Genomic DNA, 72,089 nt, shown 5'->3' with positions numbered 1-72,089 from the left:
GAATCAATAGCAGAATAAATGAGGCAGAAGAACGGATAAGTGACCTGGAAGATAAATTAGTGGAAATAACTACCACGGACCAGAATAAAGAAAAAAGAATGAAAAGAATTGAGTACAGTCTCAGAGACGTCTGGGACAACATTAAACACACCAACATTCGAATTATAGGGGTCCCAGAAGAAGAAGGGAAAAAGAAAGGGACTGAGAAAAAATTTGAAGAGATTATAGTTGAAAACTTCCGTAACATGGGAAAGGATATAGTCAATCAAGTCCAGGAAGCGCAGAGTCCCATACAGGATAAATCCAAGGAGAAACACGCCAAGACACATATTAATCAAACTAACAAAACTTGAAAACAAAGAAAAAATATTAAAAGCAGGAGGGAAAACCAACAAATAACATACAAGGGAATCCCCATAAGGTTAACAGCTGATATTTCAGCAGAAACTCTGCAAGCCAGAAGGGTGTGGCAGGACATATTTAAAGTGATGAAAGGGAAAAACCTGCAACCAAGACTACTCTACCCAGCAAAGATCTCATTCAGATTCGACGGAGAAATTAAAACATTAACAGACAAGCAAAAGTTAAGAGAATTAAGCACCACCAAACCAGCTTTGCAACAAATGCTAAAGGAACTACTCTAGGCAGGAAACACAAGAGAAGGAAAAGACCTACAATAACAAACCCAAAACAATTAAGAAAATGGTAATAGGAACATACATATCAATAACTACCTTAAATGTAAATGGATTAAATGATCGAACCAAAAGACATAGACTGGCTGAATAGATACAAAAACAAGACCCATATATATGCTGTCTACAAGAGACCCACTTCAGACCTAGGGACACATACAGACTAAAAGTGAGGGGATGGAAAAAGATATTCCATGCAAATGGAAATCAAAAGAAAGCTGGAGTAGCAGTTCAAATATCAGACAAAATAGACTTCAAAATAAAGACTACTACAAGAGACAAAGAAGGGCACTACATGATGATCAAGGGATCAATCCAAGAAGAAGATATAACAATTGTAAATATTTATGCACCCAACATAGGAGCACCTCAATACATAAGGCAAATGTTAACAGCCATAAAAGGGGAAATCGATAGTAACGCAGTCATAGTAGGGGACTTTAACACCCCACTTTCACCAATGGACAGATCATCCAAAATGAAAATAAATAAGGAAACACAAGCTTTAAATGATACATTAAACAAGATGGACTTAATTGATAATTACAGGACATTCAATCCAAAAACAGCAGAATACACTTTGTTCTCAAGTGCTCATGGAACACTCTCCAGGATAGATCATATCTTGGATCACAAATCAAGCCTTGGTAAATTAAAGAAAATTGAAATCATATCAAGTATCTGTTCTGACCACAATGCTATGAGACTAGATATCAATTACAGGAAAAAATCTGTAAAAAATACAAACACATGGAGGCTAAACAATACACTACTAAATAACCAAGAGATCACTGAAGAAATCAAAGGGGAAATTAAAAAAATACCTAGAAACAAATGACAATGAAAACACGACGACCCAAAACCTATGGGATGCAACAAAAGCAGTTCTAAGAGGGAAGTTTATAGCAATACAATCCTACCTCAAGAAACAAGAAACACCTCAAATAAACAACTTAACATTACACCTAAAGCAACGAGAGAAAGAAGAACAAAAAACCCCCAAAGTTAGCAGAAGGAAAGAAATCATAAAGATCAGATCAGAAATAAATGAAAAAGAAATGAAGGAAACAATAGCAAAGATCAATAAAACTAAAAGCTGGCTCTTTGAGAAGATAAACAATATTGATAAACCATTAGCCAGACTTATCAAGAAAAAAAGGGAGAAGACTCAAATCACTAGAATTAGAAATGAAAAAGAAGAAGTAACAACTGACACTGCAGAAATGCAAAGGATCATGAGAGAATACTACAAGCAATTCTATGCCAATAAAATGGACAACCTGGAAGAAATGGACACATTCTTAGAAAAGCACAACCTTCCGAGACTGAACCAGGAAGAAATAGAAAATAAAAACAGACCAATCACAAGCACTGAAATTGAGACTGTGATTAAAAATCTTCAACAAATAAAAGCCCAGAACCAGATCGCTTCACAGGTGAATTCTATCAAACATTTAGAAAAGAGCTGACACCTATCCTCCTCAAACTCTTCCAAAATACAGCAGAAGGAGGAACACTCCCAAACTCATTCTACGAGGCCACCAGCACCCTGCTACCAAAACCAGACAAAGATGTCACAAAGGAAGAAAACTACAGGCCAATATCACTGATGAACATAGGTGCAAAAATCCGGAACAAAATACTAGCAGACAGAATCCAACAGCACATTAAAAGGATCATACACCATGATCAAGTGGGGTTTATCCCAGGAATGCAAGGATTCTTCAGTATATGCAAATCAAACAATGTGATACACCATCTTAACAAATTGAAGGATGAAAACCATATGATCATCTCAGTAGATGAAGAAAAATGTTTCGATGAAAGTCAACACCCAGTTATGATAAAAACCCTCCAGAAATAGACATAGATGGAATTTACCTCAACCTAATAAAGGCCATATACGACAAAGCCACAGCCAACATTGTTCTCAATGGTAAAAAACTGAAACCATTTCCTCTAAGATCAGGAACAAGACAAGGTTTCCCACTCTCACCACTATCATTCAACATAGTGTTGGAAGTTTTAGCCACAGGCATCAGAGAAGAAAAAGAACTAAAAGGAATCCAAATCAGAGAAGAAGAAGTAAAGCTGTCACTGTTTGCAGATGACATGATACTATACATAACGAATCCTAAAGATGCTACCAGAAAACTACTAGAGCTAATCAATGAATTTGGTAAAGTAGCAGGATACAAAGTTAATGCACAGAAATCTTTTGCATTCCTATACACTAACGAAGAAAAATCTGAAAGAGAAATTAAGGAAACACTCCCATTTACCAATGCAACAAAAAAAATAAAATACCTAGGAATAAACCTACCTAAGGAGACAAAAGACCTGTATGCATAAAACTATAAAACACTGATGAAATAAATCAAAGATGATACACACAGATGGGGAGATATACCATGTTCCTGTATTGGAAGAATCAACATTGTGAAAATGACTATACTACCCAAAGCAATCTACAGATTCAGTGCAATCCCTATCAAACTACCAATGGCATTTTTCACAGAACTAGAACAAAAAATTTCACAATTTGTATGGAAACAAAAAAGACCCCAAATAGCCAAAGCAATATTGAGAAAGAAAAATGGAGCTGGAGGAATAAGGCTCCTGGACTTCAGACTATACTACAAAGCTACAGTAATCAAGACAGTATGGTACTGGCACAGAAACAGAAATCTAGATCAATCCAACAGGATAGAAAGCCCAGAGATAAACCTACGCACATATGGTCACCTTATTTTTGATAAAGAAGGCAAGAATATACAATGGAGAAAAGACAGCCTCTTCAATAAGTGGTGCTGGGAAAACTGGAGAGCTACATGTAAAAGGATGAAATTAGAACACTCCCTAACGCCATACACAAAAATAAACTCACAATGGATTGAAGACTTAAATGTAAGGCCAGACACTATAAAACTCTTAGAGGAAAACATAGGCAGTATGCTCTATGACATAAGTCACAGCAAGATCTTTTTTGACCCACCTCCTAGAGAAATGGAAATAACAAAAATAAACAAATGGGACCGAATGAAACTTAAAAGCTTTTGCACAGCCAAGGAAACCATAAACAAGACGAAAAGACAACCCTCAGAATGGGCGAAAATATTTGCAAATAAAGCAACTGACAAAGGATTAATCTCCAAAATTTACAAGCAGCTCATGCAGCTCAATGATTCACTTTGTTATAAAGTAGAAACTAACACACCATTGTGAAGAAATTATACTCCAATAAAGATGTTAAAAATAAATAAATAAAATAAAATAAAATAGTGCCCAAGGCACAATACACCCACTAAAAAAAGAAAAATGCTCTAAGGATATATTTTACAATACAGGGAATATAGCCAATATTTTATAGTAACTAAAAATGGAATATAACCTTTAAAATTGTGAGTCACTATGTTGTTTACCTAAAACTTATTTAATATTGTAGATCAACTATACCTCAATAAAAAAATTTGGACTTTAAAAAAAAAAAAAAAAACCCAATCCAAAAATGGGCAGATCTAAATAGACATTTCCAAAGAAGATATACAGATCGCCAACAAACACATGAAAGGATGCTCAACATCACTGACCATTAGGGAAATACAAATCAAAACTGCAATAAGGTATCACCTCACACCAGTCAGAATGGCCATCATCAAAAAATCTACAAACAATAAACGCTGGAGAGAGTGTGGAGAAAAGGGAACCCTCTTGCACTGTTGGTGGGAATGTAAATTGATACAGCCACTATGGAGAACAGTATGGAGGTTCCTTAAAAATCTAAAAATAGAGCTACCATACCACCCAGCAATCCCACTACTGGGCATATACCCTGAGAAAAGCATAATTCAAAAAGAGTCAGGTACCACAATGTTCATTGCAGCACTATTTACAATAGCCAGGGCATGGAAGCAACCTAAGTGTCCATCAACAGATGAACGGATAAAGAAGATGTGGCACATATATACAATGGAATATTACTCAGCCATAAAAAGAAACAAAATTGAGTTATTTGCAGTGCGGTGGATGGACCTAGAGTCTGTCATACAGAGTGAAGTAAGTCAGAAAGAGAAAAACAAATACCGTATGCTAACACATATATATGGAATGTAAAAAAAAAAAAAATTGGTTCTGAAGAATCTAGGGTCAGGACAGGAATAAAGACGCAGACGTAGAGAGTGGAATTGAGGACACGGGGAGTGGGAAGGGTAAGCTGGGACGAAGTGCGAGAGTGGCATGGACATATATACACTACCAAATGTAAAATCTATAGCTAGTGGGAAGCAGCCACTAGCACAGGGAGATCAGCTCGGTGCTTTGTGACCACCTAGAGGGATGGGATAAGGAGGGTGGGAGGGAGACGCAAGAGGGAGGAGATACGGGGATATATGTATATGTATGGCTGATTCACTTTGTTGTAAAGCAGAAACTAACACACCATTGTAGAGCAATTATACTCCAATAAAGATGTTTAAAAAAAAAGATTCTATACAAGAGTATAAATCAGCTAAATCATTCTCTAAGGACACGCATGAACTTTATAAATGATACATTCACAGATGCTGAGGTGATCAAGGACAGTCACTGAGCATGCTTTGTCTTTGAGAATCACAGCATCTCAAGGTAAGAAGAATCAAGAAGAAATGAGTCTGGCTTCATGTCTTTGCCACTGCAGAGGTGCTGTCAGCCACCAAATCTATGTATTTTTCCACTGCAGATTCAAGTCCCCAAGATGACAGCAATTCTGTCTCTTGCCTGAGGAGGAGTGTATCATCTAACATTGCCAGCAAGATGTCACTGAGAGTAAGCCTAAATGCTTCCATTATTTTCATCCCATTACTCCTAGTTATCCCCTACTGGGCCATTCTAAATACTGTAATTTCACTCTCATCTGTTTTTCTTTCTTTCAAATATTCACATGCTATCATTATTTCCCCCTGCTTTTGCCCCTAAGCTCTTTTAATTGTTCCTTATAAGTAAGACCCTCCATCCTTTTTTTCCTCTGAAGACACAGTGGTGAATATAAGGGTGCCTTTTATTTTTCTTCATTGCATGGGAAAAATATGGTCCATTTATAAAAGTTTCTCAGGAGATAAATCACCTAGATCGTGGGGAGCTGGAAGTTTTTGACAATACGTTACTTGCTCTACTGATGATGCTTGAATTCAGAGGCTGTTCTCATAAAAATTGGTCCCAATGAATCATTTGACACAGCCTATGGTGTTGACAATATCTCAGAGAATCCCTCATTGGCTGGCTTTGTCCATGCTCACCACAGCAGTTCTGTGATCCAAGTAAGTTGCAGTGAGTTTGTGAGCTTCAAATTGGATGCCAGCAAGAAATTCGTGAGATGTATCACTAATGGGAATAGAGTTTATTGAGCAGGGATGAGTTCAGTTTCAATTATTTAACTGTTTAGCGGGATGCCTTGGCCAACAGTTATTCATAAAACATACCCTTTATGCCTAGGATGCATCCATGATTCCTCCTCTCATTTGAAAAGCTCTGAGACATGGTATGGATGATGATAAACTAATGCTTTTCATGCTCTCTGAGCTAGAAGAGATCATTACTGTCCAAATTCCCAATTCAAATTAGATCCTGGGGCTTAGCTGCATGTGTATCAAGATGGTGCAGAACTCCCCTGTGACAATGAATTGAAGAGCTTCCATCTGTAATAGAACATTTCCTCCCATCCATATTTTACACAGCTGGGTCACAGAAGCAGATAGCTATTGGCATGATGATTACCCTCAGTTAGCTCATAATCCACAGTGTAAGGAAGGTCTTTAGAATAATGCATACTTCAAAGCCAACCAGAATAGGATATTCTGAAAAAGTAAAGTGAAGTTTTTTAAAAGAAAATGAAAATGGAATTCTTCTAGGAAAATGATGGGGACAGTGTTCATCCTCCTCCACTATTCCTCAGTGTTTTCTACCAACTTCTATGAACACTTCCAGGACAATGCAATCTAGATTTTCCTTCTTGGCCCAATTTTTGTTTGTTTGATTTTGGTTTTGGGGTTTTTTCCCCTACTTTACTCACTTCTTTTCTTCTTCTCATCCCTCTAAAGATGGCTGTTTCCCCAAGAAATTTTTCTTGAATTGGATGTTTGATTTCTCATCATTTTCTTATTGGAAATTCATACTCACTTTCATTTTATCAATTAGCTTTATAAAAGTGACTCCCAAACCTCTAATCCATCCCTGAGGTACAGACATGCATATCCAACTGCTTGCTGGAAATCACCTGAAATTCTCATAGGCAACTCAAATGTAGAATAGCTCAAACTGAATTAAACTTCCCTTCCTATCTTCCCCATTTTTGCTTAGTGGCTCCATTTTTCCACTTATTACCTTCCAAAACCCAGTATCATCTTTGAATCTTTCTCCCCTTCTTCTCTGTTTTTCCTCCTTCCCTAGAAAAATAATTTGCTGCCCAGTTCTACTTATTTTTAAAATAAAATCCTTCAATACATTTTCCAAGGTCTATTAAACCTACTTTCTACCCTATCTCCCCACATTCAATTGCTCCCTACTCTAATCAGTCTTTTTTTCCCCATGTGTGCTAATATTTTAGAAAAATAGCATTATTTTAGCATCAGAGAAAATTTTTAGTATCAAATGTGTTTGACAAATGTGGACTAAAAAAATATTTAACTTCAGGAATTCTCCGAGTATTTAATAACATTATGTAGATTGTGGGATACAATATGCAGTGTTTACCAAACTTATTGATAGTCAAATTCTTTTTTGAAAGGAACAAGTGCTGTTTGGAACACATAGCATGTTGCTAGATTTATCGACCTAAAATATTTACCTTCATAAATTTATGATTTAAAAAATTTAGTAAATTCAAAATAGTATAAAATGTCCTTAGCCCAATAAAGGGTTTCTATTTAACAACAGCAATAAGAAATAACATCCTAAATAAGGAAGTGTCTGAAGCACTTCCTTTAAAATCAGGACTGAAAAACGCATTCACACCATTCAGTTCAACACTGTACAGGATGTCTGAGCCAGCGAACTAAGACAGAAAGAAGACATTTAGGTCATAAGGATAAGAAAGGAGGAAATAACATTTTACCATTTACAGATGATACACTAATCTTCATGGAAAACCAAAAGAATCTCCATATAAATCATTAAGAGGCATTTTACAGAAAAACAAATACATGAGTAGGTGTTCAGCTAAAAGTAATTGAGAAGTGCAAACCTGAAGTAATTTAAGGGATCATTTTATGCAGATTTCATGGGTAAAAATTAAGAAATCTGACGACATCAAATGTTTGAGAGACAAGATTTCTTGTATCTTATATCTTTCTAATGGGAGTTATTATTTTGAGTTCCTGGACCCAATCCCAGTGTATGTGTGTGAAGGGAGATCTCCCACATAACCTCAAGCAATTCTTGGACACAAGCAGGGTGTGTGAGAATTTAAATCAATTTGGACACCGTCTACCCAGAGATAGTGTCAGATTCCACAGGTTGAGGGTTCAGTGCTATAATACCATCACCCCCGCCACATACACACATACTTCAGATGCCAGTGGCAAGCCTAGGATGTCACCTGTTCTAAATTTTAGACAAAGGAACAATCAGTTTGTGATGAATTGACAGGACAAACAAAGAAACTTGGGTTTTGGGTTCCCTATTAGTCAAGAATCTAGACAGAGTTTTGGCTTGGGGTAGGAAATGAAAGAGGTAACAAGCTTTGTTTATACAGGCTTCTAGGCCTGAATTCCTATCTCTGGCATTTTTCTACTTTAAATAGACAGAAAGAACGGTCAGAGTGTCCCTCTTGCATTAGCCATTTCTTAAGTAACTTTAATTCAAAATAATTAATATGGTATTGAAGCACATTTTACGGGGACATACACTGGGCCCCCAAAATATGCACAAGAATATACAAAATTATAATGCCCAATGAGTATGAATAAAGTGTGATTCTATATTTGGAATATTATGCAACAATCAATATTTTTTTTAAACTATAGGTGTATGCAGTAGTATGGAGAAATATTAGCATTGCAGTATTGAGTAAAAAGTTAAGTCCCAGAAGATTACAAATAGCCTAACATTGTTTTTATAAACATTAAAATACCTAAACAGTATGCTTTTTGGGATACATATATATGTGATAAAACATGAGAAAAAGCAAAGAAAGGTTTAAAGAGAGCAGTTACCTCAGACAGAAACGTGCAGAAAGATGGTATAGGGACAGCCACGAAGAATGTAATAAACAAAGGATTACCATTAATCCAATTCTATTTAGCTGTGTTTAAAATGAACAAACAAAAGTCAGGAATTGTAAATTAAATGGTAGAGGGTGGGAAGGAATTCTTGGGTTTCTGGCTTGAGCAACTGAGTGAATGATCATGCCATTTACTGAAATGGAAGAACAACATTTCATTTTGAGTTTTTCAGGGAGGAAAAGTAATTTTCCCTCAACCCTTCAGAGTTCTTAACTGAGGCCCCTGTAATAAAAGATGTATTAACAGGAGAGAGAGAAAACAAACAAGAGAAAAACAAACAGAAATTTAATAACATGTGTACCTCATGTATACATGGAAGCTACCCAGGGAAAATTGTGTAACTCCTCAGGAGGGCTTAGAATTCAGGATTAAATACCATCTTAATAAGGAAAGAGAAGAGGGGTTTTAGGCCTCTTAGGAGAGAGTCAGTGATTTTTAGGGCCTTTAGAAGAATAGATGGAAGGTATGACAGTTTGTGACAAAGTTTGTCTGGCTGTGGTGTCAACTTCTAGTCTCCTCTTCTGTGACTGGTCAGTCTTCACTGTTGACGAAACACATGCAGTGGGATTTAATACAGTTGAACTCCTTTTGGAGGCTCTGTCTTTAGGCAGGTAAGGGGAGTTCAGAGAAAGCAACTGCCTGAGTTCCCTGCTTTCCAAGTACCTACAGCTCAAATAACCAATATACCCAAGTGGCATATTTTGGGATGGCATATTACGTTGACTTTCAAGTTGAATATAAAACATCAGTGTGTAGAGGTCAGAAACCACAGTGGGATCAGGGCTCACTTGAACACAGAGGACATGGGGGAGCAGCTGCTGCTGCCCAGACCCTTATTACTTTCTGTGGCTGACCCCACAGCTAGACTACATGTCCCAGCCAGCCTTGCAGCTGGATAATGATCACATGACTAAAGTTCTAGCCAGTGTAGTTTGAGAGGATATGATATGGCTCCTCTGCATCTTCTCCCTTCCTGAGGTCCCAGAGGTGGTATAACTGTAAAATGGAAAAAAACAATGTCTTGTAATCACTTTAAAGAGCAAAGCCACCGACAAATTGTGCCTGCCTTGAATACTTATGTGATCAAAAAATAAACTTGTGTGTTTGAACTAGTTCATATTTTTAGATATATATTATATAAACCTTATACATAATTATATAATATAAATTTGTATATCAATATATTAATACACTGATATTAATAAATATTAATAAATATATTAATACATATTAGTATAAATATCTAAATATTTAACACATAATATCTATGTGTTAAAGCAGTTCAGTCTACACCACTGAATATGGGAACTAGCATTTTCAAGTGCAGTACTGCTTTACCAAAAACTGATAAAATATGTAGCAATGAAGAACTGATTGGGCCCACAACAGGTAGTTCAGAAATAGATTTCACAGCCTTGAAAAATGGAGGCATGTCAGGTAGAACTGTCACCTACGATCACTTGGAAGGAAGATCAAGGGCATACTGAGCCTGTTGCTCTGGAAGCAGCAGATGGAATGTGTTAGAATGTCAGTACTTGCTGGTTGTTTCTTGCTGCTTATAGCAAGTAATTACAAGCAAAAGTTTGCAAGCAGAAATTAAAGAATTTACGGGGCTGAAAAAGCCAATTTCTTATAGATTGCAAAGAACAGGAGACAATTTAAAGAAGGCCTATTAAAACAGCTCAGTTAAAAAAAAAAAAAAAAAGGAACTCAGCCTTGTGGCAAAGATAAAGTTTGTTATATATCTACCCAAGACTTTTATTTCAGATAACCTCAAGGTAAGTGCCATTAATTTAAGAGAAAGAGGCATAGGGACAAAGAAGAAAAGAAATATGGAGGATGCATCTAGGCAAAAGCTTAGGACATTGTTGCTGCTATCTAGAAGCAAATACATCAAAAGTTTTTAAGAGAATTGCATTGCCTGTGAAAGCACAAGCCTGGCCTAAAGATGCCTTTAACTGCTCAAGTCATAAAACATCCCAAGGGTTCAAAACTTGCACCAGCAAGCAGGCTACAAAAGCTCCATATAGGCACCTACGTGCACTTACGATATGGCCAGGAGAGAAACAGGCAAGGAAGAGCATCCCAGAGGGTGTCCTTCCCAGAGAGCAGAAGTAGGATATGACGATTCTAGTCGCGGAACTTCCTTCACTGCCAGGGGTCTTCAGTGCCTGTTCCCAAGATCCCATCCTGGCAATGGACCAGACTGATGACTGTTTTCTATCCTTCTCTTTTCAAATGGAAGTTTTTATTGTGATCATCCTATCCCTGTTCCACTAATGCACATTGGATGTGTCTAGAGTTTCTCAGCCATGGGTGACTTTATACCCCAGGGCGTTCCTGAAATGAACCAGGGTCATTTGCCTGATCCACAGCAAACCAAACGCTGAGATGCTGAGCTTTGCAGCAGAGAAAGAGTTTATTCACCAGGCAGCCAAACGAGGAGATGGGAGATCAAGACTCAGATCTACCTCCCTGAAGGCAAGGGGCTTGGGAATATGTATGGGATAAAGAAGCAGGATGGTCTTAAGTGTGGGGAGAGGTGATTGGAGGTAGGGAAAAGGTAAGGAAATTGGTGTTCTGTGCAGGTGTACCTGAGTTACATGCTTCTTCATGGGATGCATGTTCAAAAATGGAGGTGTTTTGCATTATCTGAGGGTGGAGTTTTTGGCCCTGTGACATCAAAACTTCATTCATCAGACACCTGTGCAGGCCTAGTTTAGTGTCAGTGGTCCAAACCAGTCTTAGCTGGCTCAAACTAGACAAGAGCTGACTCCAAGTTGCCGAAAAACAATTTAAGCCCTCATTACTATAGCTACCCATACGTTGAAGGCAATGTCTGTAGGGGTGCTTAAGGAGTCTTGTGATATATTACCTGAGATACCTGAGGCTTGGAGGGTTTGCAGTTAAAGAAAGAGAAAAAAGAAAAGAAACAAAATAACTAAGGTAAGTTTAATCAGTGAGGGCAGTTTACAAGCTAAGGAGTTTTAACAAGCTGTTCCCTTATCTACCTTTCTGTAAAACAGGGTCAAGAAATTCTGCTAGTAACCAGCCTCTGTTAACCACATGGGGTAGAGTTTCAAGGGGACATTTGGCAACATCTGGAGACATTTTTTGGAGTCACAACTGGTTGGGGGGGCGTGTGACTGACATCAGTGGGTAGAAGCCAAGTATGGTGCTAAACACCACACAGGGCATCCCCTATATAAAGAACAGCCAAACCATTTGCCTCCTTGAATTTTACCTTTTGGATTTAGATGAGGTTGTATGGCTAATTTCTACCCCGTGAAGCAAAAGTGATGTGTGCTGTTTATTGGCTGGTGATTTCAAAGCGAGGAGGTGGGTCTCAGACATAACTCTAAATGATGATGGAGCCACTAAATGAAAAGGACCTGGGCATTTCATTCACACCCCCTGACCAGAAACACTACCTTAGAATGAGCAATGATATATTCAGTGTCTACTTACTGTAGTAGTCCTGCCTACCTTAAATAAGGTGGTACTTTAGAGACCATATTTTAAATAAGATAACATGCGAAGGTCTAAGATATCATTCGCTCTCATTAGCCACTTTTTTGCTTCATTTGAGTGTATCTTTTATTCAAATAAATGTTGTATGTACTCAGAACTGTAAAAAGCCTATCTACATGCAGAAGAAGAAGACAACATTGCCCGACTTTAAGGAGCCCTCAGGCTGTTGGGGAAATAAGATGCTTCAAATTACAGCCAACAGTATGGGATAGAGAGTTCAGGAAACACTTGCCTTTGAATGCCGTTGGTTTGTCCCCACAGCTTCTACACCCAACGATAATTATAAACTTAAATGCCAGCCATAACTTTTGCATATTAAACGCAACCATTTCCTCCGTCATCCCACATCTGTGAAAGAAGGGGACAGTCCATGAAATAATAAAGAAGAGGAAGTCATAGAGGAGACGATCTGCTGCTTCCTTAGGGGGGACCTATGCAACGGCAGTCTCTTTTGGAAGCTCTTCCTTCTGACCTAGTCATGGGGACAGGGAGCCAGGCTGGCTCCTCACAAAGGAACCGTCATGCGCTGAAGTTCCAAAGAAGACATGATTATTTCCAAACTCTGAGAATGTGAGTCTCCCAGAGTAACTAGGATACAGTTAGGAGAATACACAAGGCACAGCCGCTCAGTTTAGCCAATAATCAGTGAAACAACAACAACAAAACAGAAGCAGAAAACCGGTATTGATGTTTTGCAGTTTTTAACAAGTCCCATTTACTAGGCACTTAAAGTGAGCTAAGCCCTCCGCTCAGTGCTTTTTATACATCGCATTTAAACCCCAATGCCATTATTATCTAGTATTCACTTCATTTTACAAAACAGGAAAACTGAGACTCAGAAAAGGGAAATGTTATGTCCAAAGTCATACCCCCAGCATAAGGTGAAGCTGGGAGTCAAAGAGATCTCTGTGAGTCTAGAAATATTTTGACCATGTGGTCAGACACTGGTGATTTGAAACTTGTCCTCAAATAGAGGTCATTTGGCAGAAAGCACAGCATCGTGGAGGGAAGACAGTGGCTGCTAAGATTTGATCAGAATCTGTCCCTGTTAGCTTTTACTGCATAACAAACTATTTTGATACTTAGTGACTTAAAAATATTTTTATTAATTTTTATTTTGCTCAGACTCTTGTGGGAAAGAAAATCAGGAAGGGCTCAGCTGGTCAGTTTGAATCTGAACCATGTGGCATCAGCTGCTGGCTGGGGCTGGAGGACTCACACCCAAGGTCTCTTCATCTACACAGCTGGCATCTTGCTTCTCCTTGGCCTCTCTCTCTCTCTCACCACATTGCACTTCCACACTAGCTTAGGGCTCTCACAGCAGAGAGCCTCAGGGTAGACACAAATCTTACGAGATTGCTGGCTTCCAACGGGGAGACATATGAAGCTGCCAGGACAGCTAAGGACCATGCTCAAAAAAAGCACAGCATCACTTCCACCATATCTATTATAAAAGCAGTACAGAAGCTGCCTGGATTCAAGGAGGTGGAGGAATAAATCCTACCTCTTGATGCAGGAGTGTCCAGGTCACACTGCAGGGGAGTATAAGAAATGGGAGATAATGTGGCCACCATCTTTGTCAAACACAACCACCCCACAGAGGGACATTCTTCAGAGGCAGTGCGGCAGGACGCACAGGAAACAGACAGTACAGGAAGATTATCAGACTAAAAATGAAGCTTTTCCCAGCCAAAGACACCTTCCATCCAGCAGTACCAACACAATGCCCAAACAACCAAACACGGAGGAAGAGATAGAATAAGGAACGTTTAAAACAAGTAGAAGTGGTTCTTAAAGTTAGGAAGGTATGTACTTCAGAGAGTGAGCTTGAGTGAAGTCATTTGAATGCACTGTTTATATTAGCACCCACATGCCAAACCCTATTTTAGGTGCTGGGGATACAAAGATTATACAACACGATTCCTGACTTCAAGAAGTTCAAAGTTCCAAGAATGCACTATGACCCCTTTTAATCAACATTTTCTGTTGTCACCTAGTCAAGGCTGAAATTGTGGCAATAGAGAATGAGGAAGCAAAAAAGAATGAGGAGAAAAAGCATTTTTGCCTCAATCTGGATTCGGAGGAGTATTCTGATTCTTTGCTAAATTGAGATCACTTATTCAATATGAATCCCACCTGAATTAAACATAATTTAAGCATATATATTTGCAAATTCAGGGGTGAGCAATACCTGGTGTTTACTCACTCTTCCTATCCCTAGTAAATCAGGGCACCATGTCCTCCTGAGGCCACATATGGCTTTAATATCCTTTTTAATACTGTGTTCCAGGCAACCACTACCAGTCTATCAAGTTACCACACAAGAGGTGACCTGCTCACCATCATGTTGGAGGGAAGGATTTCTCAGTTAATGCTTTTGAGTCCAACCTTCTGCGTGGACAACTGAACACATCTAAAGACAAGTTGTCAATCAGTTAGCATATTAGTCCTCCTGGTAAATCACCTAGGGATCAGACCAGACCAATTAAATACAAATCTCTAAGGAAAGATATATATGGTTTGTTTGTTTAAGTTCTGGAGATGACAATATGCAGCTATGGTTGTGACCGCATTGTGCCTAAACAAGAAATGCATCTTTGAATGTCTGGTACAAAGATAGTAATTATACAGCAGGCTCCCAAAGAAGGACATTTACTGACTAAGACATTGTCAGACAGCTGGGTTTTATTCCCAGTAGGTTTAAACTTCCAACTGATATCCAGATGTAGTATATTTCATATTTATTTCTATGTTTATATGCTGATAAAACCTCAGAATTAATCAGTACATTACAATCACAATTTTTGGTGTGTTCTTGATAATGTTGATTTTTCATTTTACAGTAAGCAAACTAGGGCAGCAAGGAATTTTTAAAGTATAAGAATAATGGAGAAAGGAGTATATGGTTGTTTTGTTTCTCCTCTGGCTTACTTGAAATATTGACATTGTTAGAAAAAGTCGCTGAAACAAAAAAACACTAGCAGTAATAAAAATACCCCCATTAGAAAGGAGTTTATCACATCAAAATTAATGATTTTCAACCAGTAACAATGCCACTCTTTGGTTGTCAAGTTAACTCAATTTCAATTTAACTGAGTCACTCTATCATCCGAATCAGAGTAACAGACAGAGATGAATTAAGGCAATTCAGAGGATGCATATACTGTGTGTCCAGGATAAAAATTAATCCTGGGGAATGTTTTTATTTCTTCATATTCTCTCTCTCGTGCTTCTCTATTCTCTCTCTCTCCCTCTATCTCTCTGTCTCTGTCTCATGCTTCTTTAAGAATTATCTTTCTTAATTGCAATGATGATGGTATCATCACATTTATTTTATTCAATGGCTGTGATATTCATTTTCTTTGTCTCCCTTTGTAAAAGGAAGAGTGATACCATACTTTCAAGGGAACTATTATGCGATCTCAATTCCAACCTAATGTTATACTCTTTTCTTCTGCCTTGTGAAACCTATGGCTATTATAACAGATATAGTGTCTCTAATTCTTTATGATATTACCAGTTTTAAGTCAGTATGCAAAAGTGGTTCCATATCTCCTTTTTGTGTGTGTGAGAAGAGTAAAACAAGGCTAAAGGATTCACACAAAGCTCAACTTGGCATTAATTGGGATATTGACTCAGCAATCATTTCCTGAAAGCATAGACATCAAGGCACCCTTTCAGGCCATAGGGATGCAAAGATGAATAAGACGTGATTCCTATACTCAAGAGCAATTATAGTGCAATGTGGTAAGTCTAACATTCACCCTGATAAGGGCTGTGGAAGTCAAAGAATAGCGAGACTGACTAGCTGGTGAAGACTCCTCTCTCCCCACTTCCCAGCAAGTTGCACCAAGATCTGGCTGTGAGGCCATTTCCTGCACCTCTGAGTACACTTGCACTCATGTCTCATCTCCTCAACCAGACGGTAAGCATCTTGAGAACAGTGTAGTTTCTTCCTGGAACTTTAATAAATTTTGGAGCCTTCATGTGGGTCACTCTCTATATAGGACTGCACTTGAGAAACTCTTAGTAGTCTAAGGGCAAAAACTAATTGAAAAGAAATTGCATTCTTTATTGTATCTTTCCAAGACCATCATAGGGGGCCCATTCATCACCCACAGCAATAGCTTTTCACATCTCTCTTCCTTGTCTCCCAGTGATATCACATCACACCACAGTTTTAGTGTCAAAAATACTCTCCCTCCTAATTTGTTCTCTCTGTGCTCTCTTTCTTGTCTTTCTCTCCTCCATCTTTTCCTCTGTTTTTCATTATATAGATTGCCTTAGTTTTCTTCCTATTTCTTATCTTTCTCTGGTTTTCTTTGGGCTTTGAGCAGCAAAACTTCACTTTCTCTCCTGACTCTGGTTTTGTCTCTCTCTTTCTCTGTCTAGTGTCCTTATTCTGTTTAATAAAATTTCAGGGAAGTGGGCAGGCAAGTATAGAAGAGAGTACAGAGAGAAGGCCTGTAAATGTTCACCCTTTGGTCAAACAAATGAACTTCCATTTCGTCTCTGACACCTAAAAGCTCAGGACAGTACTTCTCAAAATCTGGTTTTCAGATCACCTAAATCAGTATTACCAGAAGAGCTAGTTAAAATTATAGATTCCCCAGATCTGTTGGTTTGAAATCCCATCTAAGCCCTATTGATTCAATGTCTCTGGGGGAGGAGCCTAGCAATCAACATTTTAATAAGCATACAACGGGGATTTTAAACGATTTGAAAATCTCTGTGATAGGAATATGAAGGAGTAGGGAGATGATTTAGGGATGGAGTTTCCAGGGAAGTCTGCATAGAAGACGTGGATGGACCTAGAGACTATCATACAGAGTGAGGTAAATCAGAAGAGAAAAACAAATATCATATATTAACGCATGTATGTGGAATCTAGAAAAATACAGATGAACCGTTTTGTGAGGCAGAAATAGAGACACAGATGTAGAGAACAAACGTATGGACACCAAGAGGGGAAAGGGGGAGGGGTGGGATGAATTGTGAGATTAGGATTGACATATATACACTAATATGTATAAAATAGATAACTATGAGCTTCCCTGGTGGCGCAGTGGTTAAGAATCCACCTGCCAATGCAGGGGACATGGGTTCGAGCCCTGGTCTGGGAAGATCCCACATGCCACAGAGCAGCTAAGCCCATGTGCCACAACTAATGAGCCTGCGCTCTAGACCCCGTGAGCCACAACTACTGAGCCCACGTGCCACAACTACTGAAGCTCGCTGGTGCTCCAGAGCAAGAGAAGCCACCGCAATAAGAAGCCTATGCACCGCAATGCAGAGTAACCCCCGCTCGCTGCAACTAGAGAAAGCCTGTGCACAGCAATGAAGACCCAACACAGCCAAAAATAAATAAATAAATAAATAAATTTTAAAAATAAAATAAAATAGTTAACTAATGAGAACCGGCTGTATAGCACAGGGAACTCCACTTCACTGTACAAAACATTGTAAAACAACTATACCCCAATAAACACAATATTGTAAAACAACTATACCCCAATAAAAAATTTAAAAAAAAAGAGAAGATAATGCTTTTGAGACAAGTCTGGAAGAGTGCATAGGATTTAGATAAGTGAAAGGCACAACGGAGGTGCAAAGGTATTCCAGCAAATTACACAAAGCGGAGAGGAATGTGATGTAGTTAGAAGACAATGTAAGATATGCAAGGAGTGAGTGTGGTGTGTGTGTGTGTGTGTGTGTGTGTGTATGTGTGTGTGTGTGTGTTTCAGAGCCAAATAGACCAACAGATTCCCTGTGACTAGAGAAATCTTTATGGCATCCTAAGTGTCCACTGTCTTTCACACCCTGAATGTTTATCTTCAACTTTCCCACACTAATATGTTAAAAATTCTTCTTATTGATTACATTAAAATGATTCTTGTTTCTGGTATCTTTGTCTTGCTAATGGTCTCTAAAATCTTTGCTGATAGTTTCCCATATATAGTGAATGACTAAAATTCTAGTTTAATAATCACCATCAATATTTCCATTTATCCAGATTCTGTGATAAGCTTAGGTAAGAATGTGAACAACAGTTGACTCTAACTCATGTTCTGCCAATATAAAGACCATTTAGCTAAATGACCCTTCTTGCTGGAACCAGCTCTTAACAATATGAGGTATTTTAAAAGATATTATAGCAGTGTATGATTTTCTGAGACTCAAAAGCGTTTAAGAGGATGGCCTTGGTGTCATACAGACCAGACTATCTTGAGTCCCAGCTGTGTGACCTTAGATAAAACTCAATTTCTGTAAGCCCTAGATTCTTCTTCTGTCAAATTGGGATGAGAATAGTAACTACATCAAAATGTCGTGAAGATTAAAGGTTATTAGTTGTAAAGCACTTGTCACAGTTTAACATTCAACAAGTGATAGTTGTCATGGTTTAGCCCATTGTCTGTGTGTTAATGTATTAATTTACATTACAGTAATTAATGTATTGAAGTGTTAGTGTTCATGTGTTTGTAGGGGTTTAGGGTGGGGTTTAGTAGGGTAGTCTTTGGAATCAGGCTGTTTGACTTCAAAATCCTACAGTCTTCACCAATACCAGCTGAGTGGACTGAAGCAGGTCACTTACCTTCTTTCTTCCTCAACATCTAAAGGAACTAGTAATAGCACTTTTTTCACAAGGTTGTTGTAAGGATTTAATTAGATAATCCATAGAGTACATTTAGAATAATGCCTTAATAATTGTTAGCTGTGATTATTATCCTCATGTAAACAAAATGTTTAGATGATATACCATCATCCCTTGGTATCCGTGGGGGACTGGTTCCAGGACCCGCCCTGATACCAAAATCCTATGATGCTCAAGTCCCATAGTCAGCCCTCAGTATCCACTGATCTGGAACCCAAAGATACAGAGGGCCTATCGTACTTTATATTTTGCATTAAATGCTGATGAGGAAGGGGTCAAAGTATAAATTTAAAACTTGCAAAACATGACTTGTATACAAATACAGAATGATTATATGGCAGATATGTATTAATGCATTAATAAGGGAACTAGTAAGATGATAAAGTTGGTCCCATGATCATGTAAGGAAATGAATATTTATTTCAAGGTATTAAAAAAAATCATTGTTAGACTGGGATTGCTAGGAAAAGTGGTTAGTGACCTACAGGACAATAAAACTATAACCTTTGGAGTCATCTTGTCTACCACAGAGAAATCTACAAGTAAGTTCATAGTATTTGCATGTAATTAATTAGTAAATAGCAAAGTCAAACACAGGTATGTTTTCCTAAAGAATGAGATAGTTCTTGGGTGGAACTGTTAAACAACTGAAGTAGCGTGACTTTCAGTGGACATATTATATACACTTTTGCCTTATTTCCAAGTTTTTAAATTTTTTTCTTAACAAATGTGAAGTGTAGTTACAGTGGTAATTAGGCTATAAACAGGTTGAAGTAGAAAGCTTATCTTCTATATTTTGAGTATTCCTTGAGGTATATATCCAATAACATTAGTTAAGTATCTATAATGGCTTTCCATGCTAGGTGCTGAGCATAAGGAGATAGTATAGAAAAAGTCTCTGCTCTTGAAAGGTGCATAGGTCAGTGGATATACTCAATATATCCTTGTTGATTGTTGAACAAGATGCATACAATATTTATCAAAGTATTGAAGAGATTAGATTCTGGCTGCCTGAATTGGAATACTGTATGGCTGTGTAGCCTTGGCAAGTTTCTTACTCCTTCTGAGCTTCAGTTGCTTCAATTGTAAAAGAAAGATAATAACAATAATATACTCACAAAATATGTAAGATTATTAAATGAGTTAATACTTAGAAAAGAGCCTGGTACAGAGTAAGTGTACAATAAGTGTTAGCTAGCATTATTATTACTACAATACACTATTGCAAACTGCTTAACGGGATTTCAAAGATGAAACACGGACCTAGAGATTATCATACTAAGTGAAGTAAGTCAGACAGAGAAAGACAAACATTATATGATATCACTTACAAGTGGAATCTAAAAAATATTAAAAATGAACTTATTTACAAAACAGAAATGGACTCACAGACATAGAAAACAAACTTATGGCTACCAAATTGGGAAGGGGGGAGGGATAAATTGGGACTAGGGGGTTAACAGATATAAACTAGGATTTACTGTATAGCATGGGGAACTGTATTCAATATCTTATAATAACCTATAATGGAATAGAATAGAAAAAATGAATATAGATATATACATATATATATAACCAAATCACTTTGCTGTAGTTGTACACCTGAAACTAACACAATATTGTAAATCAACTACACTTCAATAAAAAAAAGACGAAACTTGCCTAATCCTAGAATCTTAACAAACACTAACACAATGCCTAGCCAATGGAAAGTACTCAATATTTAGTGGATGGATGAATAAATGAATGAATGAATGAATATTGAATTTTTTGTAATGCCTACATATAAAGTGACCCATTTCTCCTTACTTCCATATGACAACAGTTTTCCAATATATGCAATAGTTAAAACTTCACCACAACCTTTCTATATTTTTTCAAACATAACTTCAGTAGGTTAAACACAACTAGCTTACGCATAGACCTAGCATCTTATGACTTGCAAAAAATTATTGAAAATTGAGTTCCAAACGAATTACTGAACTGAGACTTAATTATAAGAAGTAGAGATACCGAGTAAAATTGTTCCTTAAATGTTGTTAGCTTTTCAGCCCATTGTTTATAACCTTCTTATCCTTCTTCCAATTATCAGCAGAAACCACATTCCCTCAAACAATCCATTTGACTTTCAAACTACAGAAGCTTGAATCTGCAGAACTTATGTTGCTCTAAAAGGGGGTGTGTTCTATTATAAATGCATCCTAAAGAGTTGAAAACATTCTTTGAATCTGGGTCTTTTTTCTCCCTGCTAAGTTTGTTAAACCCCTGAATTGTCAGTGGTGATGCAAAGGCTGAATACACTAGACGAAAGGACCACTGCTTTTCAGTTAGAAGACACTAGAACTTGATTTGCAGGAAGGACAGTTCACATCTTTGGCATTTAGGATTTTTCCCATGGTAGCCACACCGAAGTGCTTGAATCCAAGTTTCTGATCTGAACACTATAATGGGAAAGAGACTGTATTTATTTCTATCAACTCCTACCTAAATGATACCCTTTCTTATTGCCACTAGATCTTAAAACCTCCATTATTGTGTATAGTACACTAATTTTGTGATTATTGACTTACATGTTTGGTTCTTTTAGGGGACAGTGAGATTCTAGAGTATTAAATCCTGCTTGCTTTTGTAACTCCAATTGTTCAAGTGGTGCCCAGCACACATTAGGCATTTAATAAATGTTTACTATGCACACATAACTTCGTTTTCCCCTACTGTCTAGTTCATATCATCTAACTTCCAGTATTAATCTCTGCTCTATCTTATGAACTCAGGTCTGATCTACTCACCTCCAGATTGGTCCAAGGCTATTTTTCATGCCTGCATATCTCCTTCTTTCCCTTGTGACTTATTTGAAAGCTTTTTACCCTTTAAACGTTTGTTTAAGCCTCACTCCACCTGACACAATCCATCCTTCCTCTGATCTCCCTACGTGTTTACAGTGATACCACACTTGAGTCCCACCATGAACTGCCTTGTACTGCCCTTTAATTGTTCCACATGTGTTGATTATATGCCCAGTCATGATGTCTTCTTTTCTTTTGTATGCTCCATGAGGTCCAGTGTTATGCACAGAATAAGAGCTCAAAAAAAAATTTTTTTTTCAAATTGAGCTTGCTCACATCTCATAAACCAATCTTTTCCAGCAATTGCAATTGAAAGTGCTTTCTGTAAAATTGAATTCTTAGGCCTAAAGATGCCTAGAATATTTGATCATGACAATAAAGCCAGTAATAGATTCCTTTCACTTTCAAATCTTAAAAAACTAGTAACCAATTCAAAAAATTTAACTCATGGCTCAATTATAAAACGAAACTAAGAATACTGCTTTTTAAAAAATCTGTTCCCCTGCCCCTTTCCTCCTACCCAGGGTTATCTCATTGCTAAGGTGTGCTTAATGCAAAAGTTAGTCTGTTTGCTTTCCTTTTTTTCAAATTTTTTAATTTAGAAGAATACTGTTTAGAATCTATTTGAAAGACATAAAATCATATTGCTATGCTTTTCAAAGAGAGAGAAAATTGACTGATAGATCCCTTGTCTCTTCTGAAAGCTTCCTTATCTCCTGTCTAATTCATTTATGTAATCACCACCTTTCTTTTCTTCCTGACTTTTTTCTCTCTCTATTCTGGCCCCCTCTCTCTCTGATGTTTGAGGAACATAGTTCTTTTCTAAAGTCTTACCTTCCTTGGAGCAAACCTAACCCCAATGAGAGATTTTTGACCCACAGAGGCTGAATGTATATAAATAAATGAATAAGAATAAAAGAAAGTAAAAGGAGAGAAAAAAAGACTAACCTACTTGGAACAACTGTTTACTGATGTCTTCCTGCAGGTTTTTTTAGACCCCCCCCCCCAATTGATATGAAAGTCACTACACATCACAAACTAAAGGAGAGCATATAACTTCATCCCATTAGCAGCATATGAGGGCTCCAAGCCACAGCTATAAAATAGCAGACATCTTCCAGTAATATGCATGTCTGGATCACAGTATATACCACCTGTGGCCCCCCTGCAATGTAAATAGAAATATAAAATCACCACCACTTTACTATTTTCAAATAAAGTAAAAAATGAGCCTTGTAGCATTCATTTATTTATTTATTTATTTATGGCTGTGTTGGGTCTTTGTTGCTGTGCGCGGGCTTTCTCTAGTTGTGAGTGGGGGCTGCTCTTTGTTGCAGGGCATGGGCTTCTCATTGCGGTGGCTTCTCTTATTGCGGAGCACAGGCTCTAGGCATGCAGGCTTCAGTAATTGTGGCTCGCAGGCTCAGTAGTTGTGGCTCGCGGGCTCTAGAGCGCAGGCTCGGTAGTTGTGGTGCATGGACTTAGTTGCTCCATGACATGTGGGATCTTCCCAGACCAGGGCTCGAACTCATGTCCCCTGCATTAGCAGGCGGATTCTTAACCACTGCGCCACCAGGGAAGTCCAAGCATTGTAAGCATTTAAATATTAATTCACAAATGCATGGTCATGTCTAGATGAGAATAAACACTTCAAAGGCAGACCTCTGCTGGTTGCTGCTACTAAAGTTGTGATAATGTTAATACCTGATTTGATTTATACAGCATCTCTTTCAGAAAGCTCAAGGGCATGCACACTTTGATATATCTCACTGAACCTCACCATGTCTGTGCTGGAAAATTTCACAATTACCATAACAAAAATACCTCAGCTGTAAAACATTGATCTCTAATCTAGAGGTGAATATCTTCTCTTAGACACTTCTCTTAGACACTAGACAAAAAAATGGCCAGAACTACAGATTGGTAGAGGTGAAAAAAATAACTCATTATGTTATTAATGTCATGGTTTACATTTTAATATTATAAATCTATTATCAAATTTTTGTGGATACAGTTTATTTTAATACATTTGTCTTTTAATTTTTACAGTAAAATTAAAAGTGATATACAAACCACCATTACAGTATTACTGTTGTGTGGTTTTTTGTGTGTTTGTCCATATATTTACCTTTACCAATGAGTTTTATACTATCATATGCTTCCATGTTGTTGTTTCATGTCATTTGTTTCAACTTGAAGAACTCGCTTTATCTACATTTAAAAACAAGAGAGGGCTTCCCTGGTGGCGCAGTGGTTGAGAATCTGCCTGCCAATGCAGGGGACACGGGTTCGAGCCCTGGTCTGGGAAGATCCCACATGCCACGGAGCAACTGGGCCCGTGAGCCACAATTACTGAGCCTGTGCGTCTGGAGCCTGTGCTCCGCAACAAGAGAGGCCGCGATGGTGAGAGGCCCGCGCACCGCGATGAAGAGTGGTCCCCACTTGCCGCAACTAGAGAAAGCCCTCGCACAGAAACGAAGACTCAACACAGCCATAAATAAATAAATTCTTTAAAAAAAAAAAAAAAAAAACAAGAGAGCTCTCAAATAAACAACCTATCTTTAAACCTCAAGGAACTAGAAAAAGAAGAACAAATTAAGTCCAAAGTTAGTGGAGGAAGGAAACAATAAAAATCACAGAAGTAATGAAATAGACTATAAAAGCAATATTAAAAAAATCACTGAAACAAAGAGTTGGATTTTTGGAAAGATAAATAAAATTGACAAACCTTTAGTTATACTAACTAAAAAAAGAGAGAGAAGACTCAAATAAAATTTAAAAAGGAAAAAGGAAACGTTACAACTGATGCCACAGAAATAAAAAGGTTCATAAGGGACTACTATGAACAACTGTATGCCAACAAATTAGATAACCTAGAAAAATGGATAAATTCCTAGAAATATACAACTTACAAAGACTGAATCATGAAGAAATAGAAAACTGAACACACCAATAACAAATAGGAACATTGAATAAGTAATCAAAAGCCTCCTAACAACAACAGCAACAATCTGAGGACCAGATGGTTCCACTGGTGAATTCTGCTGAACATTTAAAGAAGAATTAACACCAATCCTTCTCAGACTCAAACTCATTTTACTAGGTCAGCATTACCCTCATACCAAAGCCAATAAGGACACTCTAAGAAAATAAAATTATAGACCATTACAGACAAATATCCTTGATGAGCATAGATGCAACTGTTCTCAAACAAAATACTAGCAAACCAAATTCAACAGAACATTAAAAGAATATACACCATAATCAAGTGGGATTTATTTCTAGGATGCAAGGATTGTTCAACATATGCAAATCGGTAAATGCCATCTATCATATTAACATAATGAAGGATAAAAATGATATGATCATCTCAATGGATACAAAAAAAAGCATTTGACTAATTCAACACACTTTTATAATAAAAACATTCAACAAACTAGACATAGATGGAATTTAACTCGACATAATAAAGGCCATATAAAACAAGCCCACAACTAGCATCACACTCAATGGTAAAATACTGAAGACTTTTCCTCTAAGATCTAGAGCAAATCATGAATGCCCACCATTGCTACTTCTATTCAACATAGTGCACTGGAACTCCTAACCAGAGTAATTAGGCAAGAACAAGAAATAAAAGTCAGCCAAATCAGAAAGGAAGAAATAAATTTATCTCTATTTGCAGATAACACAATTTTATACATGGAAAACCCTAAATTCTCCACACACACACACACACACACACCTGTTAGAGCTAATAAACAAATTCAGTAAAGTTGCAAGATACAAAATTAACATACAAACATCAGTTTCATGTCTATACAATAACACACTATCCAAAGAGGAAATGAAGAAAACAATTCTATTTATAATAGTCTCAAAAAGAATAGAATACTTAGGAATAAATTTAACCAAGGAGGTGAAAGATCTGTATGCTGAAAACTATAAAACATTGATAAAAGAAATTAAAGAAAACATGAATAAATGAGAATACATCACACATTCATGGATTGGAATAATTAATATTATTAAAATGTCCATGCTACCCAAAGTGATCTAGAGATTCAATACTACCCAAATCAAAATCCTACTGGCATTATTCACAGGCATATAAAAAATAATCCTAAAATTCATATAGTACCACCAAAGACCACAAAAGGACAAATTAAATCTTGAGAAACAAAGGCAGAGCTGGGGCCATCACACTTCTTGATTTCAAAATATATTTCAAAGCTACAGTAATGGTACAGGCATAAACACAGTATGGTACAGGCATAAACACAGACATATAGTCCAATGGAACAGAATAGAGAGCCCAAAAATAAATCCACATATATATGGTGAACTGATCTTCCATAAGGGTGTCAAGAATACACAATGGGGAAGGGATAGTCTCTTTGATAAATGGTGTTGGGAAAACTAGATAATTGTATGCAAAAGAATGAAACTGGACCCCTATCTTACTCATAGACAAGATTGAAATCAAAATAGATTAGACTTAAATGTAAGACCTGATACTATAAAACTTATAGATGAAAACATAGGAAGAGAGTTTCTTGACGTTGGTCTTAGTAATGATTTCTTGCATATGACACCAAAAGCACAGGTAACAATAGCAAAAATAGACAAGTGATACTACATCAAACTTAAAAGCTTCTGCACAGCAAAGGAAACAGTGAAAATTAAAAGGCAACCTACAAAATGGGAGAAAATAGTCACAAACCATGTATCTGTTAAGGGGCTAATATCCAAAATATACAAGAAATTCCTACAACTCAAAAGCAAAAAACCCCAAAAAACTCAATTAGAAAATGGGCAAAGGACTTGAATAGACATTTGTCCAAAGAAGACATGAAAATGGCCAACCAGTATATGAAAAGGTGCTCAATATCACCAGTCATCAGGGAAATGCAAATCAAAACCGCAATGAGATATCACCTCACCTGTTAAGATGGTTATTACAAAAAAATAAATGAATAAAACATATTGGTGAGGATGTGGAGAAATTGGAACCCTTGCAGTTTTGAAAGTAAAATGTTGCAGCCACTTTGGAAAACCGTATGGGGATTCCTCAAAAAATTAGAAATAGGACTACCAAATGATCCAGCAATCCCATTTCTGGGTGTACATCCGAAATAATTGAAATCAAAACCTCAAAGAGATATCTGCACTGCCATATTTATTATACCATTTTTCACAAGAGCCAAGATATGTATGCAATCCACATGTCCATTGACAGATGAATGGATAAGGAAAGTGTGGTATATTCATACAATGGAATATTATTCAAACTTAAAAAAGAAATACACCCTGCCACTTGTAACAGCATGGATAAACCAGGAGGACATTATATTAAGTGAAATAAGCCAGTCACAGAAGGACAAATATTGCATGATTCCACTTAGGTATCTAAAATAGGCAAACTCATAGAAGGAAAAATAGAATGGCAGTTGCCAGTAGCTGGGAGGAAGGGGAAATGAGGTGTTGTTATTCAATGGGTATAAAGTTTCAGTTATGCAAGATGAATAAGTTCTAGAAATCTGCTGTATAACATACTGCCTATAGTTAACAATACGACATTGAGCACCTAAACATTTGTTAAGAGCGTAGATCTCATGCTAAGTCTTCTTAACATACACACACGCACACACAAAACCAAAAACAAAAAGACACAAGGAAAATTTTGGAGGTGATGGATGTATCTATTACCCTGATTGTGGTGATGATTTCGTGGGTGTATGCATATGTCCAAACACATCAAATTGTATACATTAAATATGTGCATTTTTTGTATTAATTATAACCTCAATAGAGCAGTTTTAGAAATAATGAAAATAATATTTTTTTTCACAAAGGACGTCACAAGTTACGTAGCTGGTTGTGTTGGACTCATGTTCATTTTCTCACTCTCTCTAGCTGAATGGACAAAGTGCTTCATATTTTTCAACTTCATCTCCTCATGTGTGAAGTGGTAATAGTGATAGCTCACTATATTTCTGGGAAGATTCAGTGAGATAATGTATGCAAAGCACTTACCAATGCAAAGCACTTATTTGTGCCTGACAAATATTAAGCTTGCAATGAAGACTGGCCTTTGTCATTATTATTTCTGGTTGTGCAGGGTGCTGAGGCATGGGAGAATGCCACCAGCTATCTCGAATGTCAGGCAGGCAGATCACATCTATACTTACAGCTGCATTATTCCCCAGTCAAGGAATTTTGGCAGCAGTATATAGAATATATGATCTAGGCCATAAAGCAAATCCCTCTTGATCTATGAAATCTTCTCTCACAGCCGTCTGGATGCATAAAATATGTCCTAAGCCTTCCTCCTCTACTTCCCAGTAGCACTGGTACCCACACTCTGAACGAGGAGAGCCCTCAACTATCACTGCTTCTCTGGTTTGTCACCCCTCTCTGCCAACTTTAAAAAGCATCACAGATGCATCTCTTTTCTTTGAACTTAGAACTTGCTGTGCTCTGGTTTGGAGCTGGGGTAAGAAACTTCCTCTCCAAAGACTTTCTTTTTTTTTTAATTTTTATTTATTTATTTATTTATTTATGGCTGTGTTGGGTTTTCGTTTCTGTGCGAGGGCTTTCTCTAGTTGTGGCAAGTGGGGGCCACTCTTCATCGCGGTGCGCGGGCCTCTCATTATCGCGGCCTCTCTTGTTGCGGAGCACAGGCTCCAGACGCGCAGGCTCAGTAATAGTGGCTCACGGGCGTAGTTGTTCCGCGTCATGTGGGATCTTCCCAGGCCAGGGCTCGAACCCGTGTCCCCTGCATTGGCAAGCAGATTCTCATCCACTGCGCCACCAGGGAAGCGCCGCTAAAGGCTTACTTTTAAAAACTTATGTTTCTATTTTTAATTGGAAGACAAATTTGCACCATGTTCTCTGAAAAACTCTGGATGCCTTTAATATGACCTGTCTTTGCCTTCACCTTGGGCTCATTTCCAAAGTCAAAGGCAGCATGGGCAATCCTAGCACTAGTCTTCACTTCCTTTCCCAAATCCCCCAAGCTATACGTTCTCCTTTTTCTTGTGTGGGCTGGAGCTCATGGGACTGTTGCCTACCTGCAAGGGACCCTAGTAATACAGGGACACCTCTAAAATATTTGAAACATAATAAGAAAATTCAACTCTTTGATTTGAGAAAAGATTGCCCAGCAGGCAATATGAAAGGATGGTGGGAATATTGAAAAGAGACAGGCAGTAAGTTAGGGGAGAAATACCAAAATAAAAAATAAAATGATGCAGGATATTATTATTTCAGCTTTGCCCTAGCTTCATATGACAACTCTCAAAAAAGAATACTAATGTAAGACAACGGAAGTAGGTGAAGAACTTCAAATTTTCTGTATTTTTGTGGAATGGTTGCAAAAGGAAAATTACTTTTGATTATATAGCTCTGTCAGAATCTACTTTCTCATTTGGGGGTTGATACTTATACCACATTCAAAGTCTGGCAGCATGAGGATTTATGAAACTGGCACAAAAGAATAAAGGTGTTTAGATATAATCTCCTAAGGCAACAGAGAATTTTGTCAGATACAGGTACCCTGACTACATAGTGGGCGCCATACTGGAATTTGGGGCAGGGAGGCCATTAGAAGGAACAATATATTACAAGTCGAAGTAAAATTGAATTACTGGGCTATGAGCTAAACAAATCTTCCTCTTACCCATCATATCTCTTGGCTCTTGTGACAATTTAAAGACAAAAGTGATTTCTTTTGATGCGGTAAGGTTATGTCAAAAGTTGTGTCCAACTATTTAAGTATGCAGAAAATAGTTTAAATACTATCGTGACTTTACTTTCCTAACACTGGGGATTGAAGAACACAATATAATTTAGAATACTTTCTACAATTTCACTTAACCTTTGAGTCTGTCTGCATATTAAGGTCTGATCATGTTCTACTTAGCTGGATGCCTTGGATTGGGACAGGAACTACACCATTGCCTCTGATTCACAATAGTCTCCAGCTTACCCTACAATCTTGGGACTCGCCCACCTTCATAATTATATGAACCAGTTCCTTATAATAAATCTCTTTCTGTATATGCACATCCTACTGGTTCTGTTTCTCTGAAGAATCCTGACTAATTCCCCCTTCCTTTGGATAATATAATGGAACAAGTTGTCTAAGCAAGAGACACAATTCCTAACATCCTGACTTGGAACTGCTTGGGGCAAGTACTTGAACATTTCTTTGGTGAAAGAACTTATTAATCCTTTAATTCAGGTTAACATAATTTTTCTTTAGGAAAAAAACCAAAATGAACAAAACTGTCAAAGCTCTATGCTCTGTAAGAAAAGGAGTATCATATTGCCCTGTGGTCATCTGTTGAGAAGAAAACCAGCCCTCTGTGGATTATTAGAAAGACATGTGTAGCCATCAGCAGAATGTATCCCAGTTAGTAAAGGAATACAAAGACCAAACAACTTTTTTTTTTTTCTGTTGCTTGCCTCCTATTTACAAAGGAAACTTAGAAATATCCTCTGTGAGACAATGTATAGTGTGTGTGTGTGGAAGGGGAGGGTGGGGGCGTCTATGCATATTATATGCACATATTTGCCCAATCTCTTTCTTGCTTTTCCATGAACCTCAGTTTCTGACCCTATGCCTTAAATATCTTGATACCTGTATTTGTTAATGAATATTTTTTAGTTCTTCTTCAAAATCTGTGTTGAGGTCTCATAATCATAAATTGACCACACCCCAGAGTTTTATAAAATAGTGTTTCTTTATTTCCAGAACAGGAATCTTAAAACCTACATTCTAGTATATTTCCTCAAAAAGATGCACAATCAGATCCAAGAGGAGATTCCCCCAAAGAGGAAGAAAGAACAGTGTAAGTTTCTCTGCTCTAAACCCGAAGCCTACTACAACTTTAACCATTCTCCCTCTAACTGTCACTCACAGGACCTCGGCAAATACACACAGTGGTAGTGTAACCTCTCAGCAGATTTCTGTGAATGAACAAGCTGAGTTCATAAAGGTCAGCCTTTAAATGGAGAGTATCATTAAGTTAGAAGACACAGAGGACCTGACCAAATTATCATACCCCTAAACCTGCCTTGTAACGGGAAAGCTAGAGAGTTCTGAGCAAACTCCCTTCCCCTCAACAGTCCTAGATCCTTGTTGGCCCTTTGATGCAGGCAGAAGGAGCACTGTAATGGGAGACAGAGGCCTGGACTCCAGTCCCAATCCTCCTATAATCTTAAAAGAATAAACCAAAGGAGTGATTTTAAAAATTTGTAGCACATTCCTTCTTTTAAATGAAGGCTTACACCAAAATTCAGAATATAAAATAGATAAAGGTGGCAGTCACTGAAGGATTGCCCATAGGCCTTATGACAATTCCCCCAAATAATTAATGCACATTTTGTAAACCAATGGTCTTGATTTAGAAAGGTCGCCGATCTAGCTGCAAAGCCTTTTCATATAGTACAGATTCCTGGGCTCTATTCCAGATCATCTGACTCAGAGTCTCAGAAAACTATACTTTCCACAAGCCCCTGGGTAATTTTTAAGGTACCCAGCTGGCTGATATGAATCAGCATTTGAAACTACGACAGTAAAATCTCTCAGATATTCTTTCAAGTGCTCAAAACAACAACAACAACCAAATAAATGACATATGATTCCCTCTCCACAGTACCAGAGTATTTTTATTAGCTTCAGGTTACCATATTGAAAACAGATGGCTTGTAAATCGTGCCATCATTCCACCTGAGCCCGACATGCTTCTGTGATAACAGGAAAATAATGAATTATTTGCAAGGATTTTCCATCCCTAACTTAAAAGCTTCTTGTTTTTACCATCAGAAATTTTTTGCTGATTCTTTCAAATGATGTTATCTCTCCTGAGAGAGTAAAATGCATCTCACAAATAAATATAGATGTACCTACTGAGTCCTAATCCAGGGATGGTTACCAGGGTATTGAGAGTTCATTCCAGGGAAACACTGAAACCAAAAAATTTCACAGTGCCAACATTCCAAAAAGGAAATAATACATGTAAAGAAAGTGGTATGATTCCTTGTACATAATAAGCATTCAATGAATTTTAGCTACTATGAGTTTTACTGTTTATTGTCATTATTAACAGAAATAGGTTAAGACACTTTCAGGTTGTCTAGGTCTGGCAAATTGTTTAGACAAGGAAGATTTGTGTGTATGTAATATACGTTTCATAAAATTATCACTCAAAATTTGCTTTAACTACCTCTGATAAAAGGAAAGGGACATGTTTGGACTCTACAGCAGTAGTTCTCTATTTTTAGCATGTATCAGGATCACCTGGAAGGCTTGTTAAACCGCAGATTGCTGGGCTCCACCTAGACTTTCTGATTCCGTAAGTCCTAGAAAGGGCCTGAGAATTTGCATTCCTAACTAGTTCCCCCGATGCTGCTGGTCCGGGAGTGCACCTCGAGAAGCACTGCACTAATGTAGGCTTCATACTCCGTGATGCTTAGAGGAATGTCCTTTGTACCCAAGGCCAAAGGCTATGATTGGAGAGGAATTGTCCTTACAATTTTCAGTTCTGTGTAACAGCTCCATTCTGAGCTGAAACTGGTTAGTCAAAAACATATTCAAATGCCCCAGGTCTTTACGACGTGTGGTGTAATGACCAGATTATTTTCTGTTACAAAATTGATGCAGTAAGAGTAATGTATTGGCTTAAGTAATTGGGAAATCCACGCACAGGTGGATGCAAGGCACAGCACCATATGGTCCGAGTTTCCACTCTCTCCATCTCTTGGTTCTGTTTGTCGGCCCTCCTCTATGCGGGCTGACAGCAGTGTCTCCTGCCACAGACAGCTCTTTCTTCAAGAGGCAGAAGAGAAGGAATCTCACAGCTCATGATCCACCAGGAACAGAGATGCACTGTCTCCCCGTATCCTCGAATGAAATCACATAGAAGATCTATGTTGGCCATACTGGAAACACACACCCACATTTTAGACCAATCACTGAACAGAGGGCACGGGCGCCAGGATTGGCCAGCCCTTGGTCACATGCTCATACAGTGGTTGGGAGAAGAGAGAACGCTTTGAGTGGTGGTCGCAGCAGAAGCGCGTGAGTAGGGGCGGTCGGTACCACAACAGGAAAACAAGATATTTAACAAAGACTTTGTGTTGCAAATGGAGAGTAAATACCTGGAATGGAGACAAGAGAACAGTATAAATGCTGAAGACAAGGAGCTGAGACCAGAAGAGCAGTCAACTCCAGTTCCAGTGATTTCAGAACTGTGTAAGATCCCTGCCCCAAGCACCCTCTGACAGACTCTTCCCAGGAAACATTCTTTCAGTTTGTTTGATGATTCCATGTTCCTGTTACCGTAGGGCCTCCTCTAGCCTGGAATTCTATGTCCTGCTGCTGTCATCCCAGAACTAATTAACTCATAAGCTTTCATCACATACTGAATACTCAGTATATTTATTGAGGAAATCAGTGAAGAGCGAAAAAAAAAGAAGGAACCAACAACTTGAATTTGGGTAAGTCAAGTGAGGTTTCTGAGCTCTTTTTTTTCACCTTTACAAAAAAGGAACGTATTTTATGGTTATTCTTAAGAGTAGTTTTGAGAATTAAACATAATACGTATGTGCCTCTGAAAATTGACAATAAAAACACAGATGTAAGGTGTTCTTAATGATGTTGTGTAAGATTTGTTGGTGGCCTGCATATCAAGACATTATTAATATTGCAAAGTGAAAAGCCAGCAATATTGCCTGATTTAGCTCTCCGAAACAACTCAGATGTTATAATGGTCATTTATTTCTTCACCTAACCAGGGGTTCTCAGCTCTGGCAGTGTATACAAATGACATGCGGAGCTTTGTAACATTTTGCTACCTAGCTCAACCCAGAGGTTTTGCTTAAAATAATGCAGGTTGGAGGGCTAGGCATCTGTACGGTTTTAATTTCCCCAGGTGATTCTTATGTGCAGCCAGGGTTAAGAAGCACAGACCGCAACATGTGATTGCCTCATTGGTACCTAAGTGCTTGTCTCTGCTTCTTGAAAATAGGCCTCTCACTTGATTTCAGGTGAGTTTTTTAAACCTCAGGTGCAGTACATGAAATTGTCATTTCCCTTAAGTCAGCATTCTCCCCTTCAAGAGTATGACAGGCCACTTTTGCAACAGTCTCTCAAGCAGAAATTCTCTTCCAAATGTGCCTTTCTTGCAGGAATCTGACCAAAAAAAAATAAAGTAAAACAAGTTAACCCTGTAGCTAAATTGATGACATACACTAGAGATGAAATTTTTGTCTACGAGCTTTGCAGTTATTAAAATTTACTCCTGTTTCTAAATACTTAGCAGATTAAAAGAATGAGGCACAGAGGCCAATTTAACTTAATCCTGAAACCTTGTAATCTGAATACCAATTACAGATGTAGTCTCAATTTATCGTATATTCTTTGCAGAAGGTTACTGGGTTGGGGTAGGGGTAGACAAACCATTTCTTTTGCTGCATCCAATTAAAATATTATTTACTGCCCACTGTGTTCCTGGCAAAGTGTTGTTGTTTGTTTTAGTGGGAAAGAGGGAAGGTAAACAAATATGGAAACAAAGACAAGTACTCCAGCTTTGTGCTCCCATGGGAACGTTGCAAGGTCTGCTTTTCTAGGATAGGGTTTCTCAACTGCAACAATTTTATAGACAATTAATGTTAATAACCACCATAACAGTAATGAATAATGTTAATTTGAAGTATGCTATCACAGTGTACCAAGCACTGCTTCAGGATTGGGAATATATGATTCTATTTAATTCTCACAACTCAGAGTTGAGATAATTCACTCATGGTTGTATTGGTAGTAACTGACAGCCCGGATTCAATTCCAGGTCTTCCTTCCTCTGGAATAATGGGCTGTAGAGTGCGCCCTTTCTTAAAAACGTTTTTTGAGACAGTTGGAGTTCTGAGAGGTAGGGTATGCATGAGGCATAGAGGTAAATGTGGATTTCAGTGTGTTTTAACATTGAGGCACGAAGGTCCTGATCTTACACAACAACCCTGGGATGAAAGCCCATGTGTTCCAGCTCCCAGCCCAGGGCTGCCGCCTCAGCTCCCCAAGACCATTCTAGTATCAAATTCCCAGTATGTCAGGGCTGGGCTTGGCACTGTCCATAAAGTGGGCATCACTCTTCCAGAGGAGTATAGCCCAATAAATGAATCCTGGAAAGTCTTCCCCACTAGGAATTTATGCTTTACCAAATTAGCAATTTTTAATTGATAGGCAGATTTCTGGGGGTCCTTACAGAACAAAAGGGACAGCAATTGTGAATGGGCCTTGGGAATGTTTTAAAATTCCACATGAAGTTTTGCTTATGAAAGAAGATTTCACTGAGAAGCAATTTGGACACAGGTCACCTCCTATACCACCAGCCCTCTTGGCACACAAGCCCTTTGTTTGTTCCTCTAGTGCACCAAGGTTCCTCCTACCCCTGGGTCTTGGCATATGCCATCACTCTTGCCAGAAGTGTTCAACTCCCCAACTTCCTGCTCCCCTACAACTCTCAGAAAGAAAACTACATCATGCCAACAAAGTCATCAAATCTCTTTTCAAATGTCACTTACTCATGGAAGCCCTCCTGACTTCTCTGAGGAGGCCAAATCCCCCTACTGTTGATTCATAGTCTCCATTAATTCATTTGGGGCAACATACATATATTTTTGAATTAATTAATTTATTTATTTATTTATTTATTTTTGGCTGCATTGGGTCTTCATTGCTGTGCGCGGGCTTTCTTTTTAGTTGCGGTGAGCGAGGGCCACCCTTCGTTGAGGTGTGCGGGCTTCTCATTGCAGTGGCTTCTCTTGTTGCGGAGCACAGGCTTCAGGTGCCTGGGCTTCAGTAGTTGTGGCACGTGGGCTCAGTAGTTGTGGCTCACGGGCTCCAGAGCGTAGGCTCAGTAGTTGTGGCTCACAGGCTCTAGAGCACAGCCTCAGTAGTTGTGGCGCACGGGCTTAGTTGCTCCGGGGTATGTTGGATCTTCCCGGACTAGGGCTCGAACCCGTGTCCCCTGCATTGGCAGGCGGATTCTTAACCACTGCGCCACCAGGGAAGCCCTGGAACATAAATTTTCAATTCCTTCTTTAGGAAGGAATTAGGCACAGTTCTTTGCATCAGGAACACACGAAATGTTACAAACAAGGTCTCTGCTCTTAACAAAGGATAATTTTTTCGATTGTGCTGTTACCGAAAGTGGGGTCCAGCTGCTCGCTGCTCTGAAGCCAATAAAGAGGCAAGGTTGGTGGGAAGGAAAGTAAGTTTGCTTTACTTCGGAGGCCGGCAACCTGAGCGGGGTGGGGTCAGACTCCTGTCCAAAGCTGACTCCCCTCCCGCCCCACACCCCTCACCCCCGACAATCGGGGCAAGAGCTTTCATAGACGGAGGGAGGGGGCTACATGCAGAAACAGCACAGTCAGCTCTGACAGTCATCTCGAAATTAGTCATGCAGTTATCTGATCAGCGGCATCTTGGTTGTTGTAAGCACAGTTAGTCTTTAGTTCCAGGGTCAGTTTGTTCCCATTTCTTTGAGGCCAGTTCTCAGAATCGTGGCAGCTTATGGCATGGCTACAGTCTGGTCATCATGTAGTTAACTTCTTCCACCTGGTGGGGGTCTTAGTATCTACAAGACAGCTCACAGGATATGGCTCAGCATATTATCTATAGCCCTTGAGGAGGAGCTAGAGGCCCTTGACTTTGCTTACTGGCTAAACTATTATTGTTTGTCCTGTTTGACTGCTTTTCTTTGCTTCTGTATTTTCTCACTTCTCTGATTAAACTTATGCTTTGGCTGAAGTTTTTCTACAAGCAAAAGACAAGCGAGATTGGGATTGACATATACACACTACTATATATAAAATAGATAATTAATAAGGACCTACTATATAGCACAGGGAACTCAATACTCTGTAATGACCTATATGGGGAAAGAATCTAAAAAAAAGAGTGAATATATGTATAACTGTTTCACTTTGCTGTACAGCAGAGACTAACACAACATTGTAAGTCAACTACACTCCAGTGAGAATTAGGGGAAAAAAAGGCAGGCGGAGGACATGGGTAGGGAGGGAAGGACCGTAGGGTCCTGCTCCGGTTCAGTGCTAGGCTGAATAATGAGTAACTGGTCATTCTAAACACACAAAAACTCATCACTTCTTGTGTTTACACTAATATTAAATGAAACTAATAAAATAAAATAAATTAGGATAACATGTTGGAGTGCTCTTAATTTAGGTGGAGTCATAGGAAAAGCCTCTCTGAGGAAGTAATGGCTGATTGAGAGCTAAAACCTGAGAACTCAGCAATGGGAAGAACTGGAGTTCTTCCTGGAGCATCCCAGGAAGGGAAAAGCAGGTGCAAAGGCCCTGACATAGGAGTAAAGGTGCTACACCTGAGGCAGAGAAAGAAGGTGCAGCCACTAGAAATAGAGCGTGGAAATATGGGAGGCTGGGTGTGAAGGTTGAGCCAGATGACTTGTTTATTGGAAATGGAAGGAATCATGGTCTTATTCTGGGAGTGGTAGAAAGTCAGTGGAAAGTCTTAAATAAGGGGATGATTTGACATTATGAACATTTTAAGAAGTCCTTGGCGGCTGAGAGCATTGTTTCAAGGGCAACAGACAGTAAGAGCAGTTAGGAACTAGTTTCATTCTAGTTTTTAATCAAGTTAAGAGATAATGACTCCAGTTGGAATGATAACAGTATACATGAAGGGAAGCACTGGGAATTGGGATATAATTTGGAAGTTGAATCAGCAGAACTTCCTAATGGCTTAAAATGATGTGAAAGTGTAAAATAAAAGAATCGAAATTCTTTGGTTTTTGGCTTGAGCATAGGTGGTGCCAATCATCTAAGATGGAGAATTCTGGGGAAGAAGCAGATGGGGAAGTAGGCGTCTTGGGAATCAATAGTTCTATTTTATATGTTTTAGGTGCATGTTAGATAGTCAAGTGGCATTGTCAAGTGGACAGTTGAGCCCTGAGATAGACAGCAGTCATGATGAGGGAAATTAACTTGGATGTCAGCCTACTGATGACATTATGGCCCTGAGGTCTAATGAGTTCACTTAGGAAGAGAACAATCAATCATAAGTTCCAAGACTAAACCCTGGAGCCCTCCAAAGTTAAAAGATGAGCAGAGAACAAGCAAATGAGACAGAAAATAACCAGTGAGTTAGGAAGAGAAAGAAAGAAACCAAAACCAGAAAGTATAGTGTCCTTGAAGCTATATAAATGAAAATACCTTAAAGATTAAGAGAAACATCTGTAACTTTTGTTGCAGACCCCTTAAATGAAGATTCGCTGTTTTGCAGATGAGAAAAATGTCCTTTGACAATGAATCAAATGTATGATCCTCAGGGAGGGAGTCTACCTAAGGGCCCTAAAAGGAGATGAGTAATATGACACTAAGTTTTTTTGAGTTTGAAGGATAAATAAATGCTTGAATGATAAATGATTATTTTCCTTAGAGATTGGTCAGCCCAGAGTAATGGACCCTGCATGCAGGAAAAAGATCTCTGGGCAGAGATTCTGCACATCACAGAGAGATGAAGCTGAATGGGCTCATACGTACAGACCCAAAAAGCAAACATTCCATGCTAATTGGTCCAGACCTTTTCATCTTTGCTTAAAACCTCTGCCACCTGCTACTAACTACTCCAGCTTTTACTGCCCTCTGCATTAGCCTATGAATCATACCCATGTGACTCTTACCTGGGAATTATAATGTGTGTGTGTGTGTGTGTGTGTGTGTGTGTGTGTGTGTGTATAAAATACATATATATGTATATCTGTTTGTGTGTATTACATGTATATGTATAATATATATACTATATATAATATGTATATGTATACACATATTTTATACGTATATCTTACTTGGAAATTATATATGTGTATATATATTATATATGTAATATATCCTATCTATATACAATATATATAACATGTATATGTGTACGCATATTTTATATATATCTTACTTGAAAATTATATATGTGTATACATATAATATATCCTATTTATATATAATATATGCTATATATGTGTGTGTGTGTTTGTATGGGATATAGCTTTTTTTCCTCACCTGATCAACCTATCTATAATAGTAATGATAATAATGATCTAAGTCCTCAATTATTAAGCTTATACTGTATCAGGCTTTGTTGGAAAATTCACAAACCATGAGGTCTTTCTGGCAAATAGTAGAGAAATTACTGAGTTATACAGATAATTTAATAAATTTGCATAACTAGTATAATTCTCTCCAAAATTAATATTCCTCTTCCATAATAAGTTTCTTTCAGAATCAATCATCCAAATAACTCTCAGTACTCTGCTTTGTTTTATCTCCACAGACTTAGCCCATCTCTTATTCTAGATACCTACATAAAAATAAGTTATAAAGCTTTTCTTTCTATTTTTCCAGAAATTTACTATACATCAAGAGACTGGCAAAGATAATTTATAAAGCATTCTCAGTTTTGGTTGCTATTTTTCCTTTTCACACTGGCTGCTGTCAATTTTCACTATCCAGATAAGCATTATACATGAAGATAAGAGTGTTAAAAATGAGGCTGCTTCACAATTGTTACCCAATATTTGTATGAGTAATCGTCCTGCTCCCATCAGTATAATTTAACCTTGGGGCATTAAAACCATTCCCAGTAATGAGTAGATGTAAAATACCACCCCTAAATTTTGGCTGATTTTAAAGGAAATAATTATATGATACTTTTTTGAGAATATGTTAAGGATTTTTTATTATACCTAAGTGTCTTGAAAATTACTTAACTGGTCTTTAGTTTACTCCATACTTGGTAAGTAAAACCATATCAGAAAAGAAGATACCCTGTTGTTTTCTATTTGAAAGTAATGTTTTCTCCAAGTATAACTAGATTAAACTTTTCTGAGCAGAAAAATAAATCCACAAGGGGTTTTTCTGAGGTTCTCTTCAGTTTGACAGCTATATGAAATGCTATGGAAATCAGATCTTTTGGGGGGCAAAATTAAAAACTCAAACTGGATTAACCCAAAAGGGGAACTGAAATACTCAAGGTTGGTTTGTTTTGGGCCTGGATGAAACTTGGGGCCTTCTTCCCATCTCTGAGCTTCTCTTTCTTGTGTGTAATCTTCCATCTCAAGTACCCTTTTCCCATACAGTGGCATTTCTACTAAATTCCATAATCCCAGTGGAAACAATGCCCCTCTTTTCTCAAAATTCCAACAAATTCCTGGCATCGCTTTTGTTCCAACAGAGTTGGGCCATTTCATGGTGGTCAGGAGGTTGAAACTTTCTGATGGGCCAAACTATTACAATGTACCAACCAGCTAAAATAATAATAGAGAAGGATAGTTTCCCAAAAGAAAAGGGGAACTTTATTTTAAAAAATCAGGAATTGTTGGTTTGGGGTAGGACTTTTTTTTTTTTTTTTTTGCGTGGATGAGCAAATATTTGTAGTCTATAAATATATTCATTTCAATTTTCTTTGGGAAACACAGGAAAGTGTATCAGCTTGATCCTCATGTCTGCCTTGACAGGCTCTGGAATTGGGGTGCTTGGTGTTACTCTGAATACAGTCATTGAAGGCAGCAAGGCAGAGTAGTTAAGATCCCTGCTGCAGTCAAACAGGCTCTGGTTAGCTGTGTGACCTTGGACAAATCACTTAACTTCTCTGAACCTCAGGATTCTTGCTTGTACAGGAAGATAAGGGCAGTATCTACCACAAAGTGCTACTCTGAGGTTTACAGGACCTAGCAGATGTATTTAGACCAGTGCCTGGCATAGACTCATGCTGAGAAAAATGCTGAGTGTATTATTATCATGAAGACCCTTTGAATTAAACTGTAATAAAAAATTAAACCACAAACCTGACCTAACACGTAGCCACCGAAGGGAGACCCGATCTGCAGGGCAAGGCCTCTGAGATGAGCTCCACCCAACCTGGGGAATAGGACTGTTTTTTTAAATGACAGATTTCTACCAGAAAACCAAGAAAAAAATCTCTCTTTATTACCTGTCTTTGTGGACTAATTATCTCGGACATCCAGGATATAGTGCACATTCAGTGATTATGTTGTATTTGCTTCATTGAAGTGACTTCAATTCTAAATGCTTCTCTCTATAGGTCATACACTCTCCTTCTGAAAATTTCATTTCCTGATTTAAACACAGCTTTACAAAGAAAAAACATAGATGCCGTGCTTTTATTTACAAACCAAGATTCTGCTTGTTTTCTGAGATCTGACTTTCCTCAAGTTTTATCTTTTTTTTTAAGCTTATAGTTGATTACCAAAAAGGAACATTATATAGAAATTCAATTTTAAATAATAAGAAATTCAATTTTAAATAATAAGAATTTTAAATAATAAGAACTTTCAATTTTAAATAATAACAAAGATATTGATTCCATATATGAAAACTAGAATTTAGAAATGGTGAGGAAATCCCACAGTAGTTGTGTGGTAAGCATTTCTAAGGACTCATGGAAACTTGCTAAAATGAACATATGATTAAGCATCTTAAAAAAAAAAACTATAAAATGCTAAAAGTAAATTTTTATTATCGTCTTTTTTAAAATAAATTTATTTATTTATTTTTGGCTGTGTTGGGTCTTCGTTGCTGCGTGCGGGATTTGTCTAGTTGTGGCGAGTGGGGGCTACTTTTCGTTACGGTGCGTGGGCTTCTCATTGCGGTGGCTTCTCTTGCTGCGGAGCATGGGTTCTAGGCGTGTGGGCTTCAGTAGTTGTGGCTCGTGGGCTCTAGAGTGCAGGCTCAGTAGTTGTGACACACGGGCTTAGTTGCTCCGCGGCATGTGGGATCTTCCTGGACCGGGGTTCGAACCCGTGTCCCCTGCATTGGCAGGCGGATTCTTAACCACTGCGCCACCAGGGAAGTCCCTTTATTATTGTCTTAAAAACCAAGAATATCAAGTGAATGTTTGGAATTATTCTGTGAGGCTGGATTTTTTTCTCTAGTTTTATTGAGATATAATTGATATGTAGCACTATATAAGTTTAATGTATATCATAATGATTTGACTTACATACACTGTGAAATAAATTTACCACAGTAACTTCTGTTAATATTTATTATCTCATCTAGATACAAAAAAAAATCCACAAAAAACCATTTTTTTTCCTTATGATGACAGCTCTTAGGCTCTGCTCTCAACTACTTTCAATTATACCATACTGTAGTATTAACTATAGTCATCATGTTGTACATTACATCCCTAGTACTTATTTGTCTTATAACTAGAAGTTTGAACCTTCTGACCACCTCCATCCAATTCCTCTTTACCTACACCCCACCTCTAGTAACCACAAATCTGATCTCTTTTTTTATGAGTTTAGCAAGGTCTATCCATGTTTATCTCAAATGGCAAGATTTCATCTTTTTATAGCTGAGTAGTATTTCACTGTATATATATATATATATATATATATATATATATATATACCACAACTGCTTTATCCATTTGTGTGTTGATAGATACTTTGTGTCTATGTCTTCACCATTGTAAATAATGCTGCTACAAACATGGGGGTACAGATACTTTCAACATAGTGTTTTGTTTTCTTCAGATATATTCCCAGAAGTGGAATTGCTGGATCTATTTTTAATTTTTTGAGGGACATTCATACTGTTTTCCATAGTGGCTGCACCAATACACAGTCACACCAACAGTGCACAGGGGTTTCCTTTTCTACACATCCTCGCCACAATTTATGTCTTGTCTTTTTGATGATAGCCGTTCTAACAGGCATGAAGTGATTACTCATTGTGGTTTTGATTTACATTTCTCTAATGAGAGTGATTTGAGCATTTTTTCATGTACTTGTTGGTCATTTGTGTATCTTCTTTGGAATTATGTCTATTCAGGGCTTTTGTCCATTTTTAAAACTGGATTATTTCTTGGTTTGCTCTTGAGTTGTAAAAGTTCCCTGTATGTTCTGGATATTAACCCCTTATCAGACATATGGTTTGCAAATATGTTTTCCTATTCCATAGCTTGCCTTTTCATTTTGTTGATCATATATTTTGCTGTGCAGAGCATTTTAGTTTGTTGTAGTCCCACTTGTTTATTTCTGATTTTGTTGCTTATGGTTTAGGTGTTATATCCAAAAAATCATTGCCAAGACCCATATCAGTAAGATTTTTCTTAGGATTTCTTCTAGGAGTTTTATGGTTTCTGGTGTTACATTTAATTCTTTAATCCATTTTGAATTAATTTTTGTGAGTAGTATAAGATAGGAGTCCAGTTTCATTGTTTTACATGTGAATATCCAGTTTTCCCAGCACATGAAGAGACTGTCTTTTCCTCAATGAATATTCTTGGCTCCCTTGTCAAATATTAGTTGACTTGATATGTATGGATTTACTTCTCAGCTCTTGATTCTTTTCCATTGGCCTATGTGTCTCTTTTTATGCCAGTATTGTTTTGATTACTATAGCTTTATAGTAGAGTTTGAAATCAGGAAGTGTAATGTCTCCCACTTTGGTTTTCTTTCTCCAGATTGTTTTGGCTATTTGGGAGTCTTTGATGATTCCATATAAATTTTAGACTTATTTTTCCTACTTCTGTAAAAAAAAAAAAATGCCGTTGGAATCTTGATAGGGATTGCACTGATATATAGATGGCTTTGAGCAGTATGAACATATTGACATTAATTTTTCCAATCCATAAACATGGATATATTTCCATTTATTTGTATTTTCTTCAGTTCCTTTCATCAGTGTTTTGTAGTTTTCAGTGTAGCTATTTCACCTCCTCGGTTAAATTTATTCCTAAGTATTTTATTATTTTTGATGCTATTGTAAATGAGATTGTTTTCCTTATTTATTTTTCAGATAATTTGTTGTTTGTGTATAGGAATACTACTGACTTTTGTATGTTAATTTTGTATCCTGCAACTTTACTGAATTTGTTGATTATTTCTTATATATAAAATTATGTCATCTGCAAATTGGGAGAGTTTTTTTACTTCTTCCTTTCCAATTCTAATGCCTTTTATTTCTTATTACTATCTGATTGCTCTAGCTAGGAGTTCTAGTACTATGTTGAATAGCACTGGTGAGAGTGGACATCTTGTCTTATTCCCAGTCTTAGAGGAAAACTTTCAACCCTTTCACCATTGAGTATGATGTTAGTTTTGTGCTTGTCACATATGGCCTTTGTTATGTTGAAGTATGTTCCATCTGTACCTAATTTGTTAAGAGTTTTTATCATGAACAGATGTTGAATTTTGTCAAATGTATGTTTTGCATCTATTAAGATTATATGAAGTTCCCTGTCTTTTCATTTTATCAGAGTCTTAAGGGAGTACATTCACAATTCAAAAATGTTAATCCACATAGTATCCTCTGGGATGCCAAGACTTATGGGATGAGAGAGCCCACGCTCACCAATCTGCTTGTTTGGATTTGGTGGGTAAGATTCAGAGGACTTTAGCTTCCTCTCATCCCTGGAGTTTCCAATTCTCATGGGGCATTTTTTACATTTAGATCTCCTGCAATTTTCTTTCGATGAAAGGCAATTGCATATCCATGTTCAAAGGGGTGACGAGGTGAAACAATTTCTGGTTGAAGAATTAAATGCTTGAAATCATTGAGTGATTTCATTTAGACACAGGACTTTCCCTGTCTTGCAGGGAAGGAGGGCAGGCACTAGGAAAGAGGGCTCTAATTGAGTTGATGAAAGCTACCAAGTTCTGAATTTCTCTTTAAAACATAAATATTATTATGCCAAACTTTCCAAGATGGAAATGATTCTGAGAGGCATGTTTCCCCTTTGATAAAATATATTCATTCAAGGTTGTTTTACTAAATAAACTAATCAATAAAATTCGTGGCAATTTATTTTAAAAAGACAACACTTCCTAAAGTTTTACATGGCCATTCTGCATTTTCATATATCCCTAGAGGCTTAGTTATTGTAATAATGTGTATGACATTCTGCATTTGCCTTTTTTTGCTTAACATATTTTTCATGTGTCAACCCAGTCTTCCTAATTAACACTTTTAAATCTTCCTGGCTGTTATAGACATTTCAGTGAGTATCTTTCTACCTATATATTTTTGTTTTGAAATCATGCTTAAAGTTCCTGGGAGTAGGTTGTCTGTACCAGTGAGACCAAATACGATTAGGGTTGTGACTCTGTAATATTATATTGTCTTCCAAAAGTGCCAGGTAATTCACTCTCCTGGTCACAGAGCAGGAATGCAAGGATTTCAACACAAGGTTTAACCACAGGGTGTTAAGGAAAGCATGTAGCCTGGCAGATGGGTTTCAACCCTTCAAGGATAGCTAGTATGTATGGAGGTCCCTCAGCTTGAAGCAAAACAAAGGAATAGCAACTCTCATCTCGCTATATAGTAGGGATCAAACTTCAAATGCCCTCGCAGTTCTTGGAGGGGGTGCAAATTAAGCAAGGTGCCCAGGGAGCCTGTAGGAAACGATAGGAACCGTACAAAAATGGAGTCTGCATGCCCCATCAACCCCATCCATCCCCATCTAAAGAGTCATCTCCACTCAGCTCCAGCTGAAATGTCCCAATTTCAAAATGTTGGCCACTAGTTCAGATTTACTATGTATAAAGCAAACTAACACTTAGCAGACAAAATGGAGGAAGGGAGAGAGGCAGGAAGGAAGGAAGGAAGGAAATGAAAAGAACTGTTGATTTGAAACCTCCGCATACAGACTTTATTGCAATGATCTTTTCTCCGTGGAAGCAAGGCAAGTCACAATGAGAAGATGCCTTGTAAAACTGTTGACTGGAATTGGTACTGATATAAAAAAAACCGTACAAAATGAAAGTGCTAAGCAACCAGCAACATCTAAAAGAAATGTCTTTCGCAATGATACACAGTATGCATACATGAAAAGCAGAATTAGATGCTGGGCTTTAGCAGATGTAATTATATAGCATGATAAAGCAAGGCACAAAAGGATTTGAACCACTCTTTCCAAATTACAAAGCTGTGAAGCATTCAGCAGTCAAGTAGAAAAAAAAAAAAAAATGTGCTTTACTTTAATTTGCGTAACCGATTTTCCCCCAGAACAAAATGCTTAGGGTGCGCAATGCTTTCAGGAGTTGCAGAATGACTGCTGTTCCTCACCACTCATTTTCCAACTGATTTAATTTCTTCAATAAGATCAGCTACACAGGGTAGTGAGACGCCCTAGCTAGTGTGTCTTTTTTTCAGATTTGCCTTTGTGACATGAGAAAATGTAAGTGACAGCAAGGAGGGAGAAAAACCTCTAAATCAGGGTAAGATATTGACAAGAATAAGAGAATTCAACCCTCCAAGAGCGAATCTCTCCTCCTCATTTCTCAGTGTCCTATAGAGTTTATTCTTACATGTTTTAGGGCAAGGCAGAGGTTATCCCATATGCATGACCACTTGAAGTTGTCTGCAGAGTCATCTGCTATCAAACAGGATAAGTAGAGTGAGAGGAAAATTAAAGAATATTTGGAGGAATAAGAGACAGGAGGGTTATAAAGGCCGTAAAAGAAGGCATTCTGCCATCAAGACAAAAACCCAGAGGTATTCGTTATTGGGAAATATTTTCAAGGGAAGAATGTAAGCAAAAAGGACAACTAAAGTTATGTAAATTGCCTTTTACTAGGATAATGAAAGCCCAGGGACCGGCAGGAATGACTAAATCCACAAATTTAAGTTCATTGTTCCTTGTCTTCAGTGCCAGTATTTCACCAGATTCAACCAGTTCACAGGGCTCTCATTAAGAATGTGGGGATTTTAAGTGAGATACAAGGGCAAACATCCAGGTAATTCAAGCTAAGTTACTCTTGAACTTAAAATAGCCTTATAGATGTATTGATCCTTAAGTGTGTTTTTCCAACAAGTTACTGTAATTAAATTCCTCCATCACTAATGTTTTCTAAGCCTGGCTGAGTTGTAATAAATAATCCTTTACAAGGCCCTTTTACTCAGATCAAACGGTCCCCCTCCTCTTCTTCCCTTGTTTCCTTGATCTGAAAATCTAGTCCCATGACATAAAATGCTATCTCAAATAGCATATCCCATCTATATCTCTTCTTCAATGCCTAGCCCTGTGAATTCACAGATAAGCCATATAATAGAGATGAATAGTCTGCTCTGGAGATATTTATCATCTTGTAGAGGGATGGTATGATCATCATCACATACATTGATTAGGCAGTTACTACCGGCCAGGCATTGCATAAAGTCTTGATTGGCATGCATCACCTCAGCTAATAATTATAGCAACTGAATGCATTAAGGGCTAATTCCTAATTTGAAGATGGAAAAACTAAGGATAAGAGATATGAAATCATGTTTTTAAGGTTGTTTAACAATCAAGTGACAGATCCAGGACAAGATCTCAGGCCTGACTCCGAAGTCTAGACTCTTAGTGACTGCTTAAGAATATAAACAGTGAGGAGGAGGGAGACAATAGTGTTGATAGCCAATGTTTATTTAACATTATTTATGTTTCAGGCAAAGTGCAAGGAACTTGACATAGATTACAATCTTGTTCAATTAGAATAACCACCCTGTGAGGTCAATACTGTTGTCAGCCCAAATTATTAGATGATGAACACCAAGACATATAGAAATTATGTCTTATGAAAGGTCATTCAATGTGTTCTCCTTGAGCACAGTATGTCCCTCTACTACCTCAGAACTGGTGTTTCTAAGTTTCACCTGGCAGGTACCATATCCATCTCTGGCTTCTGAGGAATGAAAGGAATATGAAGAAATTATATAGCAAAACACAAAGGATAGCCCTGCTTGCTTGGACTAATAGGAGGAAATAACCAGATAAAAGTAAACAAATTAGGAAAAAAAAGTACTGACTACTTCCACTAACACCTTTGCAGAATTCCTTGGGGTCTATCATAGCCATTTAATTGTTAAGTCAAAGAGCTAGACCTATTTTGGATCCCCTTAGCGCATCAGGCCAAAAGTGTGCTTGAGAGCATTTAATATCAAGGGGCCAGGTCACAAGTACATTCAGGTAATGTCTTAGGAGTTTTAGGATCCCCACAGCCAGGAGAATACCTTGTGAATACTGTACTTAGTAAATACTTGTTTATTTCAGTTTTTGATGCTTAGGAATCAAGTGGTTAACAATTGGTTTCCAATTATTAAAAGTATTCTCTCATATACACTGAGGCATTTTTTGTATTAGAGAAAAATAATAGCAAGCACATGCTCACATTTGATTCGTAAGAACAATGGTTCTAGTATTACTCTTTTCCCATCACATTACTGTGAAACTTGTTTGAGAGCTATTAAAGAATGGGGACATGATTTTTTTTAAATGTGATTTAAAAGGACAGGTAAGTTTATCATTATTGTTTATTTATTTGGCAAACATTACTGAGAGCGAGTTATATGTTAGGGCTTGGCTAAAATTGCTGAGGGAGACAAAGATGTATAAAGATATATAAGTCATTCCATCAGTACAATATTAGTTGCAAAATTCACTATGTGGAGGATAAGCATCTTGCATCATCTACAATTTGTTATCTACTTCATGCTCTTCATTTGCAAAAACAATTAATGATTCTGTTAACAAGTGTGTAAACAATGGCTATTAAATATGTAAAAATCCATTTCACTACTCCTTTCCTTTTGCTAATAAAATAAATCTTCTCTATTAATAAACTTCTATACCCAAATGTAGTTTATAGATGAATTGCACTTAGACATGAAAAACATGCCCTGAGTGTGCAGTGCTGGAAATGATATAGGTATCTAGAAATGAGACACTAGAAAAATTAATCACAGTCCTTTGGATCTAATTGCCTGTGGTCTTCATGGTAGCGTTTATTAAAGAATTAAAAGTACATTTTTTTCAGGACTTCTGTTACAAAAATGGTAGCTTTACTATACCCTTAGAAATTATATCTGCAATTAGATTACTTAATATTTCCTTTCAATACATTTTCTCTATGAGATCTTTGCACTGATTTAGATACTGACTATAAAAGCAAAATGAAATGTGGAGTTTAAGTTATGATAAAAATATTTTAAGCCTTATTGCCAGACAGGGAGAAGTGGCAGTTTTATATTCTCATTGCCTTCTCTAAATAACTGCCCAATCTTTTACTTCACACTGGCAATGTAGGTAATGAGTATAAATCCCTTATATACTTGTAGAGCACTTGGATTTTTATTTGCAGTAGTAAGGCAGGTGAGGTTCCCTGGACAAACCAACTAAAATTGGAGGATAATTTTTCTTTTACTTTATTGAGGTATAACATACAAACATTAAAGCATGTAAAATGCACTAATCCTAAGTGTACAGATAGGTGAGTTTTTAATGCCTGTGTAACCACCACCCAGATCAAGATATGGAACGTTTCCAGAACCCCCTACCCCATCTGAAATCAGAATAACTACTACTATGGCTTCTCTTAACACTGATTGTTTTTGCCTGCCCTTGGATGTCATACAAGTGCAATTATGCAATATGTACCCTTTGTGACCAGTGTTTTTTTCCACTGAACAAATGTGAAATTACTCTTTGTTGCTGTGTGTAATTGGGTGTTGTGTATAGTTAATTCCTTTTCATTGTTAGAGTGTGTTATATTGTATGGATACAACACAGTGTATTTATCCATTCCTGTGGTGATAGATATTTGGGTTGTTTCCAGTTTTGGAGTAGTACGTGGATCAAATATTTTAATAAAACCTTTAAAAGGTATCAACAAACTGAAACAAAGTAAAGAATATTCGAAAGACCAAAAACTAAATAAAAAGAGAGACTGAAATTGGCTTTAAACTTGAGGGTCTTTACTGAACTTGGTAAACCTGAGGTTCAGGTGTCACAGCCTCTCAGGTTACACAGGACAGAACAAGCCCCGTCTTAGTAGCTAGAGAAAAGGAGGGTCTAAAAGGAATCTTCTTTATTAAGCTAGAATCCTCATTTGGGGGTAAAGGAGAAGTCAACTTAGCTCTGCAGGGGGCTGCAAAGAAAACTGCCCATCTTGAAGTGAACTACGAAGTATAGGAGATAAAGAAATTCACTCTGAAATTTTATATACCCAAGTTAGACCCATGTGAATTTAAGCCCAGTTTTTACCTCTTGCTTGATCCTAAAAACCTCAAGCCTAAAACTTTAACATTCTCCTAGGCTATTGGTGATACCCAGGTACTTGGATGAAACAAATTCAAATTCTTTCTGACAGAATTCACTTTCAACTGAAGCTTCAAAAATTCTCCTAAAGTTTAGAAAAAATCATATAACAGGAAATATATCACTAGAGGAAGAACCAACAGAAATAGACCAATATATTAAAATTATAAAATAGAGACAAAAATACAGAAAATGATGAATATGCTGAATGAAATAAGAAATTGAAAATAAGAGTCAGTATAAGAGACCTCAAAAAGTTTAAGAAATTTTTGAGAAAAATAGAGAACGTAATAGAATCTACAGTAATAGAAAATATAATAATTAAAAAGAGGACAAAATACTTGAAATATATAAATTACATTTCATCAGAGTTCCAAAAGGAGAAGAGATAAAGAATGATGAAAAGACAATATTAGAGGAAATTACAGAAATAATTTTTCAGAACAAAAGACAATTTATTGATTCTATAATGCCAACAAAAGGAAAGAAAAAAATACTACACAGAATCCATATCTGTATACATCATATTGAATAGGCAGAACACAGAGACAAAGAGCAACACCTAATTCAGTTAGAGAGAAAAGACATATTTTCAATGAATGACAGTTGAACTGGCAGCTGATATCTCTAAAGCAACAGAGGAAGCCAGGAGCGTAATAATGTCTTCAGAATGTTTAGAGAGTACTTAACCTAACGTAGAATGGTATGTTCATCAAAAAGTATCTTTTCTTTATTTAGATATAATTGACATGTAATATTATTTTCAGGTATACAACATAATGATTTGATATTTGTTTATATTGTGGAATGATCACCACAATAAATCTAGTTAATATCTATCAACATGTATAGTTACAGTTTTTTTTATTGTGATGAAATCTCTTCAGATCTACTCTCTTAGCAACTTTAAAAAATACAATAGACTATTATTAACAGTAGTCCCCATGCTGTTCTTTACATGAACATGACTTAACTCATTTTATAGCTGGGAGTTTGTACTTTTTAACCCCATTCACCCACCCCTAATCCCTACCCTCCAACCTCTAATAACCACTAATCTGTTCTCTGTATCCATGAGCTACTATTATTTTCTCTGTGTGTTTGTTTTGTTTTTGTTTTTGTTTTACATTCCACACATAAATGAGATGATACCATATTTTACTTTCTTTGTCTGACACACTTATTTCACTTAGCATAATGATCTGAGAGTCCATCCATGTCATTGCAAATGGCATAATTTCCTCTGTTATTACCAAATAATATTCCATTGTGTGTGTATGTGTGTAAATTTGTGTGCGTATGTGTGTGTGTTTATCTTCTTTATCCATTCATCCATGAACACTTAGATTGTTTCCTTGTCTTGGCTGTTGTAAATAATGCTGCTATGAACATGGACGTTGATATCTCTTCAACATAGTGTTTTCATTTCCTTCAGATACCTTGCCAGAAGTGGAATTGCTGGTCATATGGTAGTTCTATTTTAAGTTTTTAAGAAGCCTTCATATTGTTTTCCATAGTGGTTGCATCAGTTGACAGTCCCATCCACAGTGCCCAAGGGTTTTCTTTTTTCTACATTCTCACCATTACTTGTTATGTTTTTGCTAATAGCCATCCTAACAGGCATGAAGTGATAACTCATTGTATCAACAGTTTTGACTTGCTTTTCCCTGATGATTAGTTGAGCACATTTTAATATACCTGTTGGCCATTGATATATCTTCTTTGGAAAATGTCTATACAGATTCTTCACCCATTTTTAAATTGGTTTTGTTTTTTGCTATTGAGTTGTATGAGTTCTTTACATATTTTGTGTATTATCCCCCATCAGAATATAGTTTGCAAATATTTTCTACCATTCATTAGGTTGCCTTTTCATTTTATGTTGATTTCCTCTGCTGTGCAGAATATTTTTAGTTTGATGTAATCCCATTTGTTTATTAGATGCCTTTGCTTTTAGTGTCAAATCTAAAACAATGGTAGCCAAGACCAATGTCAAGAAGGCTGCTGCCTGTGTTTTCTTGTAGGAGTTTTATGGTTTCAGGTCTTACATTCAAATTTTGATCCATTTTGTGTTCATTTTGGGGTATGGTGTAAAATAGTGATCCAGTTTCATTCTTGTGTACATGGCTGTCCAGTTTTCCCAACACCATTTATTAAAGAGAATGTCTTTTCCCCATTGTCTATTCTTGTCTCCTTAGTCATAAATTAATTGACCATATGACTATGGATCTACTTCTGGGCACTCTTTTCTGTTTCATTAATTTTGTGTCTGTTTTTGTGCCAATACTATACTGTTTTGATTACTGTAGCTTTGTATCATGTTACCTCCAATGTTGTCCCTTTCTCAGAATTGCTTTGGCTATTTGAAGTCTTTTGTGGTTTCATATAAATTTTAGTATTGTTTGTACTATTGCTGTGAAAAACATTATTGGATTTTCAATAGGGATTTCATTGAATTTGTAGATTGCTTTGTGTAGTATGGACATTGTAACAATATTAATTTTTCCACTCCATGAGCACAGAATATCTTTCCATTTATTTGTGGAATCTTCAGTTTTTTAAACAATGTTTTAAAGTTTTAGGCTTTCCACCTCCTGGGTTAAATTTGTTCCTAGTTATTTTATTCTGTTTGGTGCAATTATAAATGTAATTGTTTTCTTAGTTTCTCTTATTGCTAGTTAATTATTAGTGTATAGACAAAATATATTGCATTTCTATCATTTTTGTACTCTGCTACATTACCAAAATTATTTCTTGACAAAATGTGTTGCATTTCTATCAATTTTATACTCTGCTACATTACCAAAATTATTTCTTAGTTCTAATAATTCAGTTTCTTGGTGAAGTCTTTAGGGTTTTTGATATATAATATCATTTCATCTGAAAATAGTGATAGTTTTACTTCCTTTTTCTGATTTGGATGTTTTTTTATTTCTTGCCAAATTGCTGTGCCTAAGACTTCTAATTAAAATACATCTAAGAGACCTTCAAGATGGCAGAGGAGTAAGATGTGGAGATCACCCTCCTCCCCACAAGTACATCAGAAATACATCTACATGTGGAACAACTCCTACAGAATACCTACTGAACGCTGGCAGAAGACCTCAGACTTCCCAAAAGGCAAGAAACTCCCCACGTACCTGGGTAGGGCAAAAGAAAAAAGAAAAAACAGAGACAAAAGAATAGGGACGGGACCTGCACCTCTGGGAGGGAGCTATGAAGGAGGAAAAGTTTCCACACACTAGGAAGCCGCTTCACTGGTGGAGACAGGGGCGGGGTGGCGGGGGGCGGGAGGCTTCAGAGCCATGGAGGAGATCGCAGCAATAGGGGTGCAGAGGGCAAAGTGGAGAGATTCCCACACAGAAGATCTGTGCCAACCAGCACTCACCAGCCTGCGAGGCTTGTCTGCTCACCCGCCAGGGTGGGTGGGGGCTGGGAACTGAGACTCCGGATTCGGAGGTCAGATCCCAGGGAGAGGACTGGGGTTGGCTGTGTGAACACAGCCTGAAGGGGGCTAGTGCACCACAGCTAGCCAGGAGGGAGTCTGCGAAAATGTCTGGACCTGCCTAATAGGCAAGAGACCATTGTTTTGGGGTGCACGAGGAGAGGGGATTCAGAGTACCGCCTAAACGAGCTCCAGAGATGGGTGCGAGTCACAGCTATCAGCGCGGACACCAGAGACAGGCATAAGACGCTAAGGCTGCTGCTGCAACCACCAAGAAGCCTGTGTGCAAGCACAGGTCACTGTCCACACCTCCCCTCCCGGGATCCTGTGCAGCCCGCCACTGCCAGGGTCCCATGATCCAGGGACAGCTTCCCCGGGAGAACACAAGGCGCACCTCAGGCTGTTGCAATGTCACACGGGCCTGTGCCACCAGCTCACCCCGCATTCCGTACCCCTCCCTCTGCATGGCCTGAGTGAGCCAGAGCCCCCTAATCAGCTGCTACTTTAACCCCGTCCTGTCTGGGCGGGGAACAGACACCCTCAGGCAACCTACATACAGAGGCAGAGCCAAATCCAAAGCTGAACCCCAGGAGCTGTGTGAACAAAGAAGAGAAAGGAAAATTTCTCCCAGCAGCCTCAGGAGCAGCAGATTAAATCTCCACAATCAACTTGATGTACCCTGCATCTGTGGAAGACCTGAATAGACAACAAATCATCCCAAAATTGAGGCGGTGGACTTGGTGTGATTTTGTCTGTATAGCTTTGCTTTTACCATTTGTCCTAGGGTTCTGGCTGTCCCCTTTTTTTAAATTTTTGTTTTTTAGTATAATTTTTAGCACTTGTTATGATTCGAGGATTTGTTTTTTGGTTTGGTTGCTCTCTTCTTTCTTTCTTTTTTCTTATTACTTTTTAATTTTCTAATTTTTAATAATTTTTTTATTTTTTAGTTTTTAATAACTTTATTTTATTTTTATCTTTCTTTCTTTCTTTTTTTCTCCCTTTTCTTCTGAGCTGTGTGGCTGACAGGGTCTTGGTTCTCTGGTCGGGTGTCAGGCCTGTGCCTCTGAGGTGGCAGAGCCGAATTCAGGACATTGGTCTACGAGAGACCTCCCGGCTCCAAGTAATATCAAATGGCGAAAGCTCTTCCAGAGATCTCCATCTCAACACTAAGACTGAGCTCCACTCAACGACCACCAAGCTACAGTGCTGGACACCCTATGCCAAAAAACTAGCAAGACAGAAACACAACCCCACCCATTAGCAGAGAGGCTGCCTAAAATCATAATAAGCTCACAGACACCCCAAAACACACCACCGGACACAGACCTGCCCACCAGAAGCACAAGATCCAGCCTCATCCACCAGAATACAGGCAATACTCCCCTCCACCAGGAAGCCTACACAACCCACTGAACCAACCTTAGCCACTGTGGGCAGACACCAAAACCAACGGGAACTACAAACATGCAGCCTGCGAAAAGGAGACCCCAAACACAGTAAGTTAAGCAAAATGAGAAGACAGAGAAACACACAACAGATGAAGGAATAAGATAAAAACCTGCCAGAACAAACAAGTGAAGAGGAAATAGGCAGTCTACCTGATAAAGAATTCAGAGTAATGATAGTAAAGATGATCCAAAATCTTGGAAATAGAATGAAGAAAACACAAGAAATGTTTAACAAGGACCTAGAAGAACTAAAGAGCAAACAAAGAATGGTGAAAAACACAATAAATGAAGTTAAAAATTCTGTAAAAGGAATCAATAGCACAATAACTGAGGCAGAAGAACAGATAAGTGACCTGGAAGATAAAATAGTGGCAATAACTACCGTGGACCAGAATAAAGAAAAAAGAATGAAAAGAATTGAGTACAGTCTCAGAGACGTCTGGGACAACATTAAACGCACCAACATTCGAATTATAGAGGTCCCAGAAGAAGAAGGGTAAAAGAAAGGGACTGAGAAAATATTTCAAGAGATTATAGTTGAAAACTTCCATAACATGGGAAAGGATATAGTCAATCAAGTACAGGAAGCGCAGAGTCCCATACAGGATAAATCCAAGGAGAAACACGCCAAGACACATATTAATCAAACTAACAAAACTTGAAAACAAAGAAAAAATATTAAAAGCAGGAGGGAAAACCAACAAATAACATACAAGGGAATCCCCATAAGGTTAACAGCTGATATTTCAGCAGAAACTCTGCAAGCCAGAAGGGTGTGGCAGGACATATTTAAAGTGATGAAAGGGAAAAACCTGCAACCAAGACTACTCTACCCAGCAAAGATCTCATTCAGATTTGATGGAGAAATTAAAACATTAACAGACAAGCAAAAGTTAAGAGAATTAAGCAGCACCAAACCAGCTTTGCAACAAATGCTAAAGGAACTACTCTAGGCAGGAAACACAAGAGAAGGAAAAGACCTACAATAACAAACCCAAAACAATTAAGAAAATGGTAATAGGAACATACATATCGATAACTACCTTAAATGTAAATGGATTAAATGATCGAACCAAAAGACATAGACTGGCTGAATAGATACAAAAACAAGACCCATATATATGCTGTCTACAAGAGACCCACTTCAGACCTAGGGACACATACAGACTGAAAGTGAGGGGATGGAAAAAGATATTCCATACAAATGGAAATCAAAAGCTTTTGATTTCTCCATCAAATCTGAATGAGATCCTTGCTGGGTAGAGTAATCTTGGTTGTAGGTTCTTCCCTTTCATCACTTTAAGTTTATCATGCCACTCCCTTCTGGCTTATAGAGTTTCTGCTGAGAAGTCAGCTGTTAACCTTATGGGAGTTCCCTTGTATGTTATTTGTCATTTTCCCCTTGTTGCTTTCAATAATTTTTTTTTGTTAGTTTGATTACTATGTGTCTTGGTATGTTTCTCCTTGGGTTTATCCTGACTGGGACTCTCTGCTTCCTGGACTTGGGTGGCTATTTCCTTTCCCATGTTAGGGAAGTTTTTGACTATAATCTCTTTGAATATTTTCTTGGGTCCTCTCTCTCTCTCTTCTCCTTCTAGGACCCTTATAATGCAAATGTTGTTGCGTTTAATATTGTCCCAGAGGTCTCTTAGGCTGTTTTCATTTCTTTTCATTCTTTTTTCTTGATTCTGTTCCGTGGCAGTGAATTCCACCATTCTGTCTTCCAGGTCACTTATCCGTTCTTCTGCCCCAATTATTCTGCTATTCTTTCTAGTGTATTTTTCATTTCAGTTATTGTATTGTTCATCTCTGTTTGTTTGTTCTTTAATTGTTCTAGGTGTTTGTTCTTTAATTCTTCTAGGTCTTTGTTAAACATTTCTTGTATCTTCTTGATCTTTGCCTCCATTCTTTTTCCGAGGTCCTGGATCATCTTCACTATCATTATTCTGAATTCTTTTTCTGGAAGGTTGCCTACCTCCACTTCATTTAGTTCTTTTTCTGGGGTTTTATCTTGTTCCTTCATCTGGTACATAGCCCTCTGCCTTTTCATCTTGTCTATCTCTCTGTGAATGTGGTTTTTGTTTCACAGGCTCCAGGATTGTAGTTCTTCTTGCTTCTGCTCTCTGCCCTCTGGTGGATGAGGCTATCTAAGAGGCTTGTGCAAGTTTTCTGGTAGGAGGGACTGGTGGTGGGTAGAGCTGGGCGTTGCTCTGGTGGGCAGAGCTCAGTAAAACTCTAATCCGCTTGTCTGCTGATGGGTGGGGCTGGGTTCCCTCCCTGTTGATTGTTTGGCCTGAGGCGACCCAACACTGGAGCCTACCTGGACTCTTTGGTGGGGCTGATGGCAGACTTTGGGAGGGCTCACGCCAAGGAGTACTTCCCAGAGCTTCTGCTGCCGGTGTCCTTGTCCCCATGGTGAGCCACAGCCACCCCCCGCCTCTGCAGGAGACCTTCCAACACTAGCAGGTAGGTCTGGTTCAGTCTCCCCTGGGGTCACTGCTCCTTCCTCTGGGTCCCAATGCACACACTACTTTGTGTGTGCCCTCCAAGAGTGGAGTCTCTGTTTCCCCCAGTCCTGTCGAAGTCCTGCAATCAAATCCCACTAGCTTCAAAGTCTGATTCTCTAGGAATTCCTCGTCCCGTTGCCGGACCCCCAGGTTGGGAAGCCTGACGTGGGGCTCAGAACCTTCACTCCAGTGGGTGTACTTCTGTGGTATAAATGTTCTCCAGTCTGTGAGTCACCCACCCAGCAGTTATGCGATTTGATTTTACTGTGCTTGTGCCCCTCCTACCATCTCATTGTGGCTTCTCTTTTGTCTTTGGATGTGGGGTATCTTTTTTGGTGAGTTCCAGTGTCTTCCTGTCAATGATTATCCAGCAGCTAGTTGTGATTCTGGTGTTCTCGCAGGAGGCAGTGAGAGCACTTCCTTCTACTCCGCCATCTTGGTTCAGGGCCCCGAGACTGTGCCGATCCCGTTTCTTGGAGCTGCGGGGAAGTGCAGCCTGGGACACCACGCCCCTCACTGCGGCCAATGACACTGGAGTCCCCATATATAATCATTATATAATCCAGTAATCACAATTCTGGGCATTTATCTGGAAAAAAAGAAATGTATATTCATTCAAAAAGATGTACACAAATATTCATAACAGCTCTATTTGTAACAGCCATAAACTGGGAGCATGCTTCTCAATACTTCTATGGTTAAACAAAATGCAGTAAATCCTTACCATAAAACACTACTTGCAGAAAAAGAACAAGTTGTTAATATCCTCACCTTGGATGGACCTCAGAGACATTATGCTAAATTTAAAAAGCTAATCTCAAAAGGTCGCATACTTTAAGATTCAAGTAATACAACATTCTCAAAATGCCAAAATTATATAGATAGAAAACAGCTTACTGGTTGCCAGGGGTTAGGGTTGGATGTGTCTATAAAGGGATAGCAGGGGGAAGATCTTAGTATAATAGTAATAAATGTTTTTTCTTTTTATTTTTTCCAGTTTTATTGAAATATAAATGACATAAAGCTCTTAGTAAGTTTATGGTGTACAGCATAATAATTTGATATACATACATCATGAAATGATTACTACAATAAATTTAGTTACCAACCAATATCTCATATAGATACAAATATATATATAGGTGTATTTTTTCCTTGTGATAAGAACTCTTATAATTTACTCTTAACAATTTTCATATGTATTATACACCAGTGTAACTGTAGTCATGAGGTTGTATGTTATATCCCTAGTATTTATTTATCTTATAACTGCAAGTTTGTGCCTTTTGACCACCCCTTCCAATTCCCTTTCCCCTCAACCCCACCTCTGGCAACCACAAATCTGATCTCTTTTTCTATGAGTCTGGTTTGTTTTTGTTTTAGATCTCACATATGAGTGACATCATACAGAATTTGTCTTTCTCTGTCTGACTAACTTCATTTGAAGTCCATCCATACTATCACAAGTGGCAAAATTTCAATTTAATCTTTTTTATGGATGAGTATTATTCCATTGTATTTATCTACATATCCATTGATGGACACTGGCTGTTTCCATGTCTTGGCTATTGTAAATAATGAGGCGATGAATATGGGTGTTCAGATATCTTTTCAACATAGTATTTTCATTTCTTTCAGGTGTTTTCCCAGAAGTGGAATTACTGGATCAATTTTTAATTTTTCGAGGAAACTTCAATCTGTTTTCCATAGTAGCTGCACCAGTTTACAGTCTCACCAGCAGTGCTCAGGAGTTACCTTTTCTCCACATCCTCAAGGTTTGTTATTTCTTGTCTTTTTGATGATGGCCATTCTCAAAGGTGAGGTGATATTTCATCATATTTTTGATTTGCATTTCCCTGTTGATTAGTGATGTTGAACACCTTTTCATTTACCTGTTGCCCGTTTGTATATCTTCTTTGAAAAAATGTTTATTCAGTTCCTCTGCCCATTTTTAAATTGGGTTATTTGTTACTTTGCTGTTGAGTTGTATGAGTTCTTTATATATCTTGGATATTAACCCCTTATTATATATACAATTTGCAAATGTTTTCTTCCATATGTTGCCTTTTCATTTTGTTGATCATTTCTTTTGCTGTGAAGAAGCTTTTTAGTTTGATGTAATCCAGCTAATTTATTTTTTATTTCATGGCTTATGTTTTGGTGTCATGTCCAAAAAATCATTGCCAAGCCCTATGTTAAGAATGTTTTTTCTTAGCTTTCTTCTAGGAGTTTCATAGTTTCTGTTGTTACATTTAAATTTTTAATCAGTTTCAAGTTAATTTTATGAGTGGTGTAAGATAGGGGCCTAGTTTTGTCCTTTAAGATATGAATGTCCAATTTTCCCTGCACCTTTATTGAACAGACTATCTTTTCTCCATTGAGTGTTCTTGGCTCCCTTGTCAAATATTGGTTAACCATATATGCTTGGGCTTATTTCTGGGCTAACGATTCTGTTCCATAGCTGCATGTATCTGTTTTTATGCCAGTACCACATTGTTTTGATTACTACTGCTTTATAATATAGGTTGAAATCAGGAATTGTGATAACTCTTGCTTTGTTTTTTCTCAAGACTGTTTTGGTTTTTTGGGGTCTTTTGGGGTTTCATATAAATTTTAGGATTGTTCTATTGCTGTAGAAAATGCCATTGGAATCTTGATAAGGATTGCATTGAATCTTATAGATAGCTTAGTTAGTGTGGACATTATAACAATATTAATTCTAGCAATCCATGAACATGAGATCTTTGTGTTTATTTGTATCTGCTTTGATTTCTTTCATCAATGTTGTCTAATTTTCAGAGTAGAGATTGTTCAACTCGTTGATTAATTTTTTTCCTATGCATTTTATTGTTTTTGATCTATTGTAAATGGGATAGTTTTCTTTATTTCTTTTTCAACTTGTTCTTGTACAGAAATGCTACTGATTTTTATATGTCAATTTTGTATCCTGCAACTTTAATGACTTTGTCGCTTAGATCTGTCAGGGTTTTTGGAGTCTTTAGGATTTTCTGTATGTAAAATCATGTCATTTACAATTTGAGACAGTTTTACTTCTTCCTTTCTAATTTGGATGCCTTTATTTCTTTTTCTTGCCTGACTGCTTTGGCAAAAACTTCCAGTACTATGATAAATAGGAGTTGTGAGAGTGGGCACCCTTGGGTTGTTTTTGATCTTAGAGGAAAAGCTTTCAACATTTTACCTTTGAGTATGATGTTAGCTGTGGGCTTGTCATATATGACCTTTATTATGTTGAGTTACGTCCCTTCTATACCTAATTTGTTAAGAGTTTTTATTATAAAGAGATGTGGAATTTTGTCAAATGCTTTTTCTGAATATATTGAGATAATCATATGATTTTTTTCTTTAATTCTAATAATGTGATATATCATACTTATTGATTTGCATTTGTTGAACTGTTTTTGCATTCTGGAGATCATGGTGAATGATCCTTTTATTGTGCTGCTGAATTCAGTTTGCTAGTATTTTATTGAGAATTTGTGCATCTATATTCATCAGGGATGTTGGCCTGTAATTCTGTTAGTGTCCTTTTCTGGCTTTGGTATTGGGGTAATGTTGGCCTAATTAAATGAGCTTGGGAGTGCTCCTGCCTCTTCAGTTTTTTGGAAGTTTAAAAAGGAATGGCATTAATGTTCTTTAAATGTTAAGTAAATTCGTCACTGAAGCTATCTGGTCCTGGACTTTTTTTTCTTGGGAGATGTCTGATTACTGATTCCATCTTCTTACTAGTAATTGGTCTCTTTTGGTTTTGTATTTCTTCCTGATTCAGTCTTGGTAGGGTGCATGTTTCTTAGGTTTTTTTTCCATTTCTTCTAGTTATCCAGTTGGTTGGCATATAGATGTTCATAGCAGTCTCTTATGACCCTTTGTATTTCTGTGGTATTAGTTGTAATGTCTCCTTTTTTATATATAATTTTGTTGATTTGGGTCCTCTCTTTTTTTTTTCTTTGGTTAGTCACACTAAATATTTGTTAGTTTTTCCTTCATTATGCTAACTTTCGTCTCAGTTTGCTCTTTTTCTAGTTTCTTAAGGCAGAGAGTTAGGTTGTGGTAATAGTCTTGTATCTTGATTGCAGTGGAATCAATGTTACAGGAATCTACACATGTGATTATGCACCATAGGTCTTTGTGCACACAGTGCACCAAAGTCAATTTCCAGGTTTTGATAGCATACTATAGTGAAAATTTAACCATTGAGGGAAACTGGGTCAAGTATAGGCAGGGTTTCTCTGTATTATTTTTGCTACTTCCTGTGAATTTATAATTATTTTAAAATAAAAAGTTAAAAAATAAACTAGATAAATTCACCATCATAGTGGAAAACTTTTTCACATTTCTATTAACAACTGATAGAACAAGCAAGCCAAGAAGAAGAAAGAAAATAAAAAAACAACAGAAGAAAGAAAATTAAAACAAGATACGGAAGATTGGTACAACTCAATTAAAACCCTTGTTTTATGGATATATAAATACTAGACACCAAATTAAACTAATAGAGTATATATATTCTTTTAAAACACACTTAAATTATTAACATATCACACATGCACTCACACACACATAAGTGGTCTTATATGGCAACATAAACCAAATATTAACAAAGTTCAAAAAACGTAATTATAATTTATCTAACCATAATATAATCATTAATAAAAAGAAAGGTTGGAAAACTGCATAGTTTTGGAAATTAAGACGCAATCTTCTAGGTAATTAATGAGCTAAATTAGAAATCATAATGGAAGTTAAAAAAATTTCACTGCATGGTAGTGGCATAGGAAAATGATGTCATGCAGCTAAAGCTGTGCTTAGAGATAAATCTTTAGCTTTAAGTGCTGTAGAAAATAAAAAGGCCTAAATATAAATGTCTTAAATACCCATTCACATGTTGCAAAACAAACTACTGGATAAACCTAATGAAAGTAAAAATTAAAAAGTGACAAAAATAAGAGCAGAAATTAATGATATATAAGGTGATAAAATTCTCAACAAAGCCAAAATTTGGTTCTTTACAAAGATAAATAAAATTAACAAATATCTGTGGCAAAATTGATCAAGAGGAAAGAGAGTAGGGAGGTGTAATGAAATGCTGTTAGTACTGAAAAAGGAGGCACAACTACAGATCCTGCAGACATTACAAAACGATAAGAAAATATTTTGAACCACATATGCCATCCCCTTTGAAACTTGAATAAAATAAACAAATACCTAGAAGAACATAAATAAGATAAATTGCCTGAACAAATGGGAAATCTAGATTTTTAATAACCGATTATTAAGTTCAAGGATGGATAGATGGTTATAAGAATATTCTGCTTCCTTTACTGCTAGCTTGATAAGAATAATGGCAGAAAGGATTATGACTGTTGTAATTTTGGATGTTTGCCAATTCCCAAATCAGTCACCAGAGCAATGGGTTAATACAGTCACACAGATAAGCCTCAGATCAGTCCCTGGGACCAGACTGCAGGAGCCAGTTGAAGGCATTACAACCACTATCAACACTATCAGTAGGAAAGTCATTTCTCGAACATTCCAAGAATGGGTGAGGAGGTTTGTTGTAGTCACCCAAAGACTTATAGGTCATCCCCATCAACATTCATATTCTTGTTTTACAGCTATAAGATTCAGTTGGCACCTAACAATGGATGTATAGTGACAGTTCCCCAAAGGTGCAATGAAAACACTCATAGCTTCCCATACACATAAATGTAGAAGTGATTGTCAATCTTTGATTATAGTGCAATGAAAAATAGGGGGATTTTAAAATTTGGCTATGAGGGTGTAAAGAGTTTTCAAGAAACAGTCTATAGTATAGCAAAATAAATGGGGCTTAATCGAAATTTTACTCCAAACTCTGGTATTCCATTCTTTACACAAAATCAATTTATTTATGAACCAGTTTGCTACTTCAAAAATATGCAATAGCTAGCAAAAGAAGGAAAAATGCAGAAATACCTAAGGAAATCTGAGACACCAACCATATTAGAAGACCCAGGTCTTTGGGTTAATAATCCACAATGTTGTATCATTTTAACTCCCCAGTCATTTGTTTCTAGTCCTCATCAAATCTTTAACCTTTCTCAAGTCTCTTGAAGTTCTCATCGATACTTGAAGAGAAGCCACTGCACCATGAGCAGACATATTGAATAAGAAACAAAGACAATTAACAAAAATCAATTCATGCCAAGGAAAATCCATAGAGCACAAAAGAGATGCTCATTTCTTGGCTGTTCATTTTTCTGGCTACCACACTGATTTTCATGAGCATATCTTTATCATTTATTTATCATTGGTCTTGAAACCCTAAGGAACTTCGAATTCCAGCATCTCAGCTCTATTTCAGATAAAACAAAGGTGTGGCAAGGTATTTCCCAAGTTAGTTTCCCCACCATTATCTTTCCTCATAATCTGAGCTCCTTGAACCATACCGCAGCATGACTATTCAATCTCTTTAATGTCTGTGCATATTTAAAGAAATATTTTTATATGTTGTCCAAAAACAACCTCTACTAGGAAATACTGAATATATTACTTTAACAAATAAATGTTGAGTATCTATCCTGTGCAATGCATTTTGCTAGATGCATGGCTGAAATTATTTTTCCAACAAATAGCAGAATAATATAGGTGGCAGCACCCAGTGAATTTTAGAAGTGGAAATTTTCCGAATTATTTCATTCTCTTGAGCAAGTTTACATTTATTTATTCATTTATGTATTCATGTGCAACAAACATGTACAGAACATTTTTTTTTAAAAGCAGGATCCCATAGAAGGACTTCACCTTTCTTTATCTTAATTTCCTTAACTATAAAATGGTGATGGTAATAATATTTCACTGAGTAGTTGCCAGGATTAAATGAGCTAAAGTATCTGAAGCATTGATAATGGAGCCTGGCACATGCAATGTCTATGTATATATTGACCATCATTTTAACCCAGGACCTCTAAGAAGCATTCTCTGAGGCAACCTACTAAGTGGCCCCATTCAGGTACTGACATTTCATTTGTGAGCTATAAAACCAGGACAGTGAGGGTGAGATTAAAAAAAGAACCTCAGTAAGAAAAGAAAATGATGTGACATGGTGTGTTTCCATGCTAGGGACCACCTCACTACAGGCTGCCTAGAGACCAACAGAACAGTTAAATATGTTTGCTTGCCCATGCAGCTTCTTCAGGACTCCAAAGAAGATCACATTTTCATCCATGGTGGAGAGAAAGGAAGGGAAATTAATCTGCCTGGTCCCTTCCACCTCCCATTTTCCATTGAGCAAAGTTCATTCCTCACATACTTACAAAGTGTCGTCCTCTAAGGTCTCTCAGGAAACTAGATCCCACACCCAGTGCTTTGTATTTCATCCCAATCTTTTTCTCTTACATTCTAGTTGCTATTAATCAAGCTATACAATGGGAACCAAAAGCAACATCCAGGTTGCCTTTGAATCAAACCTATTTTTCAAAGCTCTCAGCATAATAGAGTTGACAAAAGCAAGTCTTTATAATTAGATGAGCCGTTTTGAGTCTTGGGTCTTCTACTTGCTAGATGTGTAAGTTATTTATTTAAGCAATCTAAGCCTTACTTCCTTTCATCTCTGAAATGGCAATGTTAATATATACCTTATAGAACTGTTACAAAGGATGAATGAGCAGTAAAGTAATGAGAGCTGTGATTGGCACATAAACATTCAATAAATGTTTACTACTTCCATAATTATCACTGCATACAATTGAGGTCAGAAATACCCATTTAGACCACTAACTGTGAATCTACTAGAATCATACTAGAAAGGATATACCACAACCTACAGCTACATAGAAAAGTGGAATTGAGCAATAACCATGATGAATTAGATCAATATAGAAAGCCAAGTAAATAATTCAGAACCCAAACTATATATTTCTCTCACTTGACTAAATTATTCAGAATATTGTCCCTCCTCCCCCACTTTAATTTGCCTTTATAGGTACTGCCATAAAGTCACTTTCCACACCCTTGTTTGATTCTTTGACAGTCGTTTTCAGAAACGTGTCGTCAGAATCTACCTGTGTTTATATCAGATGTTGTAAATTCTTATTTTATTCTGCCAAGGCAGAGTCTAGTGGGAGCTTTAACATTTGTAGAAGTATTCACTGCAACATATTTATAAGGACATCGCAATAAGCAATGATATCACTACACTGTTTTCAACGGATGCCTTCATGTGAGACATTTAAATTTTTTAAATTGTCATCTTCTTGCAGATTGTGCTGTACATTCCCACCCCACTTGCTTGAAGCTTCAAATTGGCTATTATTTGACATTAAAACAAGCATGCTATACAAGAGAACTATTTTACATTTAATGAAACAAAAACTTAGATTTTATAACAGTAAGTGACTATTTTGGGCAGAGAAAAGAAAAGCTTTAATTTCCTTAACATTTTTTATTTTTAATAGATGTTTATTTTACTCCTCTTCGCTCTTGTTGCTTTTGAAGACCTGCAAAAATTGCACCCAAAGAAATTAGTCTTAAAGGGGATACAATAGGAGCAAGAAGAAAACATGTACTGATATTCTTTAGATTCCAATGAGTTAAAATACCTTATTAGCTCAAGCTTAATACATTAACCTGTATTTCAATGATTTTTCAAGAATAGGTGGTGCAGTGAAACTGACTAAAAGTGTTTTTTTAATTTAATTTATTTTGTTTTACAGCAGGTTCTTATTAGTCATCCATTTTATACATATTAGTGTATATATGTCAATCCCAGTGTCTCAATTCATCCCACCATCACAACCTCTGCCCCACACCCCCACTTTGTGAAAGTTTAAGCGCAGGCCTAAACAGTTGTTGCCAGTGTTACTAGGTTTTAAACCCATCTCTTATGCTTGTTAAAATGTTTGGATTCTTATGCATTGCACCCCACCTTGAGAGTTTATTTGGGAGGTCTAGAATGATAAATAGGTATCAGCATTTTTAACAAGTACCTCAGGTGATGATCCTGGTACAGGGAATTTATGGGCCACAGTTTGATCAACTGATCAAACTATGTGTAAGCCATTTATGGACCAGAATCAGGAGAGAAGTAACACTGATCTTCAGCAACTCTTATATAACATCACAAAACATCTAGTAGCCGAATACTAAGACTACTGGAAATTCAAGAATGTTTGGATTTAAGGTTGTGACAAGCTGATGTTTTTCCCCAGATCTCATGAAAATCACAGTTGTTTTATCCGAAAGTGACTCATTTCTCAGTACTTCTTACATCTTCGCTGATATATTTACTTTTCTAGTCACCAGGAGATCAAAAAAAAAAAAAAAAACTGAAACCAAAGCTCTTTGATGGGTTTCTAAGACTGTGCTTTATACAGCTTTATCTGCTGCTAGGAAAGATGTGATCACTTATCTATTCCACAGATATTCTCATGCATACAACCAATGATTTTTCAAGGAACTTCTAGTCAATTTAGAGTAGGTTTTACTTTGACTTTTGCTTCTGTGATTCCCGACTATTTTCTTACTGTTCAATTTCCTACTGAGTCTTCCCACAGGGTTGTTGAATGGTACTCCGTGGTGACCCCTACAGCCTCAAAGTAGTCCTAGTAGAAACCCCACAATTGTGTGAGATAAACACATATCCAATAAGCCTGCATAAAAATAATGAGCATACATGCTTCCAGACAGAATGGCCACAGAGCAGGTGTGGAAAATTGGTTTCACTTCCAAGTTAATTCCTGTTGATTAGTATCAGCTCCCTTCAGTATTGTATCATGACAGATCATGGGGGGTAGTTTCCAGGGAAGATTTCCACCTGAAGAATGGTAACTAAGTGAGAAACAAGGTACTACTTTATTGTTAGTTATATTGATACTAAAGCTCAAGTCACATGCAGGCATCATAAAAAGCTGGATTGGGATTACCCAATTTAGTACAAGTGGTAAATAGCTTCTGTTTCTTCCTCATATTTCCTATCTTGCTATCTGGAAATATTACAACTTCCTGAATGGCTAAAAATATAGGAATCAAATCAATGTCTGATAGGCATGTAGGTTTGGGTATGTAGGTTGCTATTCTACTGCCTGGATGGGAAAATATGAGTACTTGATTTTGCCTTGTACAGTAGGACCCTGTCCGCTAATACAGGTAGTTATATCTAACTATTATTTCCTCCTCCTCAAGTGGAGTGAGAGAAGGGAAGTACAGTGAGAGAAGTCAATAAAGGGATAGAAACATTCTCGGATGAGGAAGACAGGATTGAGGAATCTTCTTCTGATGTAAACATGTATAATTTTAATCGATAGAAAAAAAATATTTTATTTTTTCAATATATCCATCCTTCAAGACATAACTTAAATATTTTCCCCCTATGGAACTCTTACTGATTCTTTTATTTAGGCATGATCTTGTGATTTTCACTTCAGTAAAACATTAATGCACTGTGTATATCTCTCTTAACAGGTGATTACTACTCTGCACTATGGATGTTGATTTAAATTCATTTCTTCCCCATCATGTGTTCATAGATGTATATTTATAGCAAGTACTATGTGATTATCACACTAAGTATAGGACCCCATAAGCAAATAAGTAAATGACATATCCGCCTGCCACCCCTACCGTAAACTCACATTCCATTGGGGAATAAGGACTATAAATTGATAGCTACAAACAGTGAGAAGCTGAATGTCACAGCTAATTCACAACTAGATTCAGAGTTTGAGTTTTGCTGTCAGGGGAGGCTTGATTGTTTGATGTTTGGGTCTTGGCTATAAGGAGATGACACATTTTTTATGAGGTTTGTGCTGTTTTATTTTGCTTTTCAACTATGTTACAATGTCAGCATCCTCCTTTGGTAATTACAGTCTCTCTTTATTATTTTGAATTTGTCTTTAACACTGAAGCTCTTATTAAACTATTTTTCTCTTTATTTGCTCTCTCTTCTAGAAAATGGGTCAGCAAACTACAAAATGGGCTTGTAGCCTATTTTTCTGTTGGAAAAATTCTATTGGAATATACCACGCCCATCATTTATACATTGTCTCTGGCTGCTTTTGCATTGTAATGGCAGTGTTGAGAAGTTGTGACAGCGGTCATATGACCAACCCACAAGCCTAACATTTTTAATATCTTGCCCTTTAAGAAAAAGTTTGCTGACCCCTGCTCTAGAACAAGGGGTCTGTGAGGGCAGGGACTACATCTTGGCCAATTTTTGTAATCTTAGTACCAGACACAGAGATCAGGGAATCTTGACCTGAGATCTACCATATGTTCATTTTCCAGAGATGCAGTAACTTCCAAGAACTGCCTGCTAAGTTGCCTATGTATGAGTGCATGCACATTTATGTTTATTAGGAAAAGATTTCTAACTTGTTCATATTCTCAAAGGGGAATCCCAGTATGGCCAAATAAGTGCCTATCAGACCGACCCTCCCATAGAAAACAACTGTAAACTATGGCCACAATACAAAAAATGAGTTCCTAAAGGCACTAAGAGTGAACAAAAAGAAACAGATTCTAGAAAGGAGTCAAAACTTGGAAGAAGGGAATAGCACTCAATAAGTTTTCTCTTACTCTCTTTTAAACTAAGGGCAGTTCACATTTAGGGTCACAGAAGATGCCTAAAACTGTGATTGAAAACCCATGACATTTCTTGCCTAAAAAACTAGAGGACAGAGTTTGGGACATTCACAATCTCTGGAAAGATTTTTTGGGTAGAGGTTATGAAAAGGAGAGAGACAGAGGAATCAGCAAATTCTCTATCCAAATCTCTGGCTGTCCCCGCAACCATACATGTGTGGAAGAGACACCAAACAACCCAGATTAAGGTAGAAGAACTAAGATTAGTTTTCAGTTGTCCAAGAGACAGAGTTTGTACTTTGAGTCCAGCCAAGTTAAGTACTTGCTAAAGTAACTCCTCTTCTGAGGAGTATAGCAGAATCCAGAAACTCCAACACATAACACCCACAATATCCATGATATAATTCAAAAATAGTCAACATACAAAGAAACAGGTATGTATGACAAATACTCAACATAAGACAAGCAACAGGAAAACAAACCAGATTATCTAAACGTTAAAGTCAGAAGACAATGACTTTAAAGTCACTATTATTACTGCTCAGTGAGTCAAAGGAAAATATGCCCATAATGAATCAAAAGCTGGGAAATCATAGCAGAGAAAGATGATTAAAAAGAACGAAATGGGAATTCTAGAACTGAGAAATACAATATTGCCAATGAATATATGGTTCTTTCCTCAAAATTAAATTACATTGCCTACTGGTTCACTGTGTATTTGACTTGAGAAACTTGAGTTTGTTGTTCTTTGAAAAAGGAATATGTCTTAATAGAAGGAAACAAGAGTGAAATTTTTTACCTATAAGAAAGCAACCAGTTGTTGCCTAAATAACTTGACCTGGAGCAAATTACCTCTCTATACCTTATTTTCTTTAGCTGAAAATGGGGATAATAATGGTATTTCAATGTAATATAATGTTCTAAGCACAATTGCTATAACATTGTAATTGTTCAAAAACTTTGTCTGTGATAATGATGATAATGATTTTTAATTGGGTTCTTAATGTACCTCTCTTTAAAACAGGAGCATCAAGGTAGGATGACAAATTCTGGCTGGGTTTGGGGAGCTCACTGAGAGAAAAAAAGGCCAGCACCAGATAAAGTAACCTAAAGAGAGATTTCCAAAAGCAAAGAGTCTAAGACTTAGCTGATAATCCCTTGTAGAATTTGTCCACTGCTAATTAGCTTTTGACACCTGTGTTTCTCCACTCAATTTAATGTGAATAGTCTTTGTCAAATGATTCTACTAAAGTATCTTGTTAACCCTGAAATACTGGTGAAATGATTAATTTCCAGGTGCTGACTTGAATAACATTAATCTTAATGAAATCATTTGGTATGAATGTGACTGTCCTATGTATTTTAAAAGGCTGAGAGCAACTAACTGTTTCTGATCTGTCTTGTCACTGCCGTGGATGTTTGAAGGAGCTGAGGAGTCTGCCCTCTTAAGAGGCGTTATCTCACATGTTTGGCACTCACTGATAGCTGTTGTAATTTTAGTACATAGAGCAAATAGCACTTTCAACTGCTTGTCAGTCAGTTCTCCCCCAATTCTCCTCCCCCAGAGGTATTGAGATGCATATTCAGAACATAAATTCCAAACATTTCCTGCCATTAACCTCAGGCAATTCCTGGGAGGTACAATTTCAATAATGGGAATATTTAGCTTACGGTACTGAATGTGAAGCAAGATTGTCTTTCTGCCCTCATCCTTATAGCTCCATTGGAAAAGCAACTTCTGAAAGCTGAAGCATGAGGGGCTCACTCATGGAACATGTATTAGGTTATTCGTTTGTGTCAGTGCTTATAATAGGTAGCAGGAGCATACAGAGGAGTGGGGCCTGTTATCAAGTTCTTCCTAACTAGTGGGGAAATGGAATTAAGTTTTTTTTTATGAGCCAGATTACTGCTATATCATACGCTAATGTTTGAATTGGTCTTCATAAGCATCCAGGTAAGTCAGGTATTATCTTTTTCACTTCACATTGGGGCAGCTGAGTCTCATTGAGAGTGATTTAAGTTACAGAGTCATTGATGTGGCCCAGGAGAGAGATGACAGGGGCCTGAATTTAGAGCATGGCAATGGAGCCCCAGTATATTCTCAATAACTGATAATATGCCATCATTGTCCAGAGTAATCAAGAAAGAATAGTTTGAAAAATATTAAACTCAGAAACTAGGTTATATATAAATACGAGTAGAAGCATGTAGATGCATCAGGAATCTTGTTTTATGTCTCTTTATTAAAGCCTTGAGAATTGATGGAATATATTAGCAGCAGCATTGCAGGCTTGATGAGTGCTCTGGGATTGTGTTAATTCCTTAATAAAATGTATTTGACAATATATTCATTCAGTTACTGAGAAATAATTGTTGAAATGTTTCAATTATTTTCATTAAAAAATAATTAAATTAATTTTTCATTAAAAAATAACAGCCCCCTTTTTTGTTACCTCTAAGTGTGAGACAGACAACGAGATACGCATTTTAATTTAATTTCTAATTTAACCTGTACACCACCAACAAAAGGAAGAGATCAGAATCCCCATTTTACAGATGAAGAAGATGAAGCTCAGGGAGCTTACATAATTTTTCAAGGTGATAGATGTCATAAGTAGGAAAGTGAGAAGTAAATTCTATATATCTGTTTCACTACAAAAAGTACTGTTCTTAAATTCTGCCTCCTTTTGAATAGGAATTGGTTTTCCATTTAACCCAAAGAGCCGGGATTGACTGAGGCAGGTGAGAAGATAATACCCCCCTTTCCCCCACCGAAAGGAAAAAAAAATTAAGCATACTGAAATTAAATCTCCCTGGCATAACTATTTGCCAAAATCAGGCAGGAAACATAACTAGCCCTGAATGACAAACAGAAACCTTAATTCACCAGTCTTACCATCCCTGTTTTATACTGATCCCATAACACCTATGGTATTATGTGTAGTTTAGAGCATCATAATGGAAAATATTTTTGTTAACCTAT

The sequence above is a fragment of the Balaenoptera ricei genome, chromosome 11 (assembly GCF_028023285.1).
Source record: "Balaenoptera ricei isolate mBalRic1 chromosome 11, mBalRic1.hap2, whole genome shotgun sequence".
NCBI classification, from domain to species: Eukaryota; Metazoa; Chordata; class Mammalia; order Artiodactyla; family Balaenopteridae; genus Balaenoptera; species Balaenoptera ricei.
The sequence above is the reverse complement of the archived record's forward strand: the minus strand, read 5'-3'. Positions refer to the sequence as shown.